The sequence below is a fragment of the Salvelinus sp. IW2-2015 genome, linkage group LG17 (assembly GCF_002910315.2).
Source record: "Salvelinus sp. IW2-2015 linkage group LG17, ASM291031v2, whole genome shotgun sequence".
NCBI lineage: Eukaryota > Metazoa > Chordata > Actinopteri > Salmoniformes > Salmonidae > Salvelinus > Salvelinus sp. IW2-2015.
Genome location: NC_036857.1, coordinates 7,113,397 through 7,174,344, shown reverse-complemented (window position 1 = coordinate 7,174,344; position 60,948 = coordinate 7,113,397). Strand labels below are relative to the sequence as shown.

Genomic DNA, 60,948 nt, shown 5'->3' with positions numbered 1-60,948 from the left:
TCCCCATCAATAACTAGGATACGGGCAGAGCTCGGCTATCACATTTTGAAGCTGTGCCATTTGCTCATGCTCCGCTGTGAAGTACAGCGATATCTGACTAAGTTCATAACATGGTGACAGAAGTGCTTCAACCTCATCAAATATAAGACATTGTTTCACAGAAATTGATGTTCATTTAGTTGGGAGTTTAGAGTGACGAAAAGTAGCTAACAGCTCTCATGTCTCTTCATTGAGGAGCCCAAGCAGAGACGTTACTATGATTACTCAGAGCTGCCAATAGCAGAGTGCATGCAGGGATTGAGTGACAGAGTAGCTAATGGATATACTGAAGAAGTCATTTCTGATTTGGGACAGGTCCGGGCCTCAAATTTGGCTGAAGCAACCGGGCTTTAGTAGGGTCTGAACGTCGTGGGAATGGTTAAAATGAACGCCCTTGCAGGGCGCTACCAGTGCTTCATATCTATTTTCTACCGTTGGCTCCAGTGTGAATTCTCCTCTCATGGATTTTAAAGGGAGGGACTGGTGTCATGAATATCCCCCACCTATGCTTTCATCCATTATTTTTAAATTCTTGAGGGGGGCATAAAACACACACACTATGGGAAAAGGAATAGTAAAGAAATTGTTGAGACAAGAGCACATTTAAACATCTGTTTTATTAAGAAAATAATGGCTGGATCACTCATTCTCCTCGCTGCGGAGTCTGGCATTGGGATTGGTGATCTTGATGGCCAGCTGGGCTCCCCTCTCCACAATCAGCTTCCTGTTCTTGGAAGACACGTTGTGGGCGATTTCAGCAGCGTGGGTCCTACGGAGGGGGAGAGGATGGTTAGAGGCAAGATAATTACCAAATACCATACACACTGGAGACTGAATGGCACAGGGAGAGAAGGAGAGGATTGTTTCAGTGAGACAACATTATGTTGCTATGAGCAGCCCAATGCAAGACTTTGCCCTCACAGTTACACTAAGGATCTGTGCATGTGTACAGGTGTGCTTCACGCTGCTTCAATGCGATAGCTACAGGACCAAAACAGCAGAGAAATTTAACCTTGTGCTTCAGCACAGTTGTTGTGAAAAGTGGCACACTGTTGCCGTTTACTTTGTGCATGGCTGACTACACTCAAACATTTGTTGTTGTTGTACCAATTAGGTAACATTTTCATATGTGGGCAACGTTTGGATATTCAACCACACAAGCACTATCTTTTTGTCTTACACTTGACAAGTAAAGAGAAAAAAAAAGCCCACAACAACCAAACAGTGCGCTGGAGACTGAAGTAGGCTTAGGCTATATACCGCAGTGTTTCCCAACCCTCGTCCTCAAATTCCCCCAACAGTACACATTCATTGTAGCTCTGAACAAATACCTCATTCAGCTCAATGAGGGCTTGATGATTAGTTTACAAGTTGAATCAGGTGTGCTTGTCCAGGTTTACAATAAAAATGTTTACTGTTGGGGTTACTCGAGGACCAGGGTTGGAAAACAAGTGGTATACCGTATACTTGGGTATTTGGAAATAGAAACATTCTGTAGCTTCAATACCGTAGAAACTATGAGGTTTTTCAATACATTTTAATTTGTAGCTATTTAAAGTAAATACCTGCAGTCAACTTTTGGAATGCATTAGGATATAAATCCAATCTGTTTCTTATTACACCAGTCACATTATGAAGCTTACTTAGTTCCCCAGCAGTTGAGCCAGTCACGTGTTTGTTTGTAAATAGCACAATAGGAGAAAGCAGGTGAGTCCAGCTGTGTATTGACAGGGGTTACGTTATATATGAAGTCAGTGTTTTTTGCTTCAATAGCGTTAACTATAGTTCTCTGTCACAGAAAACACACCGAAGAAAAATATAAATGAAACAAAGTGTTGGTCCCTTGTTTCAGGAACTGAAAAGATAGATGAAATTATCCATATGCACAAACAGCTTATTTAGCAAAAAATGTTTGCACAAATGTGTCTACATCCCTGTTACTGAGCATTTTCTTTGCCAAGATAATCCATCCACCTGACAGGTGTGGAATATCAAGAAGCTGATTAAACAGCATGTTCATTAAACAGGTGCACCTTCTGCTACGGACAATAAAAGGCCACTAAAATGTGCAGTTGTCACAACACAATTCCACAGACGTCACAAGTTGAGGGAGCCTGCATTTGACATGAGGAATGCGGGAATGTCCACCACAGCTGTTGCAAGAGAATGGAATGTTCATTTCACTACCATAAGCCACCTCCAAAATTGTTTGAGAGTTTAGCAGTACGTCCAACTGGCCTCAACCGCATGTAACCACGCAGGCCCTGGACCTCCACACCCCGCTTCTTCACCTGTGGGATCGTCTGAGACCAGCCACCCAGACTGCTGATGAAATTGTAGATTTGCACAATGGATGAATTTCTGCACAAACATGGCAGAAAGCGAACACAATATGATTCTCTTGTCACCTTAAGTTAACCACTTACTTAGCACGTTAAACTAGGGGTCATCTTAGTGCATAATTCTGCATTTTTCATGCAGGAAAGAAAGGAAACTCTTTCTGCTTTTTTTAAAACGCCGATCTAAAATGCTTTTTATTTATACACRGAACCAAAATCTAAACGCAACATGCAACAATTTCAAAGATTTTACTGAGTTACAGTTCATAAGGAAATCAGTCAATTGAAATAAATTCATTAGGCCCTTATCTATGGATTTCACATGCCTGGTCACAGATGCCACCCAAAAAAGGTAGTCGCCGTGGATCAGAGAACCACCTAATCTGCTGTGACCACCATTTACCTCGTGTAGCGCGACACATCTCCTTTGCATAGAGCTGATCAGGCTATTGATTCTGGCCCGTGGAATGTTGTCCCACTTAAATGGCTGTGGGAAGTTGCTGGACATTGGCGAGACTGGAACACGCTGTTGTACACGTCGATCCAAGGCATCCCAAACGTGCTTCATGGGTGACATGTCTGGTGAGTATGCAGGCCATGGACGAACTGGGACATTTTCAGCTTCCAGGAATTGTGTACAGATCCTTGCGACATGGGGCTGTGCATTATGCTAGGGTAAGTTTGGCGGCGTGAGTGAAGGAGGCTTTGTTGCGAAATAGAAAGCCGACTCTAGATTTGATTTTGGATTGGAGATGTTTGATATGAGTCTGGAAGGAGAGTTTGCAGTCTAGCCAGACACCTAGGTTACTTATAGATGTCCACATATTCTAGGTCGGAACCATCCAGGGTGGTGATGCTAGTCGGGCGTGCGGGTGCAGGCAGCGAACGGTTGAAAAGCATGCATTTGGTTTTACTAGCGTTTAAGAGCAGTTGGAGGCCACGGAAGGAGTGTTGTATGGCATTGAAGCTCGTTTGGAGGTTAGATAGCACAGTGTCCAAGGAAGGGCCAGAAGTATACAGAATGGTGTCGTCTGCGTAGAGGTGGATCAGGGAATCGCCCGCAGCAAGAGCAACATTGATATATACAGAGAAAAGAGTCGGCCCGAGAATTGAACCCTGTGGTACCCCCATAGAGACTGCCAGAGGACCGGACAACACGCCCTCCGATTTGACACACTGAACTCTGTCTGCAAAGTAGTTGGTGAACCAGGCAAGGCAGTCATTAGAAAAACCGAGGCTACTGACATTTGTGGTATTCTGTCTTAAATTGTATCGTTTATTTACATATTAGGAACGTTCTCCAACGTTGAAGATAGAAAATGCTATGAACAGAGTCGATGTGATTCCTTATTTTACATGTCAGAGGCGTGTTCGGTCTACATAGAACATTTCGATTTGAATGTTCAAAAACATTGCGTCCTGCTGAACACACCCCAGTTAACTTTCTGAAACAGGAAGGGGCTTTATTACAAGTCTATAACTGTGGGTACCCAGGACTAGAAAATCAAAGCAATATACTTGATTTACGAGGGTTTACCCAAGGTAGGCACGGTGCATACTTGATGATCTTTTCATCATAAGGCGAGTAGAAGTGAATTATAGATAATGTCAATTCTGCTGGAACTTGCTCCTGGCCCTTGTGGACAGGCATGACTTACGCAATCCTCTTTCCACTAAGACTACGCCCTCTATTCTACCCCATGTAGCTTTGCATGTAATGCCCTATGTAGTATGCTTCATGTTGTGGGTGGTATCAGTTAAATAGGAGACTTGGAAATACCCCCATGAGGAATAATATTGCCCTTTGGGTACCTTTAACTTGAAGATAAAAACTACACCAAAATCTAACCAACAAAACTTACTTGTTGCTCATCATGAGGACCTCGAGCTCCTTGATGTTGTGCACCAGGAACTTCCTGAAGCCAGAGGGCAGCATGTGCTTGGTCTTCTTGTTGCTACCATAACCAATGTTTGGCATCAGCATCTGACCCTTAAACCGCCTGCGGACCCTGTTGTCAATACCCCTGGGCTTACGCCAGCTTTTCTGGAGGCGGAAAGGCAAAGACATTACATAGAACCGCAGTTAGGATCAATGTTCCTTCTAACTACTCTGCTCGAGGGAGATTAATGTCCTTTGCCTCCCTGCAAGTGCAATGTTTGAAAAGCCTTGTTTCCGGCGAGTGCAATGTTTGAAAAGCCTTGTTTCTGCCACAAATTACATGATATGCAACCTTACAATAATAAAGGGAGAAGTGTCATCTTTGATATGCGTTTAGCAAATGTGCTTACCGTGATCTTGACATATCTGTCAGACTGATGGCGAATGAATTTCTTAACCCTCTTCTTGACAATCTTCGGTTTGGTAAGAGGTCTGAGGGCTGCCATGGTGACCTGAGAAGATAAGGTAATTTGTTAACATTAAACACACACTAGCAACAATTAACACTAGCAAAACACCAACAATTATAGCATATCAAATCACCCACAATCAGTGGCTGTGTAACGTTAGTTACCATAACATGACTAGCTAGTTCTGCCAACTCGTATTGCTAGAAACAAGGTAACTAGCTAAGTTACCAGTAGTTGGCTCTTGCAAGCCATTTAGATTTCCCCTGTATCACAATGACAAGCTACAGGTAACTAAACGGTGTAAACACATGACGCCGTAAGTGTAAAGATGATATGAATTTGTAACATGTCAATCCCATTGAAAGCAAGTGCGTTCTAAAGCAATAAACATTGTTGGAAGGCATGAGTTTGGGCTAACTAGCGCGAGTTAGTTGACTTGTGTAAGGCAATATGATAAATAGCTACGTAGCTAACTAGTTTGTCTGATATGCATTTCATTACGAGTCTAAAACCTTGGCGTTAGCTATAAAAACCATGCAAAATCAAAGCGTAATTTATATTTTATGAAACACGTGTCGGCCCCACTGTATGGACGTAGGTACTAGCAAGATAACTAGGCAGTTATGATATTGGAAACACCGGTGTGGAAAGGTAGCTAGCTAGCCACTGGGAAAGCAAGCCGTTCGAAACCATGGCATTTGAGGGATTAGAAATGTGCAATGCCTATAATGTTGCGGTAAATTGTAGAACTTGAATTCACATAGGTGATTAATGAGCTAGATATATGTTCTTACGTCTTCTAAATATGTCGATGGACATAGATTTAGATAACTCACCCGCCTGTATAATTTTAAGGAGGACACAGCAACGGCGGAAGGGAAGAAAAGGGCTTCCGGAAGGACTGCAAAGTGTTATGGGTAGTGTATTAACCTAGATAAATTAAAGTACGTAACTAGTGTAGGCACTAGGCTGAATAGCTGTTCTTATGTATGTCAAATTGAGGACATCTCCCTCAAAATTACTCATTGTAAGCAATTAGTCATGTATAAGGTATTGAATGTAAATTGTTTCCCATGAATGCTTTTCCTGTGTGAGGCACGCATCATCACTGTCACGGGTTGCTGGTTTCTCAAAAAGCTGATCCAAAATCCGCTTCCAGCACCCAAACAATTGTCATTATCATTGTTAGCAAGAAACCTAAACTGATCCAAGATCAATGTCCCAAATACTACGGAACTTCCTCAACACGAAACGAAACTAAACGAAGAGATAGGTCATAGCTTAGCCTAAATCGAAATTGTGTAAAGTTATTGTTAAGGGGAAATTGTGTTTTTGGTGTTTCATCAGATTTGTTAAAAAAAGAGGAAGAGTTGCGAGTCCTTGAACCACAGACGAAGGGGATTTTTTTGGATGTGTGTAATGATTTACAATAATCTAACATAAATCACATGCAAGGGTGGGAACCTAAAGGGAACCAACTCTCGCTTGCATTATTTCTTTGAATGTTGTGAAAGCTTAGGTGGAAATGGAGAGTACCCCGATTCTAAGGTGAGAACGTCATGTGTAAAAGTCATGTTTGTATGGAGATTGTGGTTATTTTCCATGGTATTAGGCCTAGCATATATATACTATACTTTTTCAAAACATGAGCCAATACAGTCCTCTGTATTGATACAATCAAATGCACATCTTGATAGAAAGTGTAGTCTGTAGCAATTTAAATCACACATTGCTCTTCTACTTTAACTTTACCTGTTATATTTTCATAGCAGCTATGGGTCTTATGGCACCGCCAATCCTGGATATGCACCAATAGCAGAAGGAAGTCCAGGTAATTCGTGATTCCATCTCATCGTCTGTTTATGTATAATGTTGAATTATTAGCCTTTCTACTAGTTGTATTTGAACCTGATGAATAATAGCCTCTGTCGTGTGAATTCCCACATCATTGTGGGAGTTTTTGAACATTTTACAACGTTATAAAGTATTTGTTTGTAGCCTGATGCTGTAATGATTCAATTTCAAAATGCCATCTGTAGGGCTCTCTGCTGCTGTGAATGATGACGTCGTGTAATTTCAATTCAAGTAGATTTATTCGGGGGGGGGTTACTCGTCAATTACTCTCTGTCGGAAGTTCCTAGGGTGTTATATCTAGAATTGGATGACATTAGAGTTCAAGGTACACACTTTGTTTTTACCAATAGTCGAACTCTGTCTCTTATGACCGAAAATAACTTCTGAACATCAGAATAGCGATTACTCACCATGAACTGGCAGAAGCGCTTTTCTTTTCCCTTTAACGAGCCGGACGTGAAGGACATACTTATTTCCCCAAATCCCCGTCATGTGCGTGAAAAGAGGATGGCGGTCGTGCTGCCTTCTGAGAATTAGTAGGCGATCGAATAAACCCCCACTGCCTTATGTTCTACTAGCTAAAATGCAATCGTTGGAAAATAAAATCATCAACCTACGAGGAAAATTAAACTACCAACGGGACATTAAAAACTAATATCTTATGCTTCAAGGAGTCATGGCTGAACGACGACTTTATCAACATACCGCTGGCTGGTTATATGCTGTATCGGCAGGATAGAACAGAGTCGTCTGGTAAAACAAGGGGTGGCGGACTATGTATATTTGTAAACAACAGCTGGTGCACAATATCTAAGGAAGCTTATCATGAGATGCTCTATCCACCTTGAGAGTTTCTGTATTTTTCGTAGCTGTCTACATACCATCACAGACCAATGCTGGCTCTAAGACCGCACTCAATGAGCTGTATTCCACCATAAGCAAACAGGAAAAAGCTCATCCAGAGGCAGCGCTCCTAGTGGCCGGGGACTTTAATGCAGGGAAACTTAAATCTGTTTTACCAAATTTCTATCCGCATGTTAAATGTGCAACCAGAGGGAAAAAACTCTAGATCACCTTTACTCCACACAGAGACGTGTACAAAGCTTTCCCTCGCCCTCCATTTGGCAAATCTGACCATAATTCTATTCTCCTGATTCCTGCTTACAAGCAAAAATGAAAGCAGGAAGCACCAGTGACTCTGTCAATAAAAAAAGTGGTCAGATGAAGCAGATGCTAAGCTACAGGACTGTTTTGCTAGCACAGACTGGAATATGTTCTGGGATTCTTCCGATGAGAGGAGAGTACACCACATCAGTCATTGGCTTCATCAATAAGTGCATCGATGACGTCGTCCCCACAGTGACCGTACGTACCCCAACCAGAAGCCATTGCTTACAGGCAACATCAGCACTGAGGTAAAGGCTAGAGCTGCCACTTTCAAGGAGCGGGACTCTAACCCGGAAGCTTATAAGAAATCCCACTATGCCCTCTGACGAACCATCAAACAGGCAAAGCATCAATTCAGGACTAAGATCGAATCGTACTACACCGGCTCCGACACTCGTCTTATGTTGCAGGGCTTGCAAACCTTTACAGACAACTAGGGGAAGCACAGCCGAGAGCTGCCCAGTGACACGAGCCTACCAGACAAGCTAAACTACTTCTATGCTCACTTCGAGGCAAATAACATTGAAACATGCATGAGAGCACCAGCTATTCCGGACAACTGTGTGATCACGCTCTCCGCAACTGATGTGAGTAAGACCTTTAAACAGGTCAATATTCACAAGGCTGCAGGGCCAAACGGATTACCAGGATGTGTACTGCAAACATGCACTGACCAACTGGCAAGTGTCTTCACTGACATTTTCAACATCTCCCTGTCCGAGTCTGTAATACCAACATGTTTTAAGCAGACCACCATAGGTCCCTGTGCCCAAGAACACTAAGGTAACCTGCCTAAATGACTACCGACCCGTAGCCATGAAGTGCTTTGAAAGGCTGGTCATGGCTCACATCAACACCATTATCCCAGAAACCTTAGACTCACTCCAATTTGCATACTGCCCTAACAGATCATGCAATCTCTATTGCACTCCACACTGCCCTTTCCCACAAGGACAAAAGGAACACCGATGTGAGAATGTTATTCATTGACTACAGCTCAGTGTTCAACACCATAGTGCCCTCAAAGCTCATCACTAAGCTAAGGACCCTGGGGCTAAACACCTCCCTCTGCAACTGGATCCTGGACTTCCTGACGGGCCGCCACCAGGTGGTAAGGGTAGGTAACAACACATCCGCCACGCTGATCATCAACACAGGGGCCCCTCAGGGGTGCGTACTCAGTCCCCTCCTGTACTCCCTGTTCAAACCTGACTGAACGGCCAGGCACGACTCCAACACCATCATAAACTTTGCCGATGACACAACAGTGGTAGGCCTGATCACCGACAACGACGAGACAGCCTATAGGGAGGAGGTCAGAGACCTGGCCGTGTGGTGCCTGGACAACAATCTCTCCCTCAACGTGATCAAGACAAAGGAGATGATTGTGGACTACAGAAAAGGAGGACCGAGCATGTACCCATTCTCATTGACGGGGCTGTAGTGGAGCAGGTTGAGAGCTTCAAGTTCCCTTGTGTCCACATCACCAACAAACTATCATGGTCCAAACAAACCAAGACCGTTGTGAATGTAACTGCAATGATGAGATAGATGTTCTTCTTCTTTGTTTTTAGATCTTATTATCTAAATGCCATACTGTGTTTGATCTTGCCTATCCATCTTGTCTCAAGTGGACCACAATGGAAAAAGTCCCAGACTTTGTGTGTTATCCTCGATGATTTTACAAATTTTCAAAGACTCCAGCCACGCTAGTCATAGACTGTTCTCTCTGCTACCAAACGGCAAGCGGTACCGGAGCGCCAAGTCTAGGTCCAAGAGGCTTCTAAACAGCTTCTACCCCCAAGAAATAAGACTCCTGAACATCTTATCAAATGGCTTCCCAGACTATTTGCATTGCCCACCCCCTCTTTTACGCCGCTGCTACTCTATTATCTATGCATAGTCACTTTAATAACTCTACCTACATGTACATATTACCTCGACTAACCGGTGCCCCCACACATTCACTCTGTCCCGGTACCCCCTGTATATAGTCTCGCTCTTGTTATTTTACTGCTGCTCTTTAATTCCTTTTATTTCTTATTTGTATTTTTTAATCTGCATTGTTGGTTAGGGGCTTGTAAGTAAGCATTTCACTACACCTGTTGTATTCGGCGTATGTGACTAATAAGATTTGAGTTGAGTCTCTGGTCTTGGGTCGCTTGAATTCCACAGTCTGGTTCCCTTTTTTAGGACAATGTGAACACAAAGCTCCCCAGGTTAGCTTGTCATTATTCCCGCACCACACACTACACTACTGCAACACTGTTTCTCCTGCCATAACCCCTCACATTGGTGTCACAAAAGAGATAAGATGATGATGTGCAGGTTTGTGGGAGAGAAAACCGTGTGCTGTTTTTGGATATTTATTAGCGATTCTCAAGGATGCACATAAATTCCAAAATATGTGTGGAGTTTTATACTGACATGATGTTCAGATTATTTGTTCATAATATGTTATCTATAGGCTAAGAGAGCTTCATAGCTCTTTATTCGATTGTTGGGTTTGAATAGTGTGAGAAGAAAACATTTGATGATAATCATGACACACTCTTAAAGGGCAATTATTTAATACAGTATTATTTAATCTGCAGTTATTATTTAGCTATTTTTTCTCTTACCAATAATATTTATATGTTAATAGTATCTTCTGATTACAATTATTATGCCTCGTTTAAAAAAATCTAAATGCTATCTATTAGCTTAGTACGTAGGTATATCTATCTGTCCGATAGCACGTTCAGATGGAATGGTTTGTCCTGCACTTTGTAAAAACCCAGAGTGCTTTACGTGAATGTTGGAAAAAGATCTTGGTTCATTTTTAAACACAGCAATGTGAATGCAAAGAGGACTCAGACCACAAAATGTGAAGTGAATTGGCAGAAGAATTGTCTTCATTCAAAGGCAAGGGCAGTGTCAATACAAAGATAAGTTATTTTGCAATTTCTTTACCCCAGAGTTCACTTTAAAGAGGACTGAGATCGGTTATTTTAAAGAGGACTATATGTGAAAACACACATCTCTCCCAATGTGTTCTCCAATCTCATGAAACACTTTAGAAAAAGGCTCAGTGTCGTTATCATTGCAAGGGGAAAGTGCTGGAGTATGGAAAACAGGTGTTAAACAAAATCTCTTTCTCTGACCAATTGTGTTAGTATAAAATAATGTAATATCTCACTATTTGAATGATTTATTTATCTTTATCAAGGGTGCCAAATATTTTGGAGGTGACTATGTTAAATATGTATAATATTGGAAAGTATTTTCAGTGTTAGATTTCAAAACCATCTGCATATAGAGCTATAGAAAAGTAGATATGTACGTGAATTAGTAACCAAAGCAGTAACATTAAAAAAAATATTTCCAAGAGCACCAAGGGGAGGAAAAAAATGTGTACATTTGATAAGAAAGGTCAAGGAGCTCACGACACTTGTCTGTAGATCTGTAGCTCATACGGACAAAGTGTAAAGCTATTGAAATTTAGACCTATTACAGGAAATATTTATGTAAAAAATCTGTTAAATAAAAATGTCAATTCTAATGGGTGTACTATGGACTACTATGGATAAGGGAGGTCAAAGACTAAATCTCAAGGGGTTTTAGATGTACACTGCTGGTCAAAAGTTTTAGAACACCTACTCATTAAAGGGTTTTTCTGTATTTTTACTATTTTCTAAATTGTAGAATAATAGTGAAGACATCAAAACTATGAAATAACACATGGAATCATGTAGTAACAAAAAAAAGTGATAAACAAATCAAAATATATTTTATGTTTGAGATTCTTCAAAGTAGCCACGTTTGCCTTGATGACAGCTTTGCACACGCTTGGCATTTCAATTAACAGGTGTGGGTATCCTAGTGGTTAGAGCGTTGGACTAGTAACCGCAAAGGTTGCAAGTTCGAATCTCCGAGCTGACAATGTACAATCTGTCGTTCTGCCCTTGAACAGGCAGTTAACCCACTGTTCCTAGGCCGTCATTGACAATAAGAATTTGTTCTTAACTGACTTGCCTAGTTAAATAAAGGTTAAATAAATTAAACATTTGTGGAATTTCTTTCCTTCTTTATGTGTTTGAGCCAATCAGTTGTGCTGTGACAAGGTAGGGGGGTATACAGAAGATATCCCTATTTGGTAAAATACCAAGTCCATATTATGACTTGAACAGCTCAAATAAGCAAAGAGAAACGACAGTCATCATTACTTTAAGGCATGAAGGTCAGTCAATGCGGAAAATTAAGAATTTTTAAAGTTTCTCCAAGTGCAGTTGCAAAAACCATCAAATGATATTATGAAACTGGCTCTCATGAGGATCGCCACGGGAATGGAAGACCCAGAGTTACCTCTGCTACAGAGGATAAGTTCATTAGAGTTACCAGCCTCAGAAATTGCAGCCCAAATACATGCTTCACAGAGTTCAAGTAACAGACACATCTCAAAATCAACTTTTCAGAATAGGCTGTGTGTATCAGGCCTTCATGGTCGAATTGCTGCAAAGAAACCAAGAGCTATTTTACCAAGAAGGAGAGTGATGGAGTGCTGGATCAGATGACCTGGGAGCCACAATCCACCGACCTCAACCAAATTGAGTTGTATGGGATGAGTCGGACTGCAGAGTGAAGGAAAAGCAGCCAACGTGCTCAGCATATGTGGGAACTACTTCAAGACTGTTGGAAAAGCATTCCAGGTGAAGCTGGTTGACAGAATGCCAAGCGTGTGCAAAGCTGTCATCAAGGCAAAGGGCGGCTATTTGAATAATCTAAAATTTGATTTGTTTAACACTTTTTTTTGTTGGTTACTACATAATTCCATATGTGTTATTTCATAGTTTGGATGTCTTCACTATTATTCTACAATGTAGAAAATAGTAAAAATAAAGAATCCCTTGAATGAGTAGGTGTTATAAACTTTTGACTGGTAGTTTATATGTCATTTGAACTAAAAGCTATTGAAAAATTTGATCTGTACGAGAATTAATAACCACAGCTGTAATGGGAGAAATATTTGTAGAAAATCAAAGGGGAGGAATTTTGAAAACATTACCCATCGCACTTGAAACCCATCATACTTGTCTGTAGATCTATAGCTCATGGACAGTGAAATATTCATTTATAATCTGGGAACTTGTGAATTCGAATCTGTGTATCATGGATTAGAGACATCAGTGACTTTGCTACAAGTGATTTTAGCTCTATTGGTCATTCAAGTAGGCTACAGTAGGTTGCATACGAGTGAGAAATAACATTTTTTATTTAACCTTTATTTAACTAGGCAAGTCAGTTAAGAACAAATTCTTATTTACAATGATGGCCTACCTCGGCCAAACCGGACGATGCTGGGCCAATTGTGCGCTGCCCTATGGGACATTGGCCTATTTGTTTTTTTTTGGCTCATATTTTTACATATAATCCATAAGTAATAAACAAGATAGTATTTTCCCACAACATTTATATTAAAAATGTTGGTTTAAGATGTAGATCATAAAAAGACAAATAAATAATCTATAAACACCATGGATCGGCTGATTGTTCTTTTAACAAGGTCTCTTAGCGTGAGTGCTTTACCCACAATTTGTATTTTACCCATTACCAGGTATAAAAGGCTCTGCATGGTCAAGCTGACATCTGAAGTGGCCATATAGCATTTACTGTGATGCTGCATCCAGACTAAAGGACTTTAATACTTCTTGCGCTTAGCGGAGCAGAGCTATTGTGAAAGAAGTTGTCAAGGAAGCAAATTTGTCTTTATACAGGACTTTCCACTCTCATCTACCATCATCCAATCACGTCAATGCAGAGCTATGTGGCGCTCTCAAAGCCAATTTATGCTTGATCTGAAATGTGGTTGTAGGCTTCATATGGAGGGTGTGACGCAATTGCGGAGCATCAGGAGGCATGCAGAGGTCAAGTCAAGCTCAGTACTGCATCCCCATGCATTCAAAAAATAATAATAACAACGTGGAGTGCTCCATAACTCCGCATTGACATGATTGGTAGGTGGGGGCGGTACATCCTGTATAAACACAAACTCACTTCCGTTACAACTTCCTTCACAATAGCTCTGCTTTGCTAAGAGCAAAAAGTATGAAAGCCCTGTTGTCTGCGGATGCTGCATCCCAGTAAATGCTGTATGGCCACTTCAGTCTTCGGATTGACCATTCAGAGAATTTTAGCATTGTTACAAAATTTGGGAGGAGCTCAATTTGGCTTCAGCATGAAATTTCATCACACCCTCTAGAAGAAGAAAATAAACTAACTTGCTCTCGATCGCCATCTGATTCTAGATATATCATCCTAGTACCTTGACGAGCTAACTCAGAGTATCAAACCAATATACAAACTGAAAACAAATGTACTGCAGTACACTACTGAATGTGCGCTCCCGCCGCACAATTCACTTTTTGACAGCTAAAGCTGTAGCTCAGTCTTATAGTTTGAATAAATGTTCTCCCAGGACGAAGTAGACAATCGTTAAATGAGCTGCAAATCATTATTTTGAGTATGGACAATACTTTGGAGAGAGGCTAATCAGTCAATGTGCCTTCAAATATGTACAGTGGCAAGAAAAGGTATGTGAACCCTTTTGGAATTATCTGGATTTCTATATAAATTCGTCATAAAATTTGATCTGATCTTCATCTAAATCACAACAGACAAACACTGTCTGCTTAAACTAATAACACACAAACACACACGTGAGTTTTTCTTGTTTATATTGAATACATAATTTAAACATTCACAGTGTAGGTTGGGGAAATGATGTGAACCCCTAGGCTAATGACTTCTCCAAAACCTAATTGGAGTCAGGAGTCAGCTAATGTGGAGTCCCATCAATGAGACGAGATTGGAGATGTTAGTTAGAGCTGCCCAGCCCTTTAAAAATTTCACAAAATGTGAGTTTGCTATTCACAAGAAGCATTGACTGATATGAACCATGCCTTGAACAAAAGAGATCTCAGAAGACCCAAGATTAAGAAATGTTGACTTGCATAAAGCTGGAAAGTGTTACAGAAGTATCTCTCAAAGCCTTGATGTTCATCAGTCCACGGTAAGACAAATTGTCAATAAATGGAGAAAGTTCAGCACTGTTGCTACTCTCCCTAGGAGTGGCCGTCCTGCAAAGATGACTGCAAGAGCACAGCGCATAATGCTCAATGAGGTTAAGAAGAATCCTAGTGTCAGCTAAAGACTTACAGAAATCTCTGGAACATGCTAACATCTCTGTTGAAGAGTTTATGATACATAAAACACGTAACAAGAATGGTGTTCATGGGAGGACACCACGGAAGAAGCCACTGCTGTCCAAAAAAAKCCATTGCTGCACATCTGAAGTTTGTAAAATAGCATCTGGATGTTTCACAGCGCTACTGGCAAAATATTATGTGGACAGATTAAACTGAAGTTGAGTTGCTTGGAGGGAACACAACACTGTGTGGAGAAAAAAGGCACAGCACACCAACATCAAAACCTCTACCCAACTGTAAAGTATGGTGGTGGGAGCTTCATGGTTTGGGGTTGCATTGCTGCCTCAGGGCCTGGACAGCTTACAATCATCGACGGAAAAATTAATTCCCAAGTTTATCAATACATTTTGCAGGAGAATGTAAGGCTATCTGTCCGCCAATTGAAGCTCAACAGAAGTTGGGTGATGCAACATGACTACGACCCAAAACACAGAAGTAAATGAACAGAATGGCTTCAACAGAAGAGAATACGCCTTCTGGAGTGGCCCAGTCAGTCCTGATCTCAACCCAATTGAGATGCTGTGACATGACCTCAAGAGAGCAGTTCACACCAGACATCCCAAGAATATTGCTGAACTGAAACAGTTTTATAAAGAGGAATGGTCCAAAATTCCTCCTGACCGTTGTGCAGGTCTGATCCGCAACTACAGAAAACGTTTGGTTGAGATTAATGCTGCCAAAGGAGGGTCAATCAGTTATTAATTCCAAGGGTTCACATACTTTTCCCACCCTGCACTGTGAATGTTTACACGGTGTGTTCAATAAAGACATGAAAACATATAATTGTTTGTGTTATTAGTTTAAGCAGACTGTCTATTGTTGTGATTTAGATGAAGATCAGATCAAATTGTATGACCAATTTATGCAGAAGTACAGGTAATTCCAAAGGGTTCACATACTTTTTCTTGCCACTGTATGTAGGCTACCTTTTCAACTGTGTCTGAGTGTCACCTAGGAAACAGGTAATACTTTTGTGATGTTCTAAATGTTATTTTGTAGCAACCAATACGTTTTTATGAGGTCGACAACAACTAGGTTATTTCCCCACCTTTATGCTTTGTCAATGCGGATCAGGGGTCAATTTGATGTTTAGATCAATAGTCTGGCATGGGGCCACACCAGTAGATATTTTAAGTGAGGTTTCATTATTATTTTAAGCAGTGCTTGACTTGGGCTGGAGCTGTCTGGAACGCCATACCGGCGCTTCTAATTTTTTGAGAATTGCGTGCCAGCTCCTCTATAAAAACAATGTAGCCTATAGCTATACACACCGAGGCAAAAAAAAATTGATTAAGGCTGAATCTTCATTGAACAGAAATTGAGAGTGGGCATTCATTTCCTGATTCCGATTTGTTTATGTGTATTTGCCTTTAGTCTGTGAATATGTGAGTGACAGTAGGCTTGTCGAGATTGCGCAGATTACAAATGTGCCAACCTGAATGGCATGGTGCGCTGTTCCAAATTGTCAAATGAGGGAGGTCATGGAAATTAGTTTAATTGTTTTTAATGTAATTCATAAAAGGACACTTCGAAATATGATCAATCAATTATAAAACTGCATATAAGCAATTATCGGAATGGCCCTTCATTGCATGTCCGAGTGTGCTGCGTGTATGCCTTTGCCGGAGAAGAGAGCGCGACATTTCAGCAGCAGGTATAAAATAATGACAAACTAGATCGCCAATTCAAAACATAACTTGTAGCAGTTATCTCGCTAGGTAGCTATAGCTAACTAAGCATTAATTTCGTCGTTGCCTTTCCACCGGCACTGTAGAGCCTAACTAAATCTGCACCGTTGGAAAGCTGGCATTCCCCTCTATTAATTAAACAGTAGCCATGTAATTACGACAACGTAAAAATAGAATTAAGAATAGCCTAATGACAAATAACTTCCTGTGCATAGATCACCCTCGAAACATGAATATTTGAGCCTTAAATGTAAACATGTCTAGTTGGATACCTTTTTAATGCCTCATTTATTAATTTTGGTCCCTGATTTATTGAATGAGGGAATACTTTTATGAAGACAAAAGTACTTGGTTGTAATGTTGAAAAAGCCATGCCTGCACACCCATGAGCTCTCCAGATGGAGGGTTGGCAACATGTGACTTATAATGCAGCTTTGTGTGGGGGGCTAAGTGCCTTGATCAAGGGCACAACGGCAGGTGGTAGGTCTACATGGGATCAGACACAGCAGTTTCCCAGTGTCAATAATGCTTAATTTTTCATGTAGGCTATAATAGTAATGAACATTTGGTTGAAAGTCATGGAAAAAGTGTATAAACCATTAACAGTGAATAATCATAATAGCATAATGTCATTTGTGAATTTCGGTGAACAAAGTCTAATCGACTGTCTTGCAAAAAGACAGCTCCTGCACTCCTTCCATCCCAAGTCAAGCACTGATTTTAAGAGATTTAAGCTGGTTCAAATGACCACAATTATATGTAAGTGTCTCTTCACCAGGGCAGTGGGACAATTCGAATTAAAGGCAGTCAATTCAGGAAGTGAACTTAGAAAAAATTAGAAAAAACAGCATCTATTTTTCAATAACTTCTCAATAAGCTTTTCCCCAAACAAATCTTATTTTTTATATTTTTTTATTGAAATCACTTCCTAAATCAACTGCCTTCAAATCAAATTGACCCCAGCCCTGCTCTTCACTCCTGAATCTGAAATGGTTTGTCTGGTTTTTTTTCTCAGCAATGTTTGCCCCGCCTGTGTGCGACTTCCACGGCCCTAGCGCTCCTCCTGCCAGTATGTTTGACAGCGTGCCAGGATATGAAGGGACGGTGGCCGGGAGCGGAGGTATGTGACCTGAGGACCATGGTCCTATGTTTCCTGCCAGTGATCTTTAGTTTTATTAGCAAACAAGTCACGTACCACACCAGCGCTGTTCCTTATGGTTGGAAATTCCATATAGAGTAATAACTCCCTAATAACAAACATGTTGAAAGCCCTTCTCATTATGTTTGACTGTTTACTGTAGGTGGGTACCTGCCCCCTCCTATACCATCTTACCCAGCCCCTCAGCCTCAGCCTGGTCCCGCACAATCAAACTGGAAGTAGGTGTAAAATACAATTGCCATAATTTTGTCTCGTCATACACATTTTTCTGCATAGCTGTCCTTGCAAACTACACAGGACACACACACACATGCATATATACATACATACATACATACATACATACATACATACATACATACATACATACATACATACATACATACATACATACATACATACATACATACAGTTGAAGTCGGAGGTTTATATACACTTAGGTTGGAGTCATTAAAACTTGTTTTTCAACCACTCCACAAATTTCTTGTTAATAAACTATAGTTTTGGCAAGTCAGTTAGGCATCTACTTTGTGCATGACACAAGTACATTTTCCAACAGTTGTTTACAGACAGATTTTTTTCACTTATCACAATGTATCACAATTCCAGGTGGTCAGAAGTTTACATACACTAAGTGACTGTGCCTTTAACAGCTTGGAAAATTCCAGAAATGATGTCATGGCTTTAGAAGCTTCTGATAGGCTAATTGACATAATTTGAGTCAATTGGAGGTTACTGTGGATGTATTTCAAGACCTACCTTCAAACTCAGTGCCTCTTTGCTTGACATCATGGGAAAATCTAAAGAATGTCTGGTTCATACTTGGGAGCAATTTCAAATGCCTGAAGGTACCACGTTCATCTGTACAAACAATAGTACGCAAGTAAAAACACCATGGGACCACGCAGCCGTCATACCGGTCAGAAATAGACGCGTTCTGTCTCCTAGAGATGAACGTACTTGTGCGAAAAGTGTAAATCAATCCAGAACAACAGCAAAGAACCTTGTGAAGATGCTGGAGGAAACGGGTACAAAAGTATTTATATTCAACAGGTAAACGAGTCCTATATCGACATAACCTGAAAGGCCGCTCAGCAAGGAAGAAGAGACTGCTCCAAAACCGCCATAAAAAGCCAGACAACAGTTTGCAACTGCACAAGGGAACAAAGATTGTACTCTTTGGAGAAATGTCCTCTGGTCTGATGAAACAAAAATAGAACTGTTGGAGGACAAAAAGGGAGGCCTGCAAGCCTAGAACACCATCCCAACCGTGAAGCACGGGGTGGCAGCATCATGTTGTGGGGGTGCTTTGCTGCAGGAGGACTGGTGCACTTCACAAAATAGATGGCATCATGAGGATGGAAAATGATGTGGATATATTGAAGCAACATCTCAAGACATCAGGTTCAGAAGTTTTAAGCTGGGGTCGCAAATGGGTCTTCCAAATGGACAATGACCCCAAGCATACTTCCAAAGTTGTGGCAAAATGGCTTAAGGACAACAACGTCAAGGTATTGGAGTGGCCATCACAAAGCTCTGACCTCAATCCTATAGAAAATTTGTGTGCAGAACTGAAAAAGCATGTGCGAGCAAGGAGGCCTACAAACCTGACTCAGTTACACCAGCTCTGAGGAGGAATGGGTCAAAATTCACCCAACTTATTATGGGAAGCTTGTGGAAGGCTACCCAAAACGTTTGACCCAAGTTAAACAATTTAAAGGCAATACACTCAATTAGTATTTGGTAGCATGTAAACTTCAGGAATTGTGAAAAACTGAGTTTAAATGTATTTGGCTAAGGTGTATGTAATCTTCCGACTTCAACTATACATACACTGACATTCCTTTATGCTCTTCACATGCAGTGCATTCGGAAAGGATTTTGACCCCTTGACTTTTTCCACATTTTGTTACGTTAGACTTATTCTAAAATGGATTAAAATATATTTTTTCCATTGTCAATCTACACACAATACCCCATAATGACAAAGCAAAAACTGTTTRTTAGAAAATTTTGCAAAGTAAGATTCAACAATGAAAAATACAGACCCTTTACACAGTACTTTGTTGAAGTCTTCTTGGGTATGACACTACAAGCTTGGCACACCTGTATTTGGGGAGTTTCTCCCATTCTTCTCTGCAGATCCTCTCAAGCTCTGTCAGGTTGGATGGGGAGTGTCGCTGCACAGCTATTTTCAGGTCTCTCAAGAGATGCTTGATCGGGTTCAAGTCCGGGTTCTGGCTGGGCCACTCAAGGACATTCAGAGACTTGTCCCGAAGCCACTCCTGCTTTATCTTGTCTGTGTGCTTAGGGTCGTTTTCCTGTTGGAAGGTGAACCTTCACCCGAGTCGGAGATCCTGAGTGCTCTGGAGCAGGTTTTCATCAAGGATCTCTCTGTACTTTGCTCCGTTCATCTTTGCCTCAATCATGACTAGTCTCCCAGTCCCTGCCACTGAAAAACATCCTCACAGCATGATGCTGCCACCACCATGCTTCACCATAGGGACGGTCCCAGGTATTCTCCAGACGTGACGATTGGCATTCAGGCCAAAGAGTTCAATCTTGGTTTCATCAGACTAGAGAATCTTGTTTCTCATGGTCTGAGAGTCATTAGGTGCCTTTCGGCAAACTCCAAGCGGGATTTTATATGCCTTTTAATGATGAGTGGCTTCCGTCTGGCCACTATATTAAAGGCCTGAGCGGAGTGTTGCAGAGATGGTTGTCCTTCTGGAAGTTTATCCCATCTCCACAGAGGAACTCTAGAGCTCTGTCAGAGTGATCATGGGTTCTTGGTCACCTACCTGACCACGGCCCTTCTTCCCCGATTGCTCAGTTTGGCCAGGCGGCCAGCTCTAGGAAGAGTCTTGGTGGTTCCAAACTTCTTCCATTTAAGTTTGATGGAGGCCACTGTGTTGTTGGGGACCTTCAATGCTGCAGAAATGTTTTGATACCCTTCCCCAGATCTGTACCTCGACACAATCCTGTCTCGGCGCTCTACGGACAATTCCTTCGACCTCATGGCTTGGTTTTTGCTCTGACATGCACTGTCAACTGTAGGACCTTATATAGACAGGTGTGTGCCTTTCCAAATCTTGTCCAATCAATTGAATTTACCACAGGTGGACTCCAATAAAGTTGTAGAAACATCTCAAGGATGCTCAATGGAAACATGATGCATCTAAGCTCAATTTCGAGTCTCATAGCAAAATGGTCTGAATACTTATGTAAATAAGTTCTATATGTTCTATTTTTAATACATTGGCAAAAATGTTATAAAAAATCTGTTTTTGCATTGTCATTATGGGGTATTGTGTGTAGATTGAAAAAAAAATCTATTTTAGAATAAGGCTAACAAAATGTGAGAAAGTCAAGGTCTGAATACTTTCTGAATGCACTGTATGCTGCTGCTGCTACTCGCTGTTCATTATCTATGCATTGTCACTTTTCCACTCGACTAACCCGTACTAACCTTTACCTCGACTAACCCGTACCCCTGAACATTGACTCAGTACCGGTACCCTTTGTATATAGCTTCGTAATTGTTATTTTATTGTGTTTTTATTTTTCCTTTAGTTTATTTTGCACATTTTTATTTTTTTAAAGTCTGCATTGTTGGTTAAGGGCTCGTAAGTGTGCATTTCACGGTAAGGTCTACACCTGTTGTATTCGGCAAATAAAATTTGATCTGATCAGCAATGATTCTTATCTGAGTTGACCCTTGTATTTTATGTTTGCACTGTCTCTGCACACTCACAGGAACAAACACACAACATGCACACACATTTATACTGACTCTACACACATGCACACACACTAACATACAATCATAATTTACGCTGCTGATACTCTGTTTATCATATATCTTGATGCCTAGTCACCTGACCCCTATACATATCTACCTCTATGACTCCAGTATCCCTGCACATTATAATATGGTATTGGAACTGACCCTGTTTATAGCTTATTACTTTCTTGAACTTCAAACTTGATAACAGGTTTATCTTAAGAGGTGCTGTACTTACTTAACTAGACTACCGGTGATAACAGTTGAACTGAAACTCAATGTGTACACTTTCAATTGTGTAGTTGTCTGACAAATATGTGGTTGTTTTATCCTCCACAGTATCCCATCTATCACCGAAGACACTGCCCGGGAGGCCTTTAGCCAGTATGCCTCCAGTAAGTGCTGTTACAGTTCAGCACCAGTTAAGGATGGCGTGATAACCAACATGGAGGCATACAATACATATAGGGTAAGATTAATGTTTTTACTCTGCCCATTCTGAAAATTGAAGAGTGCTTTTGTCTTACTGTTAGGCTTTTCTGTTTTTTTTCTTCTCCTGCGCTTCAACTTCCTGTTATAATCACACTTTTTTTCAGATCTTTACAGAATTGTAATGACCTGAGTGAGGGACATATGAAAACTATTATTCTGTGTATCTTTGATCTTGAGTGTTAATGTTGAATATTGACAGCTGGTTAGTTTGGGGTCGAAACTGTCTACCAGTGGCCCTCTATAATTGCACTCCCTTTATTTTGATAAGAGTGACAGGCCCAGACAAGAGAATTTGAAAAATATACACTAGATGGCACTAAAGTTTCAAATATAATGTATGAATCACCAACAGTGAAGGAAGGAATTACTCAACTCCATTGTAATATAATATTCCTTATTTTTTTTCGCATTCTCAGTATCGCCTGGAAACCTTTATTGAGTCAAGAACCACTGAATGGAGTCAGCAGCCATACAATGGTAACTAATATTGGTGATTCAAATGACCCTATTTATTTTTTGTGTTATTTAAATGTCCAGTTCCACTGTTGTATCTGCATTTATTTATATCTTATTTTTGTATTATTTTCTTTGGTTTAGGTCAGCCAGTGGATGCCTATACCCAATCACCCCCTGGGCCCTGGGATATCCTTGCCAAAGCCCCCACCTTTTTTCAGGATGACAAACAGGTCATCAAAGTTCCCAACACCTCATCTGTCAAGGTATGTATTTCTCTGTTGATTAAAGCATGACAGAAAATATACTGAAAAAACATATATACAGTACCAGTCAAAAGTTTGGACACACCTACTCATTCAAGGGTTTTTCTTTATTATTGACTATTTTCTACATTGTAGAAATAACACATATGGAATCATGTAGTAACCAAAAAATTATTAAACAAATCAAAATGTATTTAATAGTTTAGATTCTTCAAAGTAGCCACCCTTTGCCTTGACACCTTTGCACAATCTTGGCATTCTCTCAACCAACTTTTCTAACAGTCTTGAAGGAGTTCCCACATATGCTAAACACTTGTTGGCTGCTTTTCCTTCAGTCTGCAGTTCAACTCATCCCAAACCATCTCAATTGGGTTGAGGTCGGGTGATTGTGGAGGCCAGGTTATCTGATACGGCACTAAATCACTTTTCTTCTTGGTCAAATAGCCCTTACACAGCCTGGAGGTGTGTTTTCCTGTTGAAAAGAAAATGACAGTCCCACGAAGCACGAACCAGATGGGATGGCGTATTGCTGCAAAATGCTGCGGTAGCCATGGTGGTTAAGTGTGCCTTGAATTCTAAATAAATCACAGTGTCACCAGTAAAGCACCACCACACCATCACATCTCCTTCTCCATGCTCCACGGTGGGAACTACACATGCGGAGATCATCTGTTCACCTACTCTGCGTCTCACAAAGACATGGCGGTTGGAACCAGAAATCTCAAATTGGGACTCATCAGACCAAAGGACAGATTTCCACCAGTCTAATGTCCATTGCTCGTGTTTCTTGGCCCAAGCAAGTCTCTTCTTATTTGTATCCTTTAGTAGTGGTTTCTTTGCAGCAATTCGACCATGAAGGCCTGATTTCACGCAGTCTCCTCTGAAAAGTTGATGTTGAGATGTGTCTGTTACTTGAACTATGTGAAACATTTATTTGGGCTGCAATCTGAGGTGCAGTTAACTCTAATGAACTTATCCTCTGCAGCAGAGGTAACTCTGGGTCTTCCTTTCCTGTGGTGTCGTCATGACAGCCAGTTTCATCATAGTGCTTGAAGGTTTTTGTGACTGCACTTGAAGAAACTTTCAACGTTCTTGAAATGTACAGATTGACTGACCTTCATGTCTTAAAGTAATGATAGACTGTCGTTTCTTTTTGCTTATTTGAGCTGTTCTTGCCATAATATGGACTTGGTATTTTACCAAATAGGTCTATTTTCTGTATACCACCCCTACCTTGTCACAACACAACTGATTGGCTCCAATGCATTAAGAAGTAAAGAAATTCCACAAATTAACTTTTAACAAGGCACACCTGTTAATTGAAATGCATTCCAGGTGACTACCTCATGAAGCTGGTTGAGAGAATGCCACGAGTGTGCAAATCTGTCAAGGCAAAGCGTGGCTACTTTGAAGCACTTTTTTGGGGGATTACTACATGATTCCATATGTGTTATTTCATAGTTTTGATGTCTTCACAATTATTATACATTGTAAAAAAAATAACGAAATACCCTTGAATGAGTAGGTGTGTCCAAACCTTTGACTGGTCCTGCATATACAGTTGAAGTAGGAAGTTTACATTCACATTAGCCAAATACATTTAAACTCAGTTTTTCACAATTCCTGACATTTAAACCTGGTAAATATTCCCTGTCTTAGGTCAGTAAGAATCACCACTTTATTTTAAGAATGTGAAATGTCAGAATAATAGTAGAGAGTGATTTATTTCAGCTTTTTCTTCTTTCATCACATTCCCAGTGGGTCAGAAGTTTACATGCACTCAATTAGTATTTGGTAGCATTTCCTTTAAATTGTTTAACTTCGGTAAAACATTTTGAGTAGCCTTCCACAAGCTTCCCACAATAATTTGGGTGAATTTTGGCCCATTCCTCCTGACAGAGCTGGTGTAACTGAGTCAGGTTTGTAGGCCTCTTTGCTCGCACACGCTTTTTCAGTTCTGCCCACAAATTTTCTATAGGATTGAGGTCAGAGCTTTGTGATGGCCACTCCAATACCTTGACTTTGTTGTCCTTAAGCCATTTTGCCACAACTTTGGAAGTATGCTTGGGGTCATTGTCCATTTGGAAGACCCATTTGTGACCAAGCTTTAACTTCCTGACTGATGTCTTGAGATGTTGCTTCAATATATCGACATAAATTTCCATCCTTATGATCCCATCTATTTTGTGAAGTACACCAGTCGCTCCTGCAGCAAAACACCCCGACAACATGATGCTGCCACCCCCGTGCTTCACGGTTAGGATGGTGTTCTTTGGCTTGCAAGCCTCCCCCTCTTTCCTCCAAACATAACGATGTTCATTATGGCCAAACAGTTCTATTTTTGTTTCATCAGACCAGAGGACATTTCTCCAAAAAGTACGATCTTTGTCCCCATGTGCAGTTGCAAACCGTCGTCTGGCTTTTTTATGGCGGTTTTGGAGCAGTGGCTTCTTCCTTGCTGAGCGGCCTTTCAGGTTATGGCGATATAGAACTCATTTCACTGTGGATATAGATACTTTTGTACCTGTTTCCTCCATTATCTTCACAAGGTCCTTTGCGGTTGTTCTGGGATTGAGTTGCACATTTTGCACCGAAGTACGTTAATCTCTAGGACACAGAATGTGTCTCCTTCCTGAGCGGTATGACAGCTGCGTGGTGTTTATACTTGCGTGCTGTTGTTTGTACAGAAGAACGTGGTACCTTCAGGCGTTTGGAAATTGCTCCCAAGGATGAACCAGACTTGTGGAGATCTACAATTTTTTTTCTGATGTCTTGGCTGATTTCTTTTGATTTTCCCATGATGTCAAGCAAAGAGGCACTGAGTTTGAATGTAGGCCTTAAAATACATCCACAGGTACACCTCCAATTGACTCAAATGAGGTCAGTTAGCCTATCAGAAGCTTCTAAAGCCATGACATAATTTTCTGGAATTTTCCAAGCTGTTTAAAGGCACAGTCTACTTAGTGTATGTAAACTTCTGACCCACTGGAATTGTGATAAAGTGAATTATAAGTGAAGTAATCTGTCTAAACAATTGTTGGCAAAATGACTTGTGTCATGCACAAAGTAGATGTCCTAACCGACTTGCCAAAACTATAGTTTGTTTAGAAGAAATGTGTGGAGTGGTTGAAAAACGGGTTTTAACGACTCCAACCTAAGTGTATGTAAACTTCCGACTTCAACTGTATGATGTTACCTGATGCCTGTCGTCCGCATTGGAAATACACAGTATTTTCCTAACACATCGTACCATTTTAATTTATTTTGTATAACCTGTTCTAAATACACTGCTCAAAAAAATAAAGGGAACACTTAAACAACACAATGTAACTCCAAGTCAATCACACTTCTGTGAAATCAAACTGTCCACTTAGGAAGCAACACTGATTGACAATAAATTTCACATGCTGTTGTGCAAATGGAATGGACAACAGGTGGAAATTATAGGCAATTAGCAAGACCAATAAAGGAGTGTTCTGCAGGTGGTGACCACAGACCACTTCTCAGTTCCTATGCTTCCTGGCTGATGTTTTGGTCACTTTTTGAATGCTGGCGGTGCTTTCACTCTAGTGGTAGCATGAGACGGAGTCTACAACCCACACAAGTGGCTCAGGTAGTACAGCTCATCCAGGATGGCACATCAATGCGAGCTGTGGCAAGAAGGTTTGCTGTGTCTGTCAGCGTAGTGTCCAGAGCATGGAGGCGCTACCAGGAGACAGGCCAGTACATCAGGAGACGTGGAGGAGGCCGTAGGAGGGAACAACCCAGCAGCAGTACCGCTACCTCCGCCTTGTGTGCAAGGAGGAGCAGGAGGAGCACTGCCAGAGCCCTGCAAAATGACCTCCAGCAGGCCACACATGTGCATGTGTCTGCTCAAACGAAGAAACAGACTCCATGAGGGTGGTATGAGGGCCCGACGTCCACAGGTGGGGGTTGTGCTTACAAGCCCAACACGTGTGCAGGACGTTTGGCATTTTGCCCAGAGAACACCCAAGATTGACAAATCGCCACTTGCGCCCTGTGCTCTTCACAAGATGAAGGCAGGTTCACACTGAGCACATGTGACAGAGTCTGGAGATGCCGTGGAGAACGTTCTGCTGCCTGCAAACATCCTCAAGCATGATCGGTTTGGCGGTGGGTCAGTCATGGTGTGGGGTGGAATTTCTTTGAGGGGCCGCACAGCCCTCATGTGCTCGCCAGAAGGTAGCCTGACTGGCCATTAGGTACCGGAGATGAGATCCTCAGACCCTTGTGAGACCATATGCTGGTGGCGGTTGGCCCTGGGTTCCTCCTAATGCAAGAACAATGCTAGACCTCATGTGGCTGGAGTGTGTCAGCAGTTCCTGCAAGAGGAAGCATTGATGCTATGGACTGGCCCGCCCGTTCCCCAGACCTGAATCCAATTGAGCACATCTGGGACAATCATGTCTCGCTCCATCCACCAAACGCCACGTGCACCACAGACTGTCCAGGAGTTGGCGGATGCTTTAGTCCAGGTGTGGGAGGAGATCCCTCAGGAAGACCATCCGCCACGTCATAGGAGCATGCCCAGGCATTGTAGGGAGGTCATACCAGCACGTGGAGGCCACAACAACTTACTGAGCCTCATTTTGACTTGTTTTAGGGACATTACATCAAAGTTGAATCAGCCTGTAGTGTGGTTTTCCACTTTAATTTTGAGTGTGACTCAAATCACAGACCTCCATGGGTTGATAAATTTGATTTCACATTGATAGTTTTTGTGTGATTTTGTTGTCAGCACATTAAACTATGTAAAAGAAACAGTATTTAATAAGAATATTTCATTCATTCAGATCTAGGATGTGTTATTTTAGTGTTCCCTTTATTTTTTGAGCAGTTGTACAATATGTATGGTCTGAAATGATTAAATATGCCTTTTTATAAAGTGATTTCATCAATAGAACTGTCATACTGTTTGGGGATGGGAGAACTCCCTGCAAGAATGTGCCGGAGTTGGTAATGTAAGTGTCAATATTAAGTTAAATAAAAAAGTATGAGCTGGCGCACACCTCACCGATAAATCTACTATAATTGAGAATTTCAATAAGCATTTTTCTATGCGTCTGGCCATGATTTCCACCTGGCTACCCCTACCCCGGTCAACAGCCCTGCACTCCCCACAGCAACTCGCCCAAGCCTCCCGATTTCTCCTTCATCCATGATAGCTGATGTTCTGAAAGAGCTGCAAAATCTGGACCCCTACAAATCAGCCGGGCTAGACAATCTGGACCCACTCTTTCTAAAATTATCTGCCGAAATTGTTGCAACCCCTATTACTAGCCTGTTCAACCTCTCTTTCGTATAGTCTGAGATTCCCAAAGATTGGAAAGCTGCCGCGGTCATCCCCCTCTTCAAAGGGGGAGACACTCTAGAACCAAACTGCTACAGACCTATATCTATCCTTCCCTGCTTTTCTAAGGTCAAGTTAACAAACAAATTACCGACTATTTCGAATCCCACCGTACCTTCTCCGCTATGCAATCTGGTTTCAGAGCTGGTCATGGGTGCACCTCAGCCACGATCAAGGTCCTAAATGATATAACGCCATCGATAAAATACATTACTGTGCAGCCGTATTCATCGACCTGGCCAATGCTTTCGACTCTGTCAATCACCACATTCTTATTGGCAGACTCAACAGCCTTGGTTTCTTAAATGATTGCCTCGCCTGGTTTACCAACTACTTCTCTGATAGAGTTCAGTGTGTCAAATCGGAGGGCCTGTTGTCCGGACCTCTGGTAGTCTCTATGGGGGTGCCACAGGGTTCAATTCTCGGGCCCACTCTCTTCTCTGTATACATCAATGATGTCGCTCTTGCTGCTGGTGAGTCTCTGATCCACCTCTATGCAGACGACACCATTCTGTATACTTCTGGCCCTTCGTTGGACACTGTGTTAACTAACCTCCTGACGAGCTTCTATGCCATACAACTCTCCTTCCGTGGCCTCCAACTGCTCTTAAATGCAAGTAAAACTAAATGCATGCTCTTCAACCGATCACTGCCCGCACCTGCCCGCTCGTCTAGCATCACTACTCTGGACGGCTCTGACTTAGAATATGTGGATAACTACAAATACCTAGGTGTCTGGTTAGACTGTAAGCTCTCCTTCCAGACTCACATCAACCATCTCCAATCCAAAATTAAATCTAGAATGGCTTCCCATTTCGCAACAAAGCATCCTTCACTCATGCTGCCAAACATACCCTCGTAAAACTGACAATCCTACCGATCCTCGACTTTGGCGATGTCATTTACAAAATAGCCTCCAACACTCTACTCAACAAATTGGATGCAGTCTATCACAGTGCCATCCGTTTTGTCACCAAAGCCTCATATACTACCCACCACTGCGACCTGTATGCTCTCGTTGGCTGGCCCTCGCTTCATATTCGTCGCCAAACCCACTGGCTCCAGGTCATCTATAAGTCTTTGCTAGGTAAAGCCCCACCTTATCTCAGCTCACTGGTCACCATAGCAGCACCCACCCGTAGCACGTGCTCCACCAGGTATATTTCACTGGTCACCCCCAAAGCCAACTCCTCCTTTGGCCTTCTTTCCTTCCAGTTCTCTGCTGCCAATGACTGGAACGAACTGCAAAAATCACTGAAGCTGGAGACTCATATCTCCCTCACTAGCTTTAAGCACCAGCTGTCAGTGCAGCTCACAGATCACTGCACCTGTACATAGCCGATCTGTAAACAGCCCATCCAACTACCTCATCCCCATACTGTATTTATTTATCTTGCTCCTTTGCACCCCAGTATCTCTACTTGCACATTCATCTTCTGCACATCTACCATTCCAGTGTTTAACTGCTATATTGTAATTACTTCGCCACCATGGCCTATTTATTGCCTTAACCTTACCTCATTTGCACTCACTGTATATAGACTTTTTCTTTTCTTTTTTTCTACTGTATTATTGACTGTATGTTTCTTTATTCCATGTGTAACTCTGTGTTGTTGTATATGTCGAACTGCTATGCTTTATCTTGGCCAGGTCGCAGTTGCAAATGAGAACTTGTTCTCAACTAGCCTACCTGGTTAAATAAAGGTGAAATAAAACATTTAATTTAAAAAAAAGTTGGTGGAGGTGCTTACTAACGGCGAGTAAACTATAGGCTATAATAAAATAAAGGGAGTCGCACACTCTATATACAACCTCCCAGTAATTTATTGGGTAAACCACCAACGATTCGGTATCTCTGTGCATTCTTCAGGATGATGTCATGAATGCTTGAACCAGGTTATGTAGACAAACATTGCAATTAGTGCAACCAATGACAATAGTGAGGGATGTCATACACTAGATGACCAAAAGTATATGGATAGTGGACACCTGATCGTCGAACATCTCATTCCAAAATCATGGGCATTAATATGGAGTTGGTCCCACCTTTTGCTGCTCTAACATCCTCAACTCTTCTGGGAAGGCTTTCCAGTAGATGTTGGGACTTTCTTCCATTCAGCCACAAGAGCATTAGTGAAATCGGGAACTTATGTTGGGTTGATTATGCCTTGCTCGCAGTCGGCGTTCCAATTCGATGGGGTTGAGGTCAGGGCTCTGTGTAGGCCAGTCAAGTTCTACCACACCGATCTTGACAATCTATTTCTGTGTGGACTTCGCTTTGTGCACGGGGGCATTGTCATGCTGAAACCCGAAAGGGCCTTACCGAAACTGTTGCCACAAAGCCATATAGTGTAACTGTTAAAATAATAGTTCAACATATTTCGATATTGTAAATAGCATTATCATCAGCATACATTATTTTAATTTTATATACATATTTCATTGTTTTCATTTTATCTTTGTTACATGTAATCTTTTGGTTCAACTGTAATGCACAATCAGTATTATCAACAAAGGGAACATTTTGGGTTTCACTCTGATAAACTGTAGAAAGAATATGTTAATTTAGCAGAATTGTTCATTAAAAAGGGGACTTATTCATAAAAATGGGGCTGAGGTCAATGTTCAGACCACTAGGGGTCAGTGTTTTTAGAGAGGAGATCCAGTAGGCCTCACTCTGTAGTAGCAGGGTCTCAATGTTATCTCCTTTCCTTGGTAGAGTAACATGCTCAATACCTGTGTATTTGAGGGCGGAGATAGGATGGTTAGCTTCAAAAAAGTGATCTGCTACTGGATAGTCAGTGTTCTTACACCTGATTGAGCTGTGGTGTTCATCTATGCATTGTTTTAATTGTCTTTTAGTTTGTCTTACGTAGGCTTTCCCTCATGGACAGGTGATTACTCCCTTTGTCTTGCATGAGAACACCCCTAACAAAGATTTTTCTGCCTGTGTGGGGGTGTCTAAAAATAAATATTTTTGGAGTGCTGTTGAACGGCATATGAGCCACATTTGTAGGTCCCAAGAGTGTCTAAGTGGGCTCGGAGCAGGTCAGATCTCACTAGGCTGTCCCCAATATTGCGGCCATGCTTGTACCCGTGGGGGTTCCTTGAATAGGTGTGCAATTTTTTTGTCTGATTGCAGAATATGCCAATGCTTTTTCAGGTTTTCTTTTATCTAAACACTTGGTGATACTTAGACCAAAAGACTGTTGCGTTTGTTTTTCTTCTTTGGTTTAGTTTTTAGAAATTCCTCTCTTGGTTTTTGGGATATTGTCATCATTGCATCATCAAGAGTTTTGTCCTTGTACCCTCTCATTTCAAATTTGTCTGTCATTTTCTTATTATTGTTGTCAAAATTTTACTGTTGAGGGGCCTCCCGAGTGGCGCAGTGGTCTATGGCACTGCATCGCAGAGCTAGCTGTGCCACTAGAGATTCTGGGTTCGAGTCCAGGCTCTGTCATAGCCAGCCGTGACTGGGAGACCCATGGGGCGGTGCACAATTGGGCCAGCACAATAAGCATCATCATTATTTTTATAGTCCTTCTATGGAAGAGATATATAGATGATATCTTTTGTGCTCTGGGAAGGATTCATTCTAAATTAATTCCAAACGCGGGTAAATGAGATCACTGAATATCTCAATTGTGCCCTGCAGATTGATAAGAGAAAAATAAACTATCTGGATCATCAAAGATGATGCATTACATCATGTACGGGAGTTGCAGCGATGAGACAAGACTAACTAAAAATGAGGATACCCACAGACCGCAACACCCTGCTACGCGCAGACAGTATGCATCCCCTTCCCATGAAGAATGGTTTACCATATAGCCAGTTGTGCAGGATTAAAACACATCTTTGGCCAACAGTCAGATTTTATTTTTACATTTTTTCCTCCTATTTCGTGGTATCCTCATTTTTAGTTACAGTCTTGTCTCATCCCTGCAACTCCCGTACAATGCCCGCTTAACCCAGAAGCCAGCCGCACCAATGTGTCGGGGGAAACACCGTACACCTGGCAACTGTGTCGGCATGCACTGCGCCCGGTCCGCCACAGGAGTCGCTAGTGCGCGATGGGCCAAGTACATCCCTGCCGGCCAAACCCTCCCCTAACCCGGACGACGCTGGGTCAATTGTGCGCCGCCCCATGGGTCTCCCGGTTGCGGCCGGCTGCAACAGAGCCTGGTCTCGAACCAGGATCTCTAGTGGACTCTATTTATTTTTTTATAGCCGACAATATTAAGTTACTAAAATTCACAGTTGCATTGCAGCCTTGGTAACAATGTAAAAAAAAAAAAAGATAATTCTATATTTTGACTACTGAATTAACTGCACCTTCACATTAACTAAACTACTAGTTACTTTCAGTTGTTTGAATGAATGTGATTCTCTTTGTTTATTCTAACTGTCACAAACAATAGCCTAAAGAATTAATCTGTGGTGTTGTCACTTGGTGCTCTATAAAGTGTGTCAGCTGTGTTATTTCCTTGTTTTATCACCGCTTCCAGAAAATCTGCTGGGTGTGCAATGGAGCTGGTAACCGTAGTAGTGGTGATCGATGCCATCATTGCCAAGGGAGGGGAAGGGTCAAGTAAGTATGTTATGCACTCTATTTATCAGCTTTTAAACACAGGTAATTAAAAATAGATATATTTGGGGAAATACATTTCTGGAGGAAAGGAAACTCCACAGAGAATCATAATTGCTTACTTAGCAAATGTGTGTAGCGTACAGTGTTTGTATTTCAGTCATTTCCCTATGGCCTCTCAGGGACTTGGGTGGTGTGGTTGACATGTTATTTATCTCATCAGTTGCAGCCATTGTCATGGTCAAGGGTCAAGGGAGTGTGAGACCTGTAAAGGCAAACGACAGCTTTTGGTCTTCATCAACCTCAAGGTTATATGGTGAGTGAGTGCTGGTGTTAGCTCAGCATTTTTCAACTGAATAACAGTATGTGTCATACATTAGATGCACTAGATCCAGTAGATCTCTGCTTCCTTTGTATGATTAACTAGAAGATTTGTTTATTGCTTATCTTCAACTTTGACTTAATTTCCTCTATTTCTGTATCCCCATTTACTAGGACTAATAATCTTGACGACTACATTGTGGAACAGTCGAGTGGTTTGCATGTGGTCAACCTGAGCAAGGTGTCCGGGCAGGAAATGTTTAGGGACGCTCAGTACATGGTAAAAAAAAAGTCATATTTTTATGGGAATATGACATCAGTCTGCATGAAATGAAGATATTTGGTGATGTACGTGAGACAATGGGTTTTTCCTATCAGTTTTTACCGTCTGTCGTGTAGGTTTACCCAGTGATGGGGTTCCCAGACCCTAATGTGGTGCGTGCTGCAGAGCGTTTAGTGAGGGAGCACCAAGCCAGGTTCTCTCAGACCTCACGCATTCTACAACAGGTACATACATTTTTTCCCCTACCTCATGATTCAAATAACAACAACTCCTTCTTTACATGAAGTATCTTATTATGCTGGAAGATTGTTTGTGCATTTGCTTGTTCTAAGTTGAAAAGGTTTGTCATGGTATTTGGCTTATTTTAATAACAGAATCCTCTCTCACACTCTCTCCCTCTGCAGCGCCAGACCATTGAGTTGATTCCTATCACCAAGGTGACCTACAAATGGAAGGGAGACTCACACATTTACTTTGTCTATGGGAATGAGTTCAAAGTCAGCGCTGATAACTACCCAGCTACCTGTTGCTGCACAGTAATGTAACCCAGATTTGCTTCAGAGGAAGACCTTGCTTTGATTATATTGAATATGGCTCTGTGTTCTAAAGAATGTGATTATAAATGAGTTTATGGTTGGCAGACTGTCTATCAGGCAATTTGCTATATCATTAAACAAATGCATGAATATTTGTATTTTCTACTTGCAAACAAACACACTTTTTGTGAACTAGACATGGATGTAATACAATTTCCACTGGAGTCATTGGGGACCACACAGGCCCTAGGATGAACCTACTCGGCACACACACTGGTTGAATCAATGTTGTTTCCACATATTTTCAATGAAATTGAACCAACGTGGAATAAACATTGAATTGACGTCTGTGCCCAGTGGGAAAAAGTGAAGATGGAAGGCTGGCTGTAATGTATAATGTACTGAAACCTATGCACCTAACCTATGCGATAGTTCTGTCATTTGTGAACATGTCTGCTAATTTGTACTCTTTTTTTATGATTGTATACAACAACTATCTGTGTGATTGATGTTCAATGGATGGCTGAATATCATTTCCATTGTATGTTATACTATTTTCTTATAGATATATCACCTTACAAAACAGAAATATGAACATTGATACAATTTAATGAAATAACCACATTTGGGGAATAACCGGACATATCTTGAGGGTGTTTTCTAATCCATTAATATTTGTTGAATAAATAAAGGATTTCATACTGTGTTTTGTGATTATCAAATCTTGGTTTATCTCGGCCCTGTTTGCGTCATAAAAAATCGACAGTCGGCGCTAAACTTTGACGTGTAAACGGTCGTCACTGGTTAGCACAGCCACAAAGGCATAAACCCCGCCTCTTTCCCCCCCTTTTTATAAACAATTTCTCTTAAAATCTTACTTTAAACCTAACCTTAACCACACTACAAACCTTATGTATAACCCTTAAATTAAATTAAGACCAAAAAGCAACAAAAGAAAGTATGCATTTTTACTATACATCCAATTTTGACTTTGTGGCTGTAGTAACTCGTGACAACCGTGTAGAACGTGTTCGCCATAATAAACCCCGAACAAGGCTGTGCTAAAACAAGTGATAAGGTGGCTGTGCGAAGCTGCAGTTTGTATTGTTTTTAACAATACAGGTCTAGCTAGCAAGTGTATGTCGGGATTTTAAAAAGTATTTTTTTTGTGGAAGGAATAAGGAAAGCGAGGGAAAATTGAGCATATCAAGGTACGCATTCGCATAACATGCTAATAATGTTTTCGCTAGCTAGCTAGCGTTAGTTAGCCAACAATGCTGTCTCGCACATTAATAACTGTCTACTCTGGGCGGTCTTGTAGCTAGCTCGTGTGCACAATCAATGCAAACAGCTGTTTCTGAACACTGAACTAAGTGTAACTTAGCTTCAACAGATTTTCCAACGTTGTAACTCTATATAGCGAATATCCGTAGTTAGCTATCTAGCTGGTACATTTAGCTAAACGGGGTATTTCACACCTGCAGAGTTTATCTAAGAAATAAGTTAGCTATCGAGGTACCGATGACTGTGTTTTGTCATCCTGGTGTACAGTAGCTAGCTAACGTTTAGCTATATATTCCAGAGACAGTAACGGTAGCAAGCTGACGTTATTAATAGGCTAACTAGTAGCTACTACACAGTAACGTTAGATAGCTAAAGCTATTGGATGGTTTCTAGCATCATGACCAAATCACCTGTTGACCGTTGGAGTCTCTAGGGACCTATGCAACTGTCTAACTGGATCTGTTCTGAACTGAAGCCCAAAGAAAAGTCCCCTTTGAGTCACTGGTTGCAACTGGAGAGGAAGTCGTGGTTTGTGTTTGTGAGCATAGATAGATCATGCATGAAATATATTTTATTTCAGGAGCAGGCCAAATAAGTAAGCTAGTGTTAGTGACTATCACTATCCGTCAGTTGCCTGTCATTGTAAATGTTGATATGGGCTAGATTGTTTTCCTACCACTTTTCTGTCAACATTCAATGCTTCCATCTTGCTTGCACCAATCCAGTGTTTTGCACATTCTTTCATCATGTGTATTAGGCCACACCATGGCGTCGGCATCTGCCAGCGTGGATTCCAAGGCAGAGCTGACCGCTCTGCTGGAGCATTGGTTGGAGAAGTGGGAGGGGGAGCAGCAGGCTAGCACACCAGACCTGGTTAACATCCTCACCAAGTGAGTGTCTGTGTAATAGAGGAGGATAATGTTTTGTAACACCAGTGGATATTATGGGAAGTTTCAACAACAACAAAAATGCACTTACTTTATTCAGAGCACATTACTTGCAGGGATGGATGGAAGTTTGTTTTAAAGTCTCTGGACATTTAGGAATATGTTGTCTATTTTGAATATATCATGGGTTTTATTTTCCTCTCAGGATCTCAGAGCTGGTGGAGAGGGAGACTGAGGAATATCACAAAGCTGATCCTGATCCTTTTGATGACAGGCACCCTGGTAAGATGTTTTATTTATGTTGTGTGTAGTCATAGCTATATAATTAACTATAGTTAGCAAAAGTGATAGTTGTTGACATTTTGTAGATTCTTAATTCTCCCCACCTTTTGCCACTTAGGGAGAGCTGATCCAGAATGCGTCTTGGGTCACCTGCTTAAGATCCTGTTCAAAGATGATGATTTCATGAATGCGGTAAGAATGGAAAACAATTATACTTACTTAGTATTATTTGTAAATTGATGATCTGGTGAGTGCATGCTATTTCAACTCCTGACTTTTTCCAGCTGGTGAATAGCTATGTGATGACCAGCAGAGAGCTCACCCTTAACACAGCAGCCTGTCGTTTGCTGCAGAACATCATGCCTGGGTTGGAGACCGCTGTGGTCTTTCAGGAGAAGGTATGCTACAACCTGCTTCTGTGGAGATGCACTTAAACATCTTTATAGATTTAGTTAGCTAGAATATGCAACTTGTTCAATAATCATGATGTTGTGTTTGTGACAGGAGGGCATAGTGGAGAGGCTGTTTAAATGGGCCCAGGAGGCTGAGCAACCCCTGATGATATATGCTACGGGCCTGCTGGCTGGAGCCATGGAGAACCAGGACATCGCTGCCAACTACAGGGAGGAGAACTCAGTCCTGGTCAGTGCCCAAACCCTATTATGAGGTGTTTTTATTAAGCCCCTGAGAAGGTTTAACTTCTTATGGCTGAGATCCCGTTAACGGGATCGACATGACAACAGCCAGTGAAAGTGCAGGGCGCCAAATTCAAACAACAGAAATCTCATAATTAAAATTCCTCAAACATACAAGTATTTTACACCATTTTAAAGATTAACTTGTTGTAAATCCAGCCACAGTGTCCGATTTCAAAAAAGCTTTACGCTGAAAGCACACCAAACGATTGTTAGGTCAGAGCCTAGTCACAAAAATACAGCCATTTTCCAGCCAAAGAGAGGAGTCACAAAAAGCAGAAATGGAGATAAAATTAATCACTAACCTTTGATGATCTTCATCAGATGACAGTCATAGGGCTTCATGTTACACAATACATGTAGGTTTTGTTCGATTAAGTTCATATTTATATCCAAAAATCTTAGTTTACATTGGCGCGTTATGTTCAGTAATGTTTTGCCTCCAAAACATCCGGTGATCTTGCAGAGAGCCACATTAATTTATAGAAATACTCATAATAAACATTGATAAAAGATACAAGTATTATACATGGAACTTTACATAAATTTCTCCTTAATGCAACCGCTGTGTCAGATTTTCAAAAACTTTACGGAAAAAGCACACCATGCTATAATCTGAGTACAGCGCTCAGAGCCCAAACAAGCCATACAGATATCCGCCATGTTGTGGAGTCAACAGAAGCCAGAATTAGTATTATAAATATTCACTTACCTTTGATCTTCATCAGAATGCACTCCCAGGAATCCCAGTTCCACAATAAATGTTTGTTTTGTTCGATAACGTCCATAATTTGTCCAAATACCTCCTTTTTGTTCGCGCGTTTAGTACAGTAATCCAAATGCGCAGGCACTAGGTCCTGACAAAGTTTTTAAAATTCCATTACAGTTCGTAGAAACATGTCAAAAGATGTATAGAATCAATCTTTAGGATGTTTTTAACATAAATCTTCAATAATGTTTCAACTGGAGAATTCCTTTGTCTTCAGAAATGCGATGGAACGCAGGTTGCTCTCACGGGAGTGCGCGTGGTCAGCTCATGCCAGACACCTGACTCAAAGAGCTCTCCTTCCCTCATTCTTCACAGTAGAAGCATCAAACAAGGTTCTAAAGACTCTTGACATCTAGTGGAAGCCTTAGGAAGTGCAATATGACCCCAAAGACACTGTATATTGGATAGGCAAATCTACAAACCTCKGATTTCCTACTTCCTGTTTTTATTTTTTTCTCTGGTTTTTGCCAGCCATATGAGTTCTGTTATACTCACAGACATCATTCAAACAGTTTTAGAAACTTCAGTGTTTTCTAAACAAATCTACTAATAATATGCATATCTTAGCTTCTGGGACTGTGTAGCAGGCAGTTTACTCTGTGCACCTCCTTATTCATCCAAGCTACTCAATACTGCCCCCAGCCATAAGAAGTTAACAACATGAATGTAAGATCTTGTATAAATACTGCAATGTGGGTTCAATTTAATTTTACCATGTGTTGCCACATGTGGGCGCCATGGTGTCCATCAGTATCTGTGAAGGACGCTATGCATCTCTCTCTCGCTCTCTCAGGTGCCTCTAATGCTGCAGCGGCTACGTGAGCTGCAGGCCAAGGACACTGAGAACAGGAAGGAGTTTAAACGGCCCAGTCCCAGGAAGGCCCTGGGGGAACCTCTCCTTCCTCTGGATGAGGAGACTGTCGACGGAGGTTTCGAGGACACCCCGTTCTCCTCTGGGAATAACAGCACGGAGAGGGTGGAGAAGGGACCAGAGGAGGGCAGAGAGGAGAACCCCTTCCCCCCAGGGAATAACAGAACAGAGATGGGACCAGAGGAGGACATAGAGGAGAACCCCTTCCCCAGCAATGAGTCTGACAACTCTTCCCACAAGACCAGCAGCTGCACCAGCTCGTCCATCAAAGGCCAGATGAAACCCGTGTCTGCCCCGCAGTCTCTGTCCCACCGGGACTTCCTAGACAGCAGGGCGGAGGGCAGCAGTCACCTCAAGAGGAGGGCGGAGAGGGAGAATGGACGGAAGGTAAAACAGAAGCTGAACTTCTCCCTGCCGGAGCCGGAGAGGAACTTCAGCGAGCTGTCCAACAGCAGCTGGTCTGAGATGAGCCCCTGGGTGATTGGGAACAACTATCACCTTTACCCTCTGACCCCGGAGATGGAGCAGAGGCTCATCCTACAGTACCTCACCCCTCTGGGGGAGTACCAGGAGGTTAGTGTCTGCTACATAAACCTACCAGCAGATGTCAGTCTTGTCAAACTCTATTATAAGAGCTAGTACTGTACTCGTTGAAGACATTATGCCATAAATAACTGTAGACTGCTAGACAGACGAGTAGTACTCTGCATAACTGATTCATTTCTCTGTATTATTTTCTGTCTTTCAGCTGTTGGCTGTCTTCATGCAGATGGGAGCCTGTGAGCTGCTCATCCATTACATGGACCTGAAGCAGACCAACGATGTACAGCTCACCTTTGAGGCTCTCAAGGTAACCTTGCTACAACTAGGGCTGTTGCGGTGACCGTATTACCGGCGGTCACGAGTCACGAAGGCAGCCAATTTCCACGTGACCGTTTAGTCACGCTAATTAGGCTTTTCCAAGCTCAGATGCTGCTGGTCATTAGTAGCCTACCAAACGTGCTAACTGCCTGGTACTCAGCACTATATTGTCCCTCTAATCACTCTGACATTAATGCAAATGTTATTGAAAATCGAATCAAACACTTCATGAGAGCCCATGAGCTAATGTTGCACAACATTTCTATAGGCTATGCAATTGCATGAGAAAACAGAGTGATCCTCTTTTTAAGAGGCCATCACATCAGCTTTCTATAGGCTAGGCCTACTATATTTATTTCTCAACTTTCCTAATATTAAGCACATTGCTCAACCATACAACAGGAGTATAGCTTTAACTGACTGGCATGAAAATTAATCACTGGAAAAGCATCCTCCATTCTCTATTTAAGTGCATAGATTACATGTATGTTTTCCTCTGGCCATTTTTCAAGACAGTTGCGTGATAATGGTCCATTCTAAATCAATATAAATTTCACGCATACAGTACCAATCAAAAGTTTGGACACACCTACTCATTCCAGGGTTTTTCTTTATCTTTACTATTTTTACATTATAGAATAATAGTGAAGACATCAAAATTAGGAAATAACACCTGGAATCATGTAGTAACCAAAAGTGTTAAACAAATCAAAATATATTTGAGATTCTTCAAAGTAGCCACCCTTTGCCTTGACAGCTTTGCAGTCTCTTGGCATTCTCTCAACCAGCTTCATGATGTAGTCACCTGGAATGCATTTCAATGAACCTGTTTGGGATACGGGGCAGCATTTTCACGTTCGGATGAGAAGCGTGCCCAGAGTAAACTTCCTGCTACTCAGGCCCAGAAGCTAATATATGCATATTATTAGTAGATTTGGATAGAAAACATTCTGAAGTTTCTAAAACTGTTTGAATGATGTCTGTGAGTATAACAGAACTCATATGGCAGGCGAAAACCTGAGAAAAATCCAACCAGGAAGTGGGAAATCTGAGGTTTGTAGTCTTTCAACTCATTGCCTTTCTAATATACAGTGTAAATGGGGTCATATTGCACTTCCTAAGGATTCCACTAGATGTCAACAGTCTTTATGACCTTGTTTGAGGCTTCTACTGTGAAGGGGGAGAGAATGAGAGCTGTTTCAACCAGGTGTCTGGCAGAATGCCATGAGCTGGTCACGCGTGTGTCCGTGAGAGCGACCTGCGTTCCGTTGCATTTCTAAAGACAAAGGAATTGTCCGGTTACAACATTATTGAAGATTTATGTTAAAAACAGCCTAAAGATTGATTCTATACATCGTTTGACATGTTTTTACGAACTGTAATATAACTTTTTGGACTTTTCGTCTGAACTTTCGCCTGGACTTGCCCGCGCCTCGTGAGTTTGGATTTGTGAACTAAACGCGCTAACAAAAATGAGGTATTTTGACATAAATTATGGACTTTATCGAACAAAACAAAAATGTATTGTGGAACTGGGATTCCTGGGAGTGCATTCTGATGAAGATCAAAGGTAAGTGAATATTTATAATGCTATTTCTGATTTCTGTTGACTCCACAACATGGCGGATATCTGAATGGCTTGTTTTTGTGTCTGAGCGCCGTACTCAGATTATTGCATGGTGTGCTTTTTTCATAAAACTTTTTTGAAATCTGACACAGCGGTTGCATTAAGGAGAAGTATATCTTTAATTCTGTGCATAACACTTGTATCTTTTATCAAAGTTTATGATGAGTATTTCTGTAAATTGATGTGGCTCTCTGCAAATTCGCCGGATGTTTTCGAGGCACAACATTACTGAACATAACGTGCCAATGTAACCTGAGATTTTTTGATATAAATATGAACTTAATCGAACAAAACATACATGTATTGTATAACATGAAGTCCTATTAGTGCCATCTGATGAAGATCATCAAAGGTTAGTGATTCATTTTATCTCTTTCTGCTTTTTGTGACTCCTCTCTTTGGCTGGAAAATGGCTGTGTGTGTTTTTGTGACTAGGCTCTGACCTAACATAATTATATGGGTGTGCTTTCGCTGTAAAGACTTTTTGAAATCTGACACGATGGGTAGATTAACAAGAAGTAAAGCTTTAATTTGGTGTATTGCACAAAAATATATATTTGAATTTCACGCTCTGCCTTTTCAGCGGATGTTGTCGCCGTAAGAAGTTAACAGGTGTGCCTTGTTAATTTGTTGAATTTCAGTTGTGTTGTGACATGGTAGGGGTGGTATACAGAAGATGGCCCTATTTGGTAAAGGAACAAGTAATTAATATGGCAAGAACTCCTCAAATAAGCGAAATGACTGTCCATCATTTCTTTAAGACATGAAGGCCAGTTAATCTGGAACATTTTGAAGAACTTTTAAAGTTTCTTCAAGTGCAGTCACAAAAACTTTCAAGCGCTATGATGAAACTGGCTTTCATGAGGACCGCCACAGGAAAGGAAGACCCAGAGTTACCTCTGCTGCAGAGGATAAGTTCATTAGAGTTAACTGCACCTCAGATTGCAGCCCAAATAAATGCTTCACAGAGTTCAAGTAACAGACACATCTCAACATCAACTTTTCAGAGGAGACTGCGTGAAATCAGGCCTTTATGGTCGAATTGCTGCAAAGAAACCACTACTAATGGGCACCAATAAGAAGAGACTTGCTTAGGCCAAGAAACACGAACAATGGACTTTAGACCAGTGGAAATCTGTCCTTTGGTCTGATGAGTACAAATGTGAGATTTTTGGTTCCAACCGCCGTGCCTTTGTGGCCTCCACAATCACCTCAACCAAATTGAGATGGTTTGGGATGAGTTGGACCGCAGAGTGAAGGAAAAGCAGAAAAGTGCTCAGCATATGTGGGAACTTCTTCAACACTGTTGTAAAAGCATTACAGGTGAAGCTGGTTGAGAGAATACCAAGAGTGTGCAAAGGTGTCATCAAGGCAAAGGGTGACTACTTTGAAGAATCTCAAATATATAAAACATATTTTGATTTGTTAAATTTTTTGGGGCTGCTACATGATTCCACGTTTCATAGTTTTGATGTCTTCTATTATTCTTCAATGTAAAAATAAAGAAAAACCCATGAATGAATAGGTGTGTACAAACTTTTGACTGATATTGTATATTTTTTTGTAATGTAATGACATGATGAAATCATGAATAGTCTGATGGGTTGTGAATTATATATTATCACTTGTGAATGATGCCCAGCATAGTCGCACACCTCATGTAACCTAGCCCAAAGGCCTATATGTTATAATAAGGTTTGTATCACAACTAAAGTGGCCAAATAACTTCTTAAATTAAGCACATTCATCTGCTTTACAAGGGGTTTAGAGCTTAACTGGCATACATAAGCAACGTGTGAGTTTCAGTAACACTGAAACATGCATGAGAGCATCAGCTGTTCCGGACGACTGTGATCATGCTCTCCGTAGCCGATGTGAGTAAGACGGATTACCAGGGCGTGTACTCAGAGCATGCGCTGGCCAAGTGTCTACACTGACATTTTCAACCTGTCCCTGACTGATTCTGTAATACCAACATGTTTCAAGCAGACCACCATAGTCCCTGTGCCTAAGAACACCAAGGGAACATGCCTAAATGACTACTGTCATGAAGTGCTTTGAAAGGCTGGTCATGGCTAACATCAACACCATTATCCCAGAAACCCTAGACCCACTCCTATTTGCAAATTGCCCAAACAGATCCACAGATGATGCAATCTCCTAATGCACTCAACATAGGCATTCCTTTTGTCTAGGTGGGAAAGGACAATGTGAGAATGCTATTCATTGACTTACAGCTCAGTGTTCAACACCATAGTGCCCTCAAAGCTCATCACGAAGCACCTAAACACCTCCCTCTGCAATTGGATCCTGGACTTCCTGACGGGCTGCCACCAGGTGGTAAGGGTAGGTAACAACATATCCGCCACGCTGATCATCAACACAGGGGCCCCTCAGTGGTGCGTACTCAGTCCCCTCCTGTTCTCCCTGTTCACTCATTACTGCATGGCCAGGAACAACTCCAACACCAAGTTTGCTGACGACACAACAGTGGTAGGCCTGGTCACTGACAACGATGAGACAGCCTATAGGCGGGAGTTCAGAGACCTGGCCGTGAGGTGCCAGGACAACAATCTCTCCCTCAACGTGATCAAGACAAAGATGATTGTGGACTACAGGACAAGGAGGACCGAGCACGCCCCCATTCTCATCGACAGGGCTGTAGTGGAGCAGGTTGAGAGCTTCAAGTTCCTTGGTGTCCACATCACCAACAAACTATCATGGTCCAAACACACCAAGACAGTCGTGAAGAGGGCACGACAAAACCTATTCCCCCTCAGGAGACTGAAAAGATTTGGCATGGGTTCTCAGATCCTCAAAAGGTTCTACAGCTGTACCATCTAGAGCATCTTGACTGGTTGCATGTGTTGAACACTGCCGGGTATGGCAACTGCCTGGCCTCCGACCGCAAGGCACTACAAGTTTCCTGCCATCCAGGACCTCTATACCAGGCGGTGTCAGAGTTAGGCCCTAAAAATTGTCAGAGTCCAGCCACCCTAGCCATAGACTGTTCTCTCTGCTACCGCACGGCAAGCGGTACTGGAGCGCTAAGTCAAGGTCCAAAAGGCGTCTCAACAGCTTCTACCCAGAAGGCATAAGACTCCTGGACAGCTATTCAAAGGGCTTCCCAGACCCCTCTTTTACGCTGCTGCTACTCTGTTTATTATCTATGCATAGTCACTTTAACTCTACCTAACCTACATGTACATATTACCTCTAACCGGTGCCGGTACCCCCTGTATATAGCCTCGGTATAGTTTATTTTTTTACTGCTGCGGTTTAATTAATTGATTTAATTGTTACTTTTTATTTAATCTTTTTTACTTAAATGTTTTTCTTAACTCCGTTGTTGGGGCTTGTAAGCATTTCACTGTAAAGTCAACACTATTATCAACACCAATAACTGTTGTATTCGGTGCATGTGACAAATAAAATTAGATTTATTTCAAGTTTTGGGAAGATAATATTCACCATAAATTCARTTCTATAATAAAGCATTACATGGATAATCGCATTTGCGGTCACTTTTGATTATGGTCTTTCCAGCTAATGGAAGAGTCCAGTTTATGGCCTACTGCCATGTGCGCATTGCTGCGAAGAAATAGCCTAATAGTTTAACATTTTACGCTAAACGTTCTAATCTGTTGTCAGCCACATTGTGTAAATGTTTTTTTGATGCTAGTGGTTGTTTTAATTTGGGATCTATTGCGTCCCACAACTGTCCCAGACTATTTGGAATATTTATTTATCGCACAGAATAGAACAAGTCGACTTTTGTGCTATGGGATAGATTGCTTTTGCTGTTAGGCCTACTGATCTTGTTGGCTGACGAAAAGTACATGTGGACCGTAACTTTAAATCTTCAATATGCACCTCGGAATTGGAGAAGGACATTCGCAGTTGTGTCCCGGATGTGTCGGTCTTCGCTTGTAGTCTGAGAAAGACCTTGATCACGTGATAGAGTGCGCAGCTCTCAGGGAGAAGGCATGGATTTTTTTAGGGTGAATTACAGCCAGAAAGGGAATGCCACCGTGAAATTCGAGGCATTATCAAGTTCTTGTCAAATTGTAAATGAGAGACTAATGAATATTGTACAGCCTGCGCAAAAAAAACAAAGCAGAGCAAATGCCTTTTCAAGCAACTTTTTTCAAATCATCATTAGTTGCATCATGCAGCCTTAAAATCAATTAAAAATCAAAACATATAGCCCAACGTTTGTAGAACAACTAAAGTTACATTAATAACTCTAAATTAAGCAGATAGGAGTACCTATTTCTTTGTTAACCACAGAATGTGCACACTCCTTCAAATTGTTTGCTGAAATATTTCTGTTTTATTCAGCTTTGTTCAATTGTATTCTTTATGCTATAAAATAATGCCATGGAATTCTAAGCAAATCTTGTCTGCTAAATTAACTAGTAGCCAGATCAGGATCTAACATAAGGACAACTCAAAGTATGCTATTCTGTTCTTCTGAAATAGATTACATTTTCTTCATGTCATGCTTCTTTAGACCTGTCTAAAATAAATAATGAATTTATTTTGAAGGTGTAGGCTGTATTACATGGATTTATTAGACTTTCTATAATGTAGCTGTGCAGTTGAAGTCGGAAGTTTACATACACTTAGGTTGGAGTCATTAACTCGTTTTTTAACCACTCCACAAATTTCTTGTTCATAAACTATAGTTTTGTCAAGTCGGTTAGGACATCTACTTTGTGCATGACACAAGAAATGTTGCCAACAATTTTTTGCAGAGATTATTTCACTTATAATTCACTGTATCACAATTCCAGTGGGTCAGAAGGTTTACATACACTAAGTTGACTGTGCCTTTAAAGAGCTTGGTAAATTCCAGAAAATGATGTCATGGCTTCAGAAGCTTCTGATTAGGCTAATTGACATCATTTGAATCAATTGAAGGTGTACCTGTGGATGTATTTCAAGGCCTACCTTCAAACTCAGCGCCTCTTTGCTTGGCGTCATGGGATAATCAAAAGAAATCAGCCAAGACCTCAGAAGAAAAATGGTAGACCTCCACAAGGCTGGTTCATCCTTGGGAGCAATTTCCAAATGCCTGAAGGTACCACGTTCATCTGTACAAAAATAGTACGCAAGTATAAACACCATGGGACCACGCAGCCGTCATACCGCTCAGGAAGGAGACGCGTTCTGTCTCCTAGAGATGAACGTACTTTGGTGCAAAAAGTGCAAATCAATCCCAGAATAACAGCAAAGGACCTTGTGAAGATGCTGGAGGAAGCAGGTACAAAAGTATCTATATCCACAGTAAAACGAGTCCTATATCGACATAACCTGAAAGGCCTCTCAGCAAGGAAGCACTGCTCCAAAACCGCCATAAAGCCAGACTACGGTTTGCAACTGCACATGGGGACAAAGATTGTACTTTTGAGAGATATGTCCTCTGGTCTGATGAAACATCGTAATGCTTGGAGGAAAAAGGGGGAGGCTTGCAAGCCGAAGAACACCATTCCAACCGTGAAGCACAGGGTGGCGGCATCATGTTGTGGGGGTGCTTTGCTGCAGGAGGGTTGGGGCACTTCACAAAATAGATGGCATCATGAGGTAGGGCAATTATGTGGATATATTGAAGCAACATCTCAAGACATCAGTCAGGAAGTGAAAGCTTGGTCACAAATGTGTCTTCCAAATGGACAATGACCCCAAGCATACTTCCAAAATTGTGGCAAAATGGCTTAAGGACAGCAAAGTCAATGTATTGGAGTGGTCATCACAAAGCCCTGACCTCAATCGTATAGAAAATTTGTGGGCAGAACTGAAAAAGCGTGTGCGAGCAAGGAGGCCTACAAACCTGACTCAGTTACACCAGCTCTGTCAGGAGGAATGGGCCAACATTCACCCAACTTATTGTGGGAAGCTTGTGGAAGGCTACCCAAAATGTTTGACCCAAGTTAAACAATTTAAAGACAATGCTACCAAGTACTAATTGAGTGTATGTAAACCTCTGACCCACTGGGAATGTGATGAAAGAAATAAAAGCTGAAATAAATCCTTCTCTCTACTACTCTGACATTTCACATTCTTACAATAAAGTGGTGATCCTAACTGACCTAAGACAGGGAATTCTTACTAGGATTTAATGTCAGGAATTGTGAAACTGAGTTTTTAAATGTATTTGGCTAAGGTGTATGTAAACTTCCGACTTCAACTGTAGATGTGTGGAAGCCAGGAGATGCTGAATGTTTGTTAATTAACGGTCAATCACCGTGAGACCCAACAGTTATTTGCTTGACAGTCACTGGCTGARGAAATTTCGTGACTGCCACAGCCCTAGCTGTAACTGACTTAGAATGCGTCTCAATTGTTTAAAGAAGAGCATCCCAGCTTTATCCTAGGATTCCCGTTCTCTACCTGTAGTACCTGGCCTCCCTGCTCCTGCATAAGAAGTTTGCAGCCCAGTTTGTGGCCCATGGAGGAGTTCAGAAGCTTCTGGAGATCCCCAAGCCTTCCATGGCTGCCACAGGGGTGTCTCTGTGCCTCTATTACCTGGCCTACAACCAGGATGCCATGGAAAGGGTAGGGGACACAAACACACACCATAAAGATTAACTGTTCCTGTGGTCTGTGGGTGTAACACAGATTTACATTGAAGTAAATTAAGTCAATACAAATTGTGTGTTCACTTCATGTGTTTCTGTTCCCCTTAGGTGTGTATGCTGCCTCACTCCATCCTGTCTGACGTGGTGAGCTACACTCTGTGGCTGTTGGAGTGTTCCCACGCCTCGGGCTGCTGCCACGCCACCATGTTCTTCTCCATCTCCTTCTCCTACCGAGCCGTGCTGGAGCTCTTCGACAGGCAGGACGGCCTCCGACGCCTTGTCAACCTGGTAGGAGGGCCTGTCTGGTTTATTCTTGCTTCTGTTTCCTCTAGCTGTCACTAGGACAGGGTTTTCTAATATTTGTATAAAATACTGTTTTGGTATTTCTGTCTCTAGATCAGTTCTCTGAATGTTCTCTGAATGCTCACTGTTGCAGTGTGTATTACACTGCTGCTTATTGTGTATAATTCTACTGTATCCAGATAAGTACGTTGGAGATCTTAAACCCTGAAGACCAGGCGGCCCTGCTGAGTGATGATCAGATCTTCTCCAGCAGACAGACAGCCAAGCACACCTGCATGGCCCTGCGCAGGTTCTTCGAGGCCCATCTGGCCATCAAGGTGGAGCAGGTCAAGCAGTCCCTGCAGAGGACTGAGGGGGGCGCTCCCATTCACCCTCAGCCCTACTACAAGGTAGGCGGAACAGGCCGTCCCATTTGAGTTGGGAGATTGAAGTGAATGTGTTCGCTCCAAATTGCCAATTTTTTTCTATAGGGATTTCTAAAGTTCCCTTTCTGAATTGGAATGGAATTGACCCCAACCCCCTGGAACCATCATCACAGATGAACCGTGGTGATGTTTTTCCTTCAGAGGTGCCTCATTGTCTTTCTGTTCCCCAGGCGTGCAGCTACACCCATGAGCAGGTGGTGGAGATGATGGAGTTCCTGATCGAGTACGGACCAGTCAGATTGTACTGGGAGCCAGCTGAGGTCTTCCACAAGCTGTCCTGTGTTCAGCTGCTACTACAGCTCATCTCCATTGCTTGTGACTGGAGGACCTACTATGGCAGGTAAGGACAGATAAGAAATGCAACCTTCCTTCTCTATTGCAAGTACAGATGAGAGGGAGAGTCCTTGTGGGAAGTTGGCAGATCGGCTGTACTGACTTCAGACGACTGCCAAGACGCTTGTTGGGGTTTGTAGAGCAAAACGGAGAACACCATTGTGTTCGTGAGTCTCATCTTTCCATAAACATAATAGTTTGTAGGCCAAACTGTTCGGATGCTACAAATGTTTTAGTGAGAATATAATTTGCTATTATTGTATTTAATTTGCCTTAAAGTGGCAATATGTAACTTTTTGGGCGACCTGACCGAATGTCTAGATCTCATTCTACTTGAAAGCAAGTCTTAAGAAGTGTTAGATCTGTTCATGTGCTCTATTTCCATGCTTCCCATTTTTGCGTGTTTTTTTACTTTCGTTTTTTATACCAGTTTCAAACAGCTGAAACAATATTTATGGTTATGGAAAATGTATTTCACAGTGGTTTAGATGGTACAATGATTCTCTACACTATACTAGCTTATTTTGTCACAAACTGAAATTAGGCGAACTGTTATAGTTTTAGCAACCAGGAAATGCCAGAGTGATTTCTGGATAGTGCAACTTCAATTTTGCTGGACCCCAGGAAGAGTAGCTGCTGCAAAACTAACCAGTGCCTTATGGTTATCCATAATTAAAATACTCTGCTTTATATTAAAATACATCTCTATTCATTAAGGAGAACATTTGTTATATCTTTTCACAATTTAAGTGAATACCCGAGTAATACTGTGTGACTAATTCCCTCCGTTTCCCTCCGTGTTGTCCCCTAGGAGTGACACAGTGCGTTATGCCCTGGACATACTGAGCATCCTGACGGTGATCCCTAAGACCCAGCTGCTGATGGCTGAGTCTGTGGCTGTGCCAGATGGGGAGGGGGGTAACGCAGTCTCCACCGTGGGTACGTTACCTGTCCTGCCATGGCGTTCTATTGACACCTCCTTATCTATCCAGCAGACCAGGACTGTTTGCTTTGGGGTTTAATCTTAATGTTCAGTTGTTCCTCAGGTATGAGTGTAGTCCTGTTGGTGGCGGAGGGAGAGGTGTTTGTGAACGACGCCGAGATCCAGAAGTCTGCTCTGCAGGTGGTCATCAACTGTGTGTGCGCTCCGGACAAACGCATGTCCAGCATCGGCAAGTTCATCTCGGGCACTCCTCGTAGACGCCTGCCCCAGACCACCAAGAGCAGTGAGAGCGTGCTCAGCAAGATGTGGAACGTGGTGCAGTCCAACAACGGCATCAAGGTGAGAAAAGATTAACTTCAGAACTGTCTATTGATAGATATTACGCTGGTATGTTGTTGGGTGCTACTGGTCTCTGATTTCTCTCTATTTATTAATGGTTTGGGTTACATTTATGATTTCTCAATACTGTTATTATGCACTCGTAACCATAGCTAGTTCTTCTGCCATCTCCCTGTAGGTGCTCCTGTCCCTGCTGACGGTGAAGATGCCCATCACAGATGCAGATCAAATCCGTGCCCTGGCCTGTAAGGCTCTGGTGGGTCTGTCCCGCTCCAGCTCAGTCAGACAGATTATCAGCAAGCTGCCTCTCTTCAGCAGTGGACACATCCAGCAGCTCATGAAGGAGCCTGTGCTCCAAGACAAACGCAGCGAACACGTCAAGTTCTGTAAGTTTGCGGCAGAGCTCATCAAGCGAGTGTCTGGTAAACCCCTCATGATAGGGACGGATGTCTCCCTGGCCTGGCTGCAGAGGGCTAATGTGGTGGCCCAGTCCAGGATCTCCTTCCCTGAGAAGGAGCTACTGCTGTTGATCCGGAACCACCTGGTGGCCAAAGGCCTGCATGACACGGCCACTACACTCACCAAGGAGGCCGACCTCCCCATGGCCATCCTCCCCCACCCATCTTCCTCAGCTTTACTTCCTGTCGTTGTTCCCCCTCCTCCTGCCTCTCCTGCCCCTGCCCTCCCCAGGACCCCTCGGCTGGCCAATGGGGTTGCAGCGCGGTTGGCGAGCCACGGCTCTCATCCGTCCATGCCGTTGTCAGTTCAGCCCCGTCCCTCGACATCGCAACTCCTCGCACTCCCTCCGGCCGCCCCTCCCCTGTTGACCCCTCACCAAAGCAACGGTTCTCCCCTAATTGGTCGGATCGTGTTCACGCGAGAGCGCCCATCGCCGTGCCCCGTGCCTGCCAGTTGTAAGAAGCCGCGGGTGCTGAGGCAGAAGTCAGATTACGGTGCCTTCAGCCAGAGTCCAGCCATGAAGAAACAGCTGGACAGACACCTGCCCTCTCCCCCTGCCCTGGACAGCATCATCACAGAGTACCTGAGGGAGCAGCACGCGCGCTGCAAGAACCCTGTCACCACCTGCCCCCCTTTCTCCCTCTTCACCCCCCACCAGTGCCCCGAACCCAAGCAGAGGCGCCAGGCCCCAACCAACTTCACCTCCCGAAACACACGCAGGGTCGTCTACCCCAAGTATGGAGGGGTGGACGGGGGCTGCTTCGACAGACACCTCATCTTTAGCAGGTATGGTTGGTTCCTAATACACTGGGGACTCAAAGTCCTCGTCATTGTCTTTTAAATGGGTTTTTAGATTGACTTCTCTGGGTAACATGTTCCCCTTTCCCCCCAAGTTTTTCTGGGTAACATGTTCCCCTTTCCCCCAGGTTTCTCTGGATAACATGTTCCCCTTTCCCCCAGGTTTCTCTGGATAACATGTTCCCCTTTCCCCCAGGTTTCTCTGGGATATCATGTCCCCTTTCCCCCAGGTTTCTCTGGATAACATGTTCCCCTTTCCCCCAGGTTTCGTCCCATGTCTGTGTTCAGGGAGGCAGATGAGGATGAGAGTGGGTTCATGTGTTGTGCCTTCTCTGCCCGTGAGCGGTTCCTGATGCTGGGGACGTGTACGGGCCAGCTCAAACTCTACAATGTGTTCACAGGCCAGGAGGAGGCGAGCTACAGCTGCCACAGCTCTGCCATCACACACCTAGAGCCATCACGGGTTAGTGGGGACATTTACAAATCTACATGTCTTGTGGATATCTAAAACATGAGTTTTTTTGTGAAACTTTTATTGTCTTTTTTGTCATCAGGATGGCTCTCTGTTGTTGACGTCGGCATCATGGAGTTATCCTCTGTCTGCACTGTGGGGCATGAAGTCGGTGTTCATCATGAAGTAAGTGTGACACAGGAGACTGACCATGTCAGATCAATACAGTTGGTTATTTCTTCAAATGGGGATGACTGCTTTACCCATTCCATTTCTATGGTTAATTCTACTGGTTGTGTGTCTATGGTGCTCCCTGCCCAATGGTCCAGCTGCTCAGTGCCAGCAGAGCATGGAACTGCTGAAAGAGGCTGACACATTCGTTAATTATACACACTAACTGAACTGACTTAGTAGGGCTGGGAATTGCCAGGGACCTCGCAATACAATACTCTCACGATACTTAGGTGCTTATACGATATGAATTGCGACTCTCACCATTCAATACTGTAATATTTATTGCGATTTGATGTTCCGAACACTGCTCACTATGTCTGCTGCAGAGAGACGAGAGAACATGAGGAAATTAGTTTTGATCAATCATGGAAATAAAATAACTGAAAACATGTCTCACTATTTAAGAAGATGGCCAACAAGCTATAGGATGAAAAATACTGGAGGGTTAGCGCAGGTACAGCCCTCTAGCGCTAGCTAACAAGTTACAAATAAAAAATAATACTTTGAGTCAAAGTATCAATATAGTATTGCAATATGTTACTTTCTATTTTTTATCACTATGTCTTAGGGCTGAAATATTCACTTCATACAATACACAGTGTAGTGGGGCTTCCTTCTGCCCTCAGTTTAACCAAAGCAACATTGGTGCATCATTACTTAACCTAAATGGCTTATTCTGTATGAGCTGAAGTCAGAGGTTGTAAGGAATATTTTCTATTTATCTCTATTTATTCTTCTTTCCAGGCATTCCTTCTTAGATGATCATTATGTGGAGTTCAGCAAACTCTCACAAGACCGAGTTATTGGCACAAAGGAACACATAGCTCACGTAAGTCTTCTTTACAAACATCTACAGGTTCAACTGAACGACCAGGTACACAAGCTTTGTTTTTTTTTGTCCTGATCACCTGATATTTGGGTCTCCAGATCTATGACATCCAGACGGGGCAGAAGACCCTGACCCTCAACTACCCGGACCTGGCCAATAACTACAAGAGGAACTGTGCGACCTTTAACCCCACTGATGACCTGGTGCTGAATGACGGCGTACTGTGGGACGTGCGCTCGGCTCGTGCCATCCACAAGTTTGACAAGTTCAACATGAACATCAGTGGAGTGTTCCACCCCAATGGCCTGGAGGTCATCGTCAACACTGAAATTGTATCCGACTCACAGACTGTACAATAGTTATAGTCATATTTGTAGAGTTAATTGGCGGTACTGAGCCTGCATCAGTTTGTCTGATAAGTGGCCTAATGTCAAGATGAGACTGTCCCATGCCATCTGTTGAGTACATCCCAACCCCAGAGGAATTAGGTAGAGTAGTCAATATGCTATATTGATAATGTGACCGTGTGATTCCTTAATGGTTGTGTCAGTGGGACCTGCGGACTTTTCACCTCCTCCACACAGTGCCAGCTCTGGACCAGTGTAGGATCGTCTTCAACAACAACGGCACGGTCATCTACGGAGGTAAGGACTATAGGAAATTAAGTAGTCTACTGTGGTAGGCTGGTCAAATTTCACCTTGTGGTGAAGAGCTAAGACTTTTAGATGTGTGTAGAAAGGTGAATGCTTGTGGGGTTGTGTTTTCACGACGTGTGGAAAAGTGCATGTAGATGTGTGTGTTTGATGCCACACGGCCCTGTTGAACCATATGGCCAGGAGGCTGTGCCCTGAGCTAGCAGAGGAGTCTAACCAGCTGGTTCACAGCTACAGCCACTGGGAGGCCATGATGGATCCACCCACATCCACACCATTGTAACAGCTCAGTAGACAGAGACACTGTGAGGCCATGATAGATCCACCCACAGCAGTGGCACTCTAGCAGCAGTACCACTCTTATCATGAAATTTTTCAGGGCCATGTCTTTCAAAGATAATTCGAAAAATCCAAATAACTTCAAAGATCTTCATTGTAAAGGGTTTAAACACCGTTTCCCATGCTTTTTCAACTAAACATAAACAATTAATGAACATGCACTAACAGCTTACAGACGGTAGGCAATTAAGGTCACAATTACGAAAACTTAGGGCACTAAAGAAGCCTTTCTATTGACTCTGGAAAAACACCAAAAGAAAGATGCCCAGGGTCCCTGCTCATCTGCGTGAACGTGCCTTAGGCATGCTGCAAGGAGGCATGAGGACTACAGATGTGACCAGGGCAATACATTGCAATGTCCGTACTGAGAGACACTTAAGACAGCGCTACAGGGAGACAGGACGGACAGCTGATCGTCCTCGCAGTGGCAGACCACGTGTAACAACACCTGCACAGGATCGGTACATCCGAACATCACACCTGCGGGACAGGTACAGGATGGCAACAACAACTGTCCGAGTTACATCAGGAACGCAAAAGGCTGAGAGAGGCTGGACTGAGGGCTTGTAGGCCTGTTGTAAGGCAGGTCCTCACCAGACATCACCAGACAACAACGTCGCCTATGGGCACAAACCCACCGTCGCTAGACCAAATAGGACTGGCAAAAGTGCTCTTCACTGACGAGTTGCGGTTTTGTCTCACCAGGGGTGATGGTCGGATTCGCGTTTATCGTCGAAGGAATGAGCGTTACACCGAGGCCTGTACTCTGGAGCGGGATCGATGTGGAGGTTCTGTCATGGTCTGGGGCGGTGTCTCACAGCATCATTGGACTGAGCTTGTTGTCATTGCAGGCAATCTCAATGCTGTGTGTTACAGGGAAGACATCCTCCTCCCTCATGGTACCCTTCTTGCAGGCTCATCCTGACATGAACCTCCAGCATGACAATGCCACCAGCCATACTGCTCTTCCTGTGCGTGATTTCCTGCAAGACAGGAATGTCAGTGTTCTGCCATGGTCAGCGAAGAGCCCGGATCTCAATCCCATTGAGCACGTCTGAGACCTGTTGGATCAGCGGGTGAGAGCTAGGGCCATTTCCCCACCAGAAATGTCCGGGAACTTGCCGGTGCCTTGGTGGAAGAGTGGTGTAACATCTCACAGCAAGAACTGGCAAATCTGGTACAGTCCATGAGGGGATACACTGCAGTACTTAATGCAGCTGGTGGCCACACCAGATACTGACTGTTACACATTATTCCATTTCTGTTAGTCACATGTCTGTGGAACTTGTTCAGTTTATGTCTGTTGTTGAATCTTGTTATGTTCATACAAATATTTACACGTTAAGTTTGCTGAAAAGAAATGCAGTTGACAGTGAGAGGACGTTTCTTTTTTTGCTGAGTTTACTATCGATCTATTCATCCATCCACACCTCTGTTCAGCCAGTATGTGTGCAACTAGCTGTTATTTTGCCATGATGAATCCTCACATTACAGGTACCTGAATTTAACCTTGCCATCCATTTTCAAGGAGGATTTTTCTTTTCTTTCATTGGAATTCCAGTTCACTTGACTCAATAGAAATGGAATTGACCCCAATCCTGTTATCCAAAGCCTTGTGGATACCATGAAGGCTCTGCACATCCACACCACACTGATTTAGTAGCCAGAATAATGGGTCAATGTCTATCAATCTGGCCACCCATTTTCCCTTCTAAATAAAAAATCTAATTTAACTTTATTTGTCACATGCACCGAATACAACAAGTGTAGACCTTACCGTGATATGCTTACTTACAAGCCCTTAAACAACAATGTAGTTCAAGAAGTGTTACAAAAATATTTACCAAATAAAGAAATAGATCATCAAAGTTGCACAATAACATAAGAATAACAAGGCTATATACAGGGGTTACCGAGTCAGTGTTAGGGGTTACAGGTTAGTTGAGGTAATTTGTACATGTAGGGGTGAAGCGACTATAGATAATAGCAGCGAGCAGCCGCAGTGTACAAGCAAATGGGGGGGTTAATGTAATGGTCTGGTGGCCATTTGATTAATTGTTCAGCAGTCTTATGGCTTGTGGGTAGAAGCTGTTAAGGAGCCTTTTGGTCCTAGACTTGGCGTTCCGGTACCGCTTGCCGTGCGGTAGCAGAGAAAACACTCTGACTTGGGTGACTGGAGTCGCTGACAATTTTATGAGCTTTCCTCTGACACCGCCTGTTATATAGGTCCTGGGTGGCAGAAAGCTTGGCCCCAGTGATGTACTGGGTCGTACGCACTACCCTCTGTAGCGCTTTAAGGTCAGATGCCGAGCAGTTGCCATACCAGGGGGTGATGCAACCGGTCAGGATGCTCTCTGGTACAGCTGTAGAACTTTTTGTGGATCTGGGGACCCATGTCAAATCTTTTCAGTCTCCTGAGGGGGAAAAGGTTTTGTCGTGCCCTCTTCACGACTGTCTTTGTGTGTTTGGACCATGATAGTTGGTTGGTGATGTGGATACCAAGGAACTTAACTCACGACCCACTCCACTACAGCCCCGTTGATGTTAAAGGGGGCCTGTTTGGCCCGCCTTTTCCTGTAGTCTACGATCAGCTCCTTTGTACTGATGCAACTGTTACCCTTTGCCTGTAAAAATAATTGTATCCATCCATACACCTCTATTGCTTTTTCTCTGTTTATGAAGCACAACAGTGTATGTGTTCCAGTTGTGGCATGTAGAGAACCTAACCCTGCTGGGTTGTTTTTGCAGCGATGCTCCAGGCAGATGATGATGATGACATAATGGAGATGCAGACGAAGACTCCCTTTGGCTCCTCCTTCAGGACGTTCAACGCCACCGACTACAAACCCATTGGTGAGATGGCTCTAAGACCCACACCATCACCAGAGTTTCAAGCCGTTGCATTTATCAGGAATTGACTATCCAGTTTTATACTGCACGACACTAAACAACCCAGCCATGAGTCACTAGCAACAATTCCTGACCCACCAACTGGGAAGCAATAGTCTTGGATGTATTTGGTGTCTGTAGCATCTTGCTGTGGAAGTGAATATAATTCATTTTGTTCCGTAAGCGAATAGACTCCATCCAAACAACTTCTTTTTGTATTAACATCTTTAGCTATGGTCAAGTTTGAACTATTGTGACAGGTTTATGTATTACATGACATCAGTGAAACATACCCCCTGTCTTTTCCCTCCCAGCCACCATTGATGTGAAGAGGAATATCTTTGACCTCTGCACGGACACCAAGGACTGCTACCTGGCTGTGATTGAGGTAGGTCTTTTGTCATCTGTAATATAACACAATAAATCTGAACGGGCTTGAATCAAATGTTACACACTGGTAGAATAGTATTGGGAGACCGCCTCTGATACAACAGTTGTATGTTTCTGACTGCTGCGGTTTCCCATCCAGAACCAGGACTCAGTCAACACAGACACGGTGTGCAGACTGTACGAGGTGGGACGCCAGAGACTGGCTGAAGAGGAGGAGGATGAAGACGATCAGGTAAAGAGACACAACAAACCCGCTTCCTTCAAAAAGCACCGCTCTATTATGTTGGTAGATAATTAATCAAATCACCAATCACTAACATTAGAAGATTGGTTGGTTGTGTCAGTCTTTTTTGTTGCAAGGAATACAACCTAAATATAGAAATGTAAGATCTGCGAAGCATGTTACTTACACGGCTGTTCTGGAACACTTGTCCCTATCAGGAGGATGACGATCAAGATGATGACGATGATGATGATGATGATGACTCTGATGATGACATGGACACGGACCCTCTGATCGCTGAGCTGGATAACGATAACGGGGAGGATGAGGAAGACGAAGACGGGAACAATGAATTATCTCTCTCCGACGATGAGGTGTCTCGCTTGCTGGAGGGGGATGGAGAGGAGGAGGAGGATGATGATGACTCGGATGACGATGAGGAAGATGGGGACCTTGCCCTGGATAACAGTGAGTAACAGTTGTCAGTTTGWCCTTCAGACATTCACTGATAGGTACAGCATGGGATGCAGGACAGGCAAGGTTGAAGTCGTTGGAAACAGTAAACTAAAACCTGTTGTCATAAGGGCTAGGCTACTTAACACTTTTTAGTAATGACGTAGCCATTTATGTTATTATTCTTGAAAAGCTGTTACTCTACTGCTGTGTGAGGACACTTCCGCTTGAGAGGGATTGACTGAATGAAAGGAAAAGGGAAAAAAAGATGGACCCTCACACTGTCTGGGGCTATGTTGCGGAAGGCATGTCGTTTCTGTATTCTGTCATTTTTTTACCACCACAGCAGTGACCTGTATAGTATTCTGTCCCATTTATCCCCCAGATCTCTAAATGTATCTTTGCTGTCTTTCTGTCAACCCAGCAGACAGCTCTGACAACTCTGACCTTGAGGATGACATCATCCTGTCCCTGAATGAGTGAGGAGCCGTCAGTGTCTGGGACAGAGAAACTAGGACGACGCGTCCAGACTCCTGGAGAGAGCGCTCCATGTGGGTGAACCGTCATAAACAACTGAGACAAGACTATAAGGTACAGTTAGATAAGAGAGAGTTGGGGAGAAAGAAGGATGCGATTTGGGAAGTGAACTGAGAGCGCCAACAGAGCATTGCCAGTTTGGAATTCTGTCCAAGGCCCCCCACCGCCCAGGAGCAAGTCATCCTGGGAGAAGCTGATTGAAGGAGTCAGTGAAGAGCCAGAAGAGAGATCCACCTTTCAAAACATTTCTACAGAAATTGAATTCATGAAAAAATAGAAGATTTGTATATGATATAGTTTTATATTACACTGTGGGCTTGATGAGTGGAAAACAATGTTTGTACAGACACAACAACAACTGAGGTTATAATTTTTTCATTTTGATTTCATTAAAGCTCTTTCAAAAGTTTACCCTTTGATATGGACTATCCTTTATTTTTTAGAATGCTGAATGGCCACCGCTATTTGTATAATTTTTTTTAGATTGGGAAACTGAAGGGCTGTTTTTAGATGGGGAAACTGAATGAAGCTACTTCTGACACTGTGGATTGGTAAGGCAGTGTTGGCTGACTCAAACATCCTGTTCTATACTGCATCAATTCCCATGTGGCCTGCTGAAGACTAAGGTGCTGCATGAGGCTTCCACTAACACACAGTCTATGTGGAGCTAAAGCAGCCATATCCTCAGGTTCATCTCCACTGCACCACCTTCTACTATACAAACGTGACCAACGACCAAGACGCCACACACAATAGTGCTATCAATGACCAACACCACTGGATTTCACTGTCGTCATAGCAACAGATCAAACATGGTGCTCTTGAAAAATGCTGAAAACTGGTATTTTGTTTAGAAACTTCACACATTAGTGAGTGTAAAATGTGGACTACAAATATTGTCAGCACACGATTGGTGTAGTTGTATGTCTACATAATGAGGCCTTCAATGATGTCTGTCTTTTTCCAAGTATGAATTTGGCTTTGGTTGACATTTTGAATGATGCTTGATCTTAACCTTGGGTTTTTGCTGCCCACACACAGGTTAGTCTAAGGGAATACATACTTTACATTTGGATTGCATGCAAACATGTTAGGATTAGTTTTGCGTTCATTAGAAGACATTGCTTGTTCAGTTTTTAGTTAGCTACAACCTGTTTACCTTTCATTTTACTCTTTTGGATTTGATTGGTCCTCTCATGGAACAACACCAACAGAACTTGACCTGGATTGGAGAATGTTTGCCTACTGTCAATTATGCAGACAGTGTATTTTGACTGAAGTGGGCTTGTTTGGATCATCTTTCTGAACTTTTGATGTTGGGTGGATTTAGAAGCTATTCCTGATAAGTATTTAATTGTGGATAGCTCTATTATTCAGTTGCATCTTCTTTATTAAGACACTCGATTCAAATGTAGGCGTGGTCTTGCCTATTGCCAATACATCATGCTTTCTTTACCTAGTTTGATTACATTCTTTACCTTCTGCCTCTTCTCATTTCTTCAAGGAGGCACTCTTGTAAAGATCCATACATACTGTACAGAACATGTTTTTATCTAAAAGTATTTTTACTATAAATAAAATGAAAGGTTGAGCTCTGTTGTCTTTAAGCCTATTCATTGTTGGAAAACCCTGAACCATTGACATTAAGAGACTAACTCCCTGGCCTGAACATTGAATATGACATATGCATCATACACCCAACAGCTATTATTCAGTCGCTGTGATGGAGAGTTTGCTCACATTTCTGCCTACATAGAGCCAGGGGTTATCGGTCAGAACATAAAACGAAGAGAATATGGGAATCGCATGTGGAGGAAACGTAGTCATTAGTTGTACCCCAATATTAGGGTTGGTCCACCAAGTGATGTTTGAGAAATCTGACTTGGTCCCTCCCCCCAAAAAATTAAGTTTATATAAATTTCACGTTTATATTAATTAAAAATATAAATTTTCCCATCTCAAAGAGATTAAATTTAAAAAAAGACTAAGTGCCAAACAAAGTAACAGGGTTGACCGTAACGTGGTTTACGATTAAATCTTAAATCAGCCATAAATCCCCTTGTGATGGGGAATGTAAGCTTGTTGTGTGCAGCAAGGAATGGCCATTGAATCCAAGCTTCACAATAACAAACAAAAAAGCTAAAACATTTCTAGCCTGTCTATCTATGGGTAACAGTATTGACGTGTTATGCTTGACCAACTTCGTTTTCCACCACAAAACACCAGTAAATTGCCAAAAAGAGTAGAACCAGCATACCTGCTTTTACACTGATATAACTATTCCGATGTTCAATGTTTCTTTTGAAAATTAATCGTTCAGTTCACGTAACAGGGTTGACCTTAAAATGAAGGACAGTTGTAAATGAATCACTAATCACATTACATAAATTGACTGTCAAAGCAACAAAATAACTAGGGCTTTACATTAATGGTCAAACGTTTAAATTAAGTAGGTTGAAATCTTCCAAGAAGTGACACAGGGTTGACAGAGGGAAATGTCAAAATGCAGTATTTTGGCACTTTAGCAATCCTTTATTCATATATATATATWTTTTTTAAA

The 60,948-nt window shown here is 42.4% G+C and overlaps 3 protein-coding genes across 6 annotated transcripts; 2 read left to right on the top strand and 1 right to left on the bottom strand.

Moving 5' to 3' along the window:
* Positions 1–637: 637 nt before the first annotated feature.
* Positions 638–5,681, bottom strand: LOC111976711 (large ribosomal subunit protein eL32). Its single transcript, XM_024005757.2, has 4 exons — positions 5,564–5,681; positions 4,668–4,769; positions 4,241–4,422; positions 638–808 (listed from the first exon to the last, which is right to left on the bottom strand). Exons 2-4 carry the CDS (start codon positions 4,761–4,763, stop codon positions 679–681), a joined length of 408 nt encoding a protein of 135 aa, XP_023861525.1. The 5' UTR covers positions 4,764–4,769; positions 5,564–5,681; the 3' UTR covers positions 638–678.
* Positions 5,682–5,862: 181 nt separating this feature from the next.
* ssuh2rs1 (ssu-2 homolog, related sequence 1) lies at positions 5,863–34,639 on the top strand. Of its 2 annotated transcripts, none has more exons than XM_070447817.1 (12): positions 5,863–6,275; positions 6,500–6,558; positions 17,696–17,800; positions 17,982–18,057; positions 21,963–22,092; positions 22,532–22,592; positions 22,713–22,834; positions 32,714–32,796; positions 33,017–33,109; positions 33,289–33,394; positions 33,514–33,621; positions 33,802–34,639. In XM_070447817.1, the coding sequence occupies exons 1-12, from the start codon at positions 6,253–6,255 to the stop codon at positions 33,940–33,942; spliced, it is 1,107 nt and encodes a 368-aa protein (XP_070303918.1). In that variant the 5' UTR covers positions 5,863–6,252; the 3' UTR covers positions 33,943–34,639. The 2 variants fall into 2 exon arrangements, with proteins under 2 accessions (XP_070303918.1, XP_070303917.1); XM_070447816.1 differs by having other exon boundaries at positions 5,864–6,275; positions 6,497–6,558.
* A 417-nt stretch (positions 34,640–35,056) lies between these two features.
* On the top strand, positions 35,057–58,799 carry LOC111976594 (DDB1- and CUL4-associated factor 1). Of its 3 annotated transcripts, none has more exons than XM_024005552.2 (25): positions 35,057–35,144; positions 35,975–36,107; positions 36,310–36,386; positions 36,505–36,578; positions 36,671–36,784; positions 36,891–37,028; positions 38,644–39,294; positions 39,470–39,571; positions 47,609–47,767; positions 47,899–48,078; positions 48,273–48,482; positions 48,689–48,858; positions 49,663–49,790; positions 49,898–50,133; positions 50,312–51,378; positions 51,655–51,853; positions 51,945–52,027; positions 52,820–52,904; positions 53,003–53,236; positions 53,455–53,548; positions 56,645–56,749; positions 57,100–57,173; positions 57,315–57,407; positions 57,617–57,866; positions 58,279–58,799. In XM_024005552.2, the coding sequence occupies exons 2-25, from the start codon at positions 35,983–35,985 to the stop codon at positions 58,332–58,334; spliced, it is 4,704 nt and encodes a 1,567-aa protein (XP_023861320.1). In that variant the 5' UTR covers positions 35,057–35,144; positions 35,975–35,982; the 3' UTR covers positions 58,335–58,799. The 3 variants fall into 3 exon arrangements, with proteins under 3 accessions (XP_023861320.1, XP_023861318.1, XP_023861319.1); XM_024005550.2 differs by having other exon boundaries at positions 58,276–58,799; XM_024005551.2 differs by lacking the exon at positions 35,057–35,144 and adding an exon at positions 35,735–35,755 and having other exon boundaries at positions 58,276–58,799.
* Positions 58,800–60,948: the final 2,149 nt, after the last annotated feature.

Coding starts and splice junctions, on each gene's coding strand:
- LOC111976711 (XM_024005757.2), bottom strand. CDS start 4,763: ATGGCAGCCCTCAGACCTCTTACCAAACCGAAGATTGTCAAGAAGAGG. Junction 4,423..4,667: donor ACAGATATGTCAAGATCACG/GTAAGCACATTT, acceptor TTCCGCCTCCAG/AAAAGCTGGCGTAAGCCCAG. Junction 809..4,240: donor GTCCTCATGATGAGCAACAA/GTAAGTTTTGTT, acceptor CCCCCTCCGTAG/GACCCACGCTGCTGAAATCG.
- ssuh2rs1 (XM_070447816.1), top strand. CDS start 6,253: ATGGAGAGTACCCCGATTCTAAG. Junction 32,797..33,016: donor CAAGGGAGGGGAAGGGTCAA/GTAAGTATGTTA, acceptor TTATCTCATCAG/TTGCAGCCATTGTCATGGTC. Junction 33,395..33,513: donor TTAGGGACGCTCAGTACATG/GTAAAAAAAAAG, acceptor TCTGTCGTGTAG/GTTTACCCAGTGATGGGGTT.
- LOC111976594 (XM_024005550.2), top strand. CDS start 35,983: ATGGCGTCGGCATCTGCCAGCGTGGATTCCAAGGCAGAGCTGACCGCT. Junction 50,134..50,311: donor AGTCCAACAACGGCATCAAG/GTGAGAAAAGAT, acceptor ATCTCCCTGTAG/GTGCTCCTGTCCCTGCTGAC. Junction 53,237..53,454: donor TCATCGTCAACACTGAAATT/GTATCCGACTCA, acceptor TGGTTGTGTCAG/TGGGACCTGCGGACTTTTCA.